General features: G+C 30.6%; 6 protein-coding genes and 1 long non-coding RNA gene across 12 annotated transcripts; 2 read left to right on the plus strand and 5 right to left on the minus strand.

Moving 5' to 3' along the window:
• Positions 1-6,258: 6,258 nt before the first annotated feature.
• On the plus strand, positions 6,259-8,169 carry LOC11431164 (bidirectional sugar transporter SWEET12). The gene is made up of 5 exons (XM_003602730.4): positions 6,259-6,486; positions 6,590-6,800; positions 6,976-7,140; positions 7,253-7,372; positions 7,580-8,169. The coding sequence occupies exons 1-5, from the start codon at positions 6,404-6,406 to the stop codon at positions 7,934-7,936; spliced, it is 936 nt and encodes a 311-aa protein (XP_003602778.1). The 5' UTR covers positions 6,259-6,403; the 3' UTR covers positions 7,937-8,169.
• A 2,696-nt stretch (positions 8,170-10,865) lies between these two features.
• On the plus strand, positions 10,866-16,326 carry LOC11431236 (bidirectional sugar transporter SWEET14). Of its 3 annotated transcripts, XM_024778584.2 has the most exons (8): positions 10,869-11,162; positions 11,881-11,908; positions 12,060-12,229; positions 13,930-13,966; positions 14,063-14,276; positions 14,363-14,521; positions 15,108-15,227; positions 15,786-16,326. In XM_024778584.2, the coding sequence occupies exons 3-8, from the start codon at positions 12,181-12,183 to the stop codon at positions 16,017-16,019; spliced, it is 813 nt and encodes a 270-aa protein (XP_024634352.1). In that variant the 5' UTR covers positions 10,869-11,162; positions 11,881-11,908; positions 12,060-12,180; the 3' UTR covers positions 16,020-16,326. The 3 variants fall into 3 exon arrangements, with proteins under 3 accessions (XP_024634353.1, XP_024634352.1, XP_024634351.1); XM_024778585.2 differs by lacking the exon at positions 11,881-11,908 and having other exon boundaries at positions 10,866-11,162; positions 15,114-15,227; XM_024778583.2 differs by lacking the exon at positions 11,881-11,908 and having other exon boundaries at positions 10,871-11,162.
• A 4,912-nt stretch (positions 16,327-21,238) lies between these two features.
• On the minus strand, positions 21,239-28,803 carry LOC11424387 (RNA pseudouridine synthase 7). 2 transcript variants are annotated; one of them, XM_003602733.4, is made up of 12 exons: positions 28,631-28,803; positions 28,497-28,540; positions 28,306-28,383; positions 28,040-28,140; positions 27,879-27,966; positions 26,575-26,653; positions 26,226-26,308; positions 25,317-25,382; positions 24,456-24,512; positions 23,248-23,358; positions 22,466-22,704; positions 21,239-21,836 (listed from the first exon to the last, which is right to left on the minus strand). In XM_003602733.4, the coding sequence occupies exons 1-12, from the start codon at positions 28,725-28,727 to the stop codon at positions 21,737-21,739; spliced, it is 1,143 nt and encodes a 380-aa protein (XP_003602781.1). In that variant the 5' UTR covers positions 28,728-28,803; the 3' UTR covers positions 21,239-21,736. The 2 variants fall into 2 exon arrangements, with proteins under 2 accessions (XP_003602781.1, XP_039687671.1); XM_039831737.1 differs by having other exon boundaries at positions 28,040-28,135; positions 28,631-28,657.
• A 5,657-nt stretch (positions 28,804-34,460) lies between these two features.
• LOC112419882 (uncharacterized) lies at positions 34,461-35,163 on the minus strand. The gene is made up of 3 exons (XR_003009950.2): positions 34,831-35,163; positions 34,655-34,749; positions 34,461-34,561 (listed from the first exon to the last, which is right to left on the minus strand). It is a non-coding gene; the product is annotated as an uncharacterized lncRNA (long non-coding RNA).
• Positions 35,164-36,867: 1,704 nt separating this feature from the next.
• Positions 36,868-39,557, minus strand: LOC11434106 (protein TAPETUM DETERMINANT 1). Of its 3 annotated transcripts, none has more exons than XM_024778332.2 (4): positions 39,221-39,557; positions 38,604-38,740; positions 38,231-38,380; positions 36,868-37,559 (listed from the first exon to the last, which is right to left on the minus strand). In XM_024778332.2, exons 2-4 carry the CDS (start codon positions 38,677-38,679, stop codon positions 37,213-37,215), a joined length of 573 nt encoding a protein of 190 aa, XP_024634100.1. In that variant the 5' UTR covers positions 38,680-38,740; positions 39,221-39,557; the 3' UTR covers positions 36,868-37,212. The 3 variants fall into 3 exon arrangements, with proteins under 3 accessions (XP_024634100.1, XP_003602783.2, XP_013461669.1); XM_003602735.4 differs by lacking the exon at positions 39,221-39,557 and adding an exon at positions 38,905-39,168; XM_013606215.3 differs by lacking the exon at positions 39,221-39,557 and having other exon boundaries at positions 38,604-38,802.
• Positions 39,558-46,482: 6,925 nt separating this feature from the next.
• LOC11435066 (omega-hydroxypalmitate O-feruloyl transferase) lies at positions 46,483-50,159 on the minus strand. The gene is made up of 3 exons (XM_024778051.2): positions 49,999-50,159; positions 49,299-49,757; positions 46,483-47,508 (listed from the first exon to the last, which is right to left on the minus strand). Exons 2-3 carry the CDS (start codon positions 49,740-49,742, stop codon positions 46,645-46,647), a joined length of 1,308 nt encoding a protein of 435 aa, XP_024633819.1. The 5' UTR covers positions 49,743-49,757; positions 49,999-50,159; the 3' UTR covers positions 46,483-46,644.
• Positions 50,160-56,012: 5,853 nt separating this feature from the next.
• Positions 56,013-61,653, minus strand: LOC11435067 (protein DEK). Its single transcript, XM_003602738.4, has 11 exons — positions 60,923-61,653; positions 60,803-60,836; positions 59,544-59,623; positions 59,359-59,418; positions 59,084-59,194; positions 58,912-58,992; positions 58,602-58,664; positions 57,131-57,590; positions 56,748-56,845; positions 56,622-56,652; positions 56,013-56,537 (listed from the first exon to the last, which is right to left on the minus strand). The coding sequence occupies exons 1-11, from the start codon at positions 61,310-61,312 to the stop codon at positions 56,323-56,325; spliced, it is 1,623 nt and encodes a 540-aa protein (XP_003602786.1). The 5' UTR covers positions 61,313-61,653; the 3' UTR covers positions 56,013-56,322.
• Positions 61,654-62,192: the final 539 nt, after the last annotated feature.

Raw genomic sequence — 62,192 nt, forward strand, 5'->3', positions numbered from 1 at the left:
TCATCCAACGGTGACTCTTTTAGGAAATTCTAGACTATTTCAGGTATCCGTCCACGTACTTAGACCTACATGAGATGAGTCACAGTCACACAACAAGGAGCCCCATGCATTTGTAGGGCACCATTCTTAGCTCTATGAGCTTCACAAAAATAAAATCTAAGTAAATATACAAGATAATTATTATGTCATATATAAATAATAATAACATGTAAAAATATCAATCAATCATATATATATATATATATATATGGTGATTGATGAAAATATGATAGAACCACCTGTGAAGTTTGAGCCACAAGAGTATATACACGTATGAATTACATATTTTCAATCATGTATAATTAATTCTGAACAGGGAGGTAATGTACCACTCAGAATAATTAGAACCTTACGAAACTCTTTACTTTTGCAGTTTTGCTTCTTGCCAAATCATACGTCTTTACGTAGTGCATGATTTGGTTGGCGACGCGCATTTGACTCAATTTTACGTAAAAAAAACAAAAAAAAGATTCAATATTACTCTAGTTGTTGCAGCCGTTTGATAAAAAAAGTGAACGAGAATAATGAAGTTTGCGTGAGCATATAAATGCACTCCGATAACTCCAATTATTTACCTTAATTGTGAATTCTAGTATCCAGACTAATCGTCAGAAAATGAAAAAACCTTTCAATTACAAATTCAAAAAAATCATAATTTTGATTATCTTAATTTAAACATTGCTAAATTGCCAATGGGATTGGATCTATATACACTACTAAAAAAACAAAATTTAGTGAGGAAAAATATGAAATTTCTTTTAAATTCCGTCATTAAATTTTGTAACTAAAGAAATTGTTAGGAATTTTATTTTTTCCGTCATTAATTTCTCTCCTTGATTTTGCTTTCCATCACTAACAGTTAATTATTATCATTTAATCTTCAAAATCAAGAAATATTAATCAATATTTTTACAAACAATAATTGAATATAGTTGAATAAACTAGTCTCCCACAATTAATGTGTTAGAACTATGCTTAAGCAATATTGCACACATGAAACATGATCATTATGAGTTTCTTTTCCTGCAAAGGAACATGATCATTAATTATATATACTTCGACGGTTCCTATTTGTTCTTCTTTTTTGTGTCTCCATTGAAACCGAAAAACAAATCCCGTGGAGCGCACATGCATTTTTTTAACACAAAAAGACAAGCAAGAGATTAAATGGAGACTTCGTTGTATCTGTGTAAGTCTATCTCATCTGTAACATCATTATTTTAATTTTTTTAAACTTTTTAAAACGCACTTTCTAATAACTTTATGTATACTAATGTAGATCCCTCAAAAAAAGAATGTATATTAATGTAAAGTTTGGTTCAAAATTACATTGTTGAATCCACCTGACCTGTACTAGCGACCGTTAATCCATAATAATTGCATCCAGTTTCTAAACGCGACAACAAATCCCACACTACCGTAAATGTTACCATGAACGAAAAGAAAAGTACACGTTTGTTTGAATTATTAAAGAACAATGCGCTAAGATAATGGTTAAAAAAGTAAATAATGGATGTTTTGTATTTTAAATAACAATTTTTTATCTCTAAAAGTTGATAACAACGTTTTCTAACACATCTTTAAAAAAAAAAACGTTTTCTCACACAATTTCTTTATATTTGCTTTCTTAATTAATGCTATAATAGATCATTTTTATATAATTATGTGTATTTTTTTTTTTACAAAAAAAATATTTATTTTATAATTTATAAATTTAATATGTAAATAAGGGGTTTCTTTTATAAAAAGTATGAATTAAATTAAGTGGTTTACTATTTTTTTAATAAGTGGGTTGCTATTTGAATTTGAATAAATTATCAACGTGGAAAAACTAGTATGAAACGTACGTGCTAATCATGGAAGAGAAGCTAAAGTAAAGTCTAACTATTGACATTAATTAAACTAGATAGCATAAGCTTAAATTGTTATATGCCCTATATCTAAAACCCTGCATGCACCCACCACTTTGGAGCCCAACCATACCTACGAAGGAGATTTTGGATCTTTTAAACTTTACTTTATATAGATAAAGATGAGTGAAATATCTTGAACATTAGCGAATATAAATATCAATAATAAATTAGTTTATGTGGTAAGAGATTTAAATTTCATATATTTTAAAGAAAATTAAAATATCTTTCTGAATTCATAATTTTTACTTATATATATATATATATATATAGCTAGTATTGTTCTACAATTCTTCGGGAAGTAACCGAAGTCTCACCGTTAATTAAACTTGTATTAAAAATGAATCACATTCAAAGTTGTACTGTTCTATTGTACGGTCGAACAAAGCAGCTGAAAAGCAAGTGAATTTCACGGATAATAATTAAATATCGTAAAATTAGATACGTTTCATTCTCAACAGATTGAACATTTACACTTGTCACTTGGTTTCCCAGTGAAGAGAGCTTTGTTCAAGCGTGATAGTCAAAAGATATGAGAAAATAGAGCACAATAGCAGTTTGATCAATATAAAACATATTTTAAATATGAATCAGTCGCCATTCAACAAACAAATAAACATAAACAATGTTACCCTCCTCTAAAATGTAAAGCAATAGTGCATGACTGTAAACCCATTTTACACGTGTCCGTTTGTTTACATCTATAAATCATTGGATTTTTAGGGATTTTATTATTTAATAGGTTGCTTTTAATAGTAGTGGATGGATGGTTGGTTCAGTCAGGTGAGTTTGGCGACTTGGTACTCAAATCAAATAAAGCACTGCTAAACAAATTAAAGACAAGCTATATAAAAAATAGTGTAAACAAGCTATATAAAAAATAGTGTAAATTACACTATAATTGAATTACACTATCCTCATCTCTTATGTTATAATATATGCTCACTTCTCTTATATGATGCTTGAATTACAACTTCTTCCCTTAATAATTAAATATGCACTACACTTTAATCTATTTTAAAATAAATAAATATTTTTATTATATATTAATTTTTAACCACCAATTAAGAAAAATTAATTCAAATCTTTATAATTTAAATGTCAATCATAATTAAATTTAAATATTTTTCTATTGATTTTATAATTTAGAGTATAAAATTAACTTTTAAATAGCAATGCTTTATTGTCTTTAGTAATTTTTCATATATTTTAACTTTATTTTGGGTTGTTTCATATTTTATAATAGGGTTTAAAACTAGTATGAAATTGTGAATAAAAAATAGCAAAAGATATGTATTCAATTTTTTATGGCTAAATTACCTTTTTGATCCTCTAACTATTTAATTGGTATCGGATTAGTCCTCTAACTAAAATTTGATTTATTTCGGTCCTCTAAGTTTCTCACTGTTACTATATTTAGTCCTTTCTGTTAGTTTTATTCAAATAAATGTTAGGAGATTTTATTCAAACAAACCCTAACATTTATTTGAATAAAACTAACAAAAATGACTAAATGTAGTAACGGTGAGAAACTTAGAGGACCGAAATAAATCAATTTTTAGTTAGAGGATCAATCTGATACCAACTAAATAGTTAGAGGACCAAAAAGGTAATTAAGCCATTTTTTATTATATTAAAATATCCCCGCAATACTATTTTTTTTTTCTGAATGTGTGTTAGATTATTAATTTTTTTGTTAGATTATTAGAAATAAAAAAAAAAATATTGAGGGAGTAAAGTGTGGATTTTAACATAAGAGGGGAGGGGAGTATAATTCAAGCTTCTCTTAGGGGAGGGGAGCGAAATTTTTTCTAATATGCTTTGAATAAGAGGGGAGGGAAGTGTATATTTTAACATAAGAGGGAGGAGAGTGTAGTTTAAACATCTTTGAGAGAAGGAAAGTGTAATTTATTCTATCATATAAAAAGATTTCATATTAGGGATGATCTGGTGTGATAAAAAAGGTGTTTGTTTCGAGCAGCAATCCGTCCAGATGTGATAAAAAAATATCATATAATCATTTGGAACTTTGAAATTTGCGCATTCAATGCACTAAAAATTGAAGTCTTTGGCTTTTTAATGAATAATTTTCTAATTGAAATCCTTAAAGAATGCTCTTAAAACACTCGTTAGCAAAATTCTTTATTTAATCATTATTTTATCATTATCTCTCATTAAAATACGTACAATAATATCATCAAAATTCAATACCACTCAAATGACCTTAATTCTCATAGTTTAGAATAAATGTTGATTGATCTGCAACTCTTAGCTTAACTGGTAAAATGTCGAAATTGTTAGACTGAATATCATGATCAGGGTGTGGGAATGAATGCAAATAATGGAGAAGTGTCACGTGAGGAAGTGGTGGCCTGGAGGGTTTGTACGCGTGATTAAGTAACTTGGGGGCCAGCCAAGCATTAACTACAACTTTCTTATTTGAAAGGACACAAAAAAACTAACTCCATTCCATTTTGAATATATTTTGATAGATTATATTCAACATTTTTTTATATTTTTTATTATAGTCAAGTAGCATAGTGGCTTAAAATTCACACGGCAAGATAAATAAGTGGGTTGTTGAGATTCGAACTTCAGCCTTAAAGTTCTCATCAATTAGGTTAAACTTACGATGACGATTATATTTAAAATTTAATAAATTATATTCAAGAATAATTTTTTATGAATCAATAAGTTGTAGGACATCAAATGACGAATCGTTCTAAAGAATTCGAATTTAATTCTTAAATAAAAAAAAATTGTTAGACATTACTTATATTGTGATGGAACTCCAAATTATTAAAGCAACACCATAAAGAAGGTGTAGATGATTCACAATAGAAGAAGACATCTCAATAAGAGAAGAAGGCATCATAACCGATCTTCACATCCATTTGCAAGCCCTCAAATGATCCTATTATACAATAACAACAATCAACTCATATACATCCCACAAAATATATTTTTTTTGTTTTTTTGAGATTAGTCCTAAAAAAAAAATAGTCCTTATTTTAATTTTATGTAAACTAAATGCAAGGACTAAAAGCACTCTTATTTTATTATTATTTTTTGTAAAACTATATAAAGTATAAACTAAAAATGAATATTCTTTTGTAGGGATTACATTCGAAAACTCATACTTTTATTTTATTTTTTTAGGAAAGAAAACTCATACTTTTATAGCATCTAAAATATATTTACTTCTTTGTCTTTTAAAAATTACTCCTTTTTAATTTTTATTGATATAAACTTAAATATTAATGGTCAAATTAGTTTTGTTCAGTTAGTGAGAAATTATTTAAGTCTCGTTGTATGTGATTGTGTGTATACATCTTTTTTTTAAGAAGCTAAATTAGTCCACTTGAATTGACACTGAAGATAATCGAACCTGAGACCTCGAGGAGGAGCATACTCACAAGTCCCAAACCAATACCACCAGAACAACCCAAGTGAGTTTGTTTGTATACATCTTTGTTAGCGCACATGAGACCTTGAGTCTTTCTCTGATCTTGGTGAATTCCTAGTACCGAACTCAGATACATGTTTTATATCAAGAAAAAGAACTTAAATTATAATGAAGCTGATTTTGGAGAACTATTTTTTTTTTTTTGTGGTGGCCGAAGTTCGAACCTCAAACCTTGTATATATTATAAATTGTTTATACCAACTGAGTTAAGCTCACGAGGAAGGAGAACTAAATCTGATTGAACCTCCAAGCCAAACATAGAAAATGTGATTGCAACTTTTTGCCACCTAAGTTGTACTTAAGGAGGAAAAAACTAACTATTTCAAATCAATTTTTTTTTAATTAACTTGAAATGTTTTTGTTGTTGTTTATATTTAAATTGAAAGGGAGTATTGAGTTGGCAATCATGGTGCGTTTGGCGTGAGAAAAATGATGAATTGTTAGTATAAGAAAAAGTTTTTGCCTTACTTAACTTGTCTACCACTTCACTTTATGTGATATTAATAATAATAATAATAATAATAATAATAATAATAACAATAATCAATACTATTTAAAAAATTAATGAATGCTAATACTTATTTTAACAACATTTTTAATGTTATACTTAAAGCAAAATTCATTAATTTGTATAAAATTAAGACATTTTATCCCCAAAAAGCAAACAGATAATTATATTTTGGCTTTTGTTTTTGTTTCGTGTGGCTTTCAAAGCAATAATGTGGTGGAAAGCAATGATTAATTCATAGTTCCATAATGTCCACGCAAAATAGCACAGCTAAACATCCCCCCACAGTACCCCATGCATGAACCATCTACCTTATATATAAGAAGACTCACCAATACTCATATTCATATCAGTGTTTGTGACACAAAATTTAAGCTAGAGTTTGGTCTTCAATTTAAACCTTCCTTCTCTCCCTTCTCACAAGGGACTATTCAGAGAGAGAGAGAAAGAAAGAGTTTTCATAAGATCATAACAATTACCATGTCGTCCCACCACAGTCATCTATCTTTTGCCTTTGGAGTTCTAGGCAACATTTCATCCTTTGTGTGCTTTCTAGCACCACTGTAAGTAGAAACAATAATATTTTCAATCCACTTCACTTAATTGTAAATTTTAATATATGATGATGATGAACTTTGAAAATAAAACTATATTATATTTTTGCAGACCAACATTTTATCGAATTTGTAAGAAGAAATCAACAGAAGGTTTCCAATCAATTCCATATGTGGCTGCACTATTTAGTGCAATGCTTTGGATGTTTTATGCCTATACCAAGAAGGGTGAAACTCTTCTTATCACCATCAATGCATTCGGTTGTGTGATAGAGACAATTTACCTCGCAGTTTTTGTTACTTACTGCCCCAAGAAAGTTAGGGTACGTGTATAAGAGTGATATGCATATTAAATTTTACTTGCATAGCTAAAGTTGCTAGGATGTTATTAGTTGTCACAATAACATCTCTTTTTAAAATTTTCGAATACTCTAGATGTCATGAATTATATATCCATGATAAACATATTAATTTTTAAAAAAAATTGTTCTTATGTAGATGTCAACATTGAGGATGATTGTGTTGATGAACTTTGTGGGATTTGGCACGATTGTCTTGTTAACTCACTTCCTAGCAAAACAAGAAGAAGGACGTATCAAGCTTCTTGGATGGATTTGTGTAGTTTTTGCTACTAGTGTTTTTGCTGCCCCTTTAAGCATTATCGTGAGTGCATCTTAATTAACATTCTTACCGACATGCTTGAATTAGCTTTTTAAATTATTATTTTTAAGCTTAATTAATTTCTCATCCATGCATGGTTTTAATCATCTTGTAGAGAGTTGTTATTCGCACCAAAAGTGTAGAGTTCCTTCCTTTTCCACTTTCAGTTCTCCTCCTCATAAGCGCGGTTATGTGGCTGTTGTATGGTCTTTCTCTCCGAGATATCTATGTTACTGTAAGTTCTCATCATTCATCTACTATGTTGTTTAAACTTTTTTAGTATAGTGAGTGTATCTACTATGAAAATGTCTTTCTCTAATGACGCGTGACGTAACAGAATTTCAAACATTTGTTTTATGTTTGCATTTGTATTAATTAATTGCTATTTTGTCTTTATGGAATAATACATAACAAAACTTATGTTTTTTTTTTTTATGGACAGCTCCCGAACGTTGTGGGGTTAACATTTGGAATAGTTCAGATCACACTCTATGCAATGTACAGAAACAGCAAACCCGTAATTGATGAGAAGCTACCAGAACATAAAGGAGACATTGTCGACAAAGAAATTGAAAACGTAGTAGTTCCAAGTAAAACAACAAATGATGAGAAGAAACTAGAAGTGAGTGTTGTTGATATGGTGATTGTGGAGAAAAAGGAAGAGAAACAAGATGAAGAACATGATGAGAAAGAGAAGAAACAAGACCAAGTAACTCAGGACAAAACAAAGGTTAAGAATGAAAATGACAACATTAATATCAACAAAACAGAGGAGAAAGATAGTGGTTGTGAAGTTTAATGGAAGAGAAATAGTTGGCGGGCACAATCTCCATCTCTCTTTAATTTGTTTGTGTGAAATTCGAATTACGTGTAATATTTTAAGACGCATATAAAGGAGAAGAGACGGTGTAGATATTGACGTCTGTATCTTCCTCTCTCTACTTGTGGATTTTAACTTGTTTTTACTTTATCACTTTTTATGTAATTTCTCTTTTGTTTACTTCAACCTAATTATAATAAGCATCGTGTTAACTTGTGCCCTTATGCCACATGTTAAGGTTTTTATAAAAAGAAAAATATTTATTGAAAAACATTAAATATTGGCACAATTTCAATTATATGAGAAATAAATTGGCACAATTTCCCATGTATATAATTTTTATATTTAGAATCTTAACATGTGCCTTAAGGGCATAAGGTAACATTTTTCTTATAATAATATATGCCCTCAATTCACATCGGTAGTCATTGGATTGAGATAATAAATTTCAAATTTCACACTTGATTATTTAACTATTTAAAAAAAAAATCTATTAATTAATCTTAATCTAATGATTATCAATGTAGCTACCTTCATGAATGATCAAACCATCAATTTTCCTAAATTTGAGAAAACATTCACGAATGAGAAACTTTTTTGCGTGGTGATTTGTTTCCAAATCTTCTGCCTCTGTTTCGAAGGATCGTTGTTGTTGATATCCATCGAGGTTGCTTCTTGTATCGTTGATGGATTGTGATGAACTCTATCGTTTGTTCATCCCTCGATATGAACTTTGTTTGATGATAGGTTATCTTTGTGATCGAAGATCTAGGCATCGCCATGCTGTTTCAGTTTTGTTTGGATCAAGTTTTCTCATATTTGTTTTGTTGCATATTGGGTCTGGTTGGCTCGAAAGAGCGTTTGGATCGTTGTTTGTTTTGGCGGACGACTCATTTTCCGTTACCAACTCACCATCACAAATGTTCACAAAACTTTTTTTTTTTTTTTTGCTATCTAGTTTGGCGTCTGTATGTATAAGCTTACAGGGACAATATATTTACGATGCTGCAAGAATACAGATTTGCTCCAGTTGCTTACTTCCTCCAGTTTTCAGTTCTTTGTTCAGATGTAGGACACGTGGTAAGTAAAATACCAACGGTTGAGATTAATAACGTTTCACTGTTCCTCTTCTTGTCAACCGTATCCTCCATACTTTTTCTCCCTTTCACGTCTCCTGCTTGGTCATCTCAACTCTCGCTGTCGTATCACCACCATAACTCCGCCGTTTTTCCGCTGCATATTTACGCCGCCGTTGAATCACTGTTTTAATTCCATTGTGGAATCAGCTTTTCAAGTTCCACTGCATCTGCCCCTTTCCTAGTTTAGGGCTGTGAAGTTATATGGTGACTAATCAATTCAAGGTCTACTAGGAATTCACCAATTCAAGAAATAATGCAGATTTAATTATGCAATAGTGATGCTCAATGTTGCAGATTTTATGCAGAGTTTAGTTTGCAGTGTAATCAATTCATGAACAAATACACAGTGGCGGCGAACCTAGACGGAGCGACGGGCCTTCACGGCGGCGTCCTGGTAACACGGCAGAAGGTAGATGGCGCAGTGGTGGAGAATCACGTCGGAGCGGTTGGCCTTCACGACGGCTTCCAGGTAACGCGACAAAAGGAAGATGACGACTCAATGAAGCAGAAGACGTGAAAGGGAGAGGAACGGTGAAACTTTGTTAATCTCAACCGTTGGTATTTTACTTGCCACATATCCTACATTTGAACAAAGAATTGGAAAATTGGACGAAGTAAGGAACTGGAGCAGAAAGGTTTACCATCTAAAATCCATTTGCTTAAAAAAAAATATGAGCAGTATTTATCGGACTCAGCCTATGCAATAGGAGCTACAACGAATCTCACATTATACATTTGAGTTGTATAACAAACCATACTAAAATAAATATATTGTTAAAATGGTCATTGATTAAATGTCTTAGACTTCTGGTAATTGATAATTAAGTTAGGCTAAAATATGATTTTGGTCCTTGTAAATATGATTCGTTTTGATTTTAGTATCTGTAATTTTTTTTGTAGTTTTTGGTCCCTGCAAAATATTTTATTTTTGAAAATAGTCCTTGGCCTCAATTTTGTGATGATTTGTCACCTTTGTAGGGACTACTTCCAAAAACAAAATAATTTGTATGGACTTTTTTCTACAAAATGGGTTCAGTCATCATGCGCCACATATACAAATCATCACAAAAGTGGGGCCAGGGACTATTTCCAAAATCAAAATATTTTGCAGGGACCAAAAACTAAAAACTAAAATTACAGGGACTAAAATCAAAACGAAGCATATTTGCAGGGACCAAAACCATATTTTAGCCATAAAGTTATTTCACTCAAATGTAAAAACCTTTCAACAGCTAAGCTTATCGCAATCTTTCCAATTTTGTGATAGATAAATGGTCATAAAAATGCAATGATCAATATTAAAAGGATGTAGCAATAATATTAAAAAAAAAAAATTAAAATTAGAATATTCATTGGTGGAAAGTGATCATTCCTCGGCTCTAAGACTCTTCAAGGTTAGACATCTAAGTATAACCGTGAATTTTCATTGTCTATCTCATTTTATCTATTTACTGAATAAAATGTAAAGCTTTTATATAGTCAAACAATCACAACAAATTGTAAATCCAACTTTTATGATGATTTTAATTTAAACCAAACATTTCTATTGACCCAACTATAATAATTGATTCACAATATAATTTATACATATCAATTAAATAAATAAATAAATATACACATTAATTCACAAATTATATGTATATAATTAATACTACTAGTTATGTAAAGAATGGTTGCTTCTATCCCTAAAAAAAAAATGTAAAGAAATGGTGCCAATGAAAATATTGAAGGGGATGGCCAGCAAGTGGACTTGAATCTAGCAAAGGTGGTGATGCCGACTGTAATATCTAATAAAAGTCTAAAGCTGAGTTTGGTGAAGTAGAGGAGCCAAATCCACCCCACCTGGCTTTTCTTAGCAGCAAGGAGAGAATGCAATGAATAAGTTATTTGTAGTAGGTTTTAGGACTGATATTGTGAGTTGAATGCTTAAAATCGTATATTTTGTGACACACCATAAATAGCCAATGTGGAAAGGTGTTCTTCACATAGAATTATAATTAGCTTTTTGTTTTTCCTATGGCTAGGATGATGGATGAGTCCTGATGTGTTTTCTCTTCTCGAGTCTGGTATGTTTCTCTTTTGGTGTTAGGCATTTTCATGGTTATTCAGCATAAGCATAGTACATTTTAATTTTCATCTTTTTTTCAGTTTTGTTTTTCTTTCAAGTTAAACTAGCCCACTCAAATTAACAACAGTGAGAATCGAACTTGCGACCTTGAGGAGGAGGAGCACACTCTAAGGTCTCAAGTCAACACCACCAAGTAAACTCAAGTGGGTTCAGTTTTGATAGGTTGTTCACAAAAGTTAAAAATAAAAAAATAAAAGACATGGGTTTTTTTTTTTTTTTTTTGAATATCTAAATAAATGATATGATGTACCCGAGTGAGTTTTTTGATATAATGTAATTTTATAGAGTATTTCAAATTCTTCAAAATAAATCAATTGATTGAATGATAGATTTGAAGAATTCTAAGATTGGAGGTATTTTATGAAATATTTTGCAAACTTAGTTCAGAAAATTTCAAATACCACTTAAAATTAAAAATTTGAAATTTCTTGACTACTCTATACAACGTTAATTTCAATTTTATCCTCAATATTTTGTAATTAATGCCTAAAAATTTACTTAAAATTGAAAGTTGGTCCCAAAATGTTGCTCTATTTTCATATTTTTAAATTTGACCCAAAAAATTTGAAATGAAAGAAGTTCAACTGAAAAGTTTAAATTGCTTAAAAATCTTTTTTTTTTTTTTTTCTAATATTAATTTCATCGTTCAAACACAGGTATGCATTTTTTTTAAGGAGACACAGTGTATGCATTTAATTTTCATTATATTCCTAATGCGTCATATCTATATCTACTATTCTATTGCCTCAAGAAAATATCTATAATTTTTTTAGGGTACTTTTTTATTTTTATTTTATTTTAGGGTACTATCTCTTAATTATTTTGCTATTGACAGACAGCTGGTGTGTGGAGATATAATGGGACCTAACAAAATAGTGTTGAGACGACTGCCTTAATTTGTTTGAAGCAAGAATCATATTCTTCTTAATTTCCATTCTTGCTAGCAACTTGACGAAATGGCCCTTTTTTACAGCGAGTATTGGGCTTTTGTTTTCGGCGTTATAGGTATATTATGCAGCTCATTATATTTAGGTTTTAATTGTTAAAAAAAAAAAAAATTAGGTTTTAATTATAGACCGACAGAGTATATAATTATTTTCCACATGCATTTAATTATGTATTGTTGTGTTATTACAACTTATTTGTTTGATATTCGTTAATTGACGTACCAACACAATATTAAATATTTTGTTTAAAAAACATAACATTAAATAATTGTGTAAAATAATTGCACATTTACGCCGCATATTGATTAAATTCTTATATTATGGCTTTAATTTATCATTTTCTTTACTCTTTCGTTTTCGTATATCTATATTTCACTTACTTTTTTATTCATTAATTGAGAGCTCATCTCATTATTATTATTTGACACATTTCCAAAAAATAAAAGGAATTAACAATTAAAATAGAGGAAGAGATTGTCTCCTGTTTTTGCTTCTCAAGTGTGATCCTGATCATCTATTATAAAAGTGAAACATTGTGTTTTTTAATGTTAAGAAATAAGAGAGAGTGTAATTAAAGGTTTGGATGCAATCACCGAAGAGTTTTTCCATGAGAGTTTTTCCACTCAAGAGATGTTTTGTCTAATTTATTATACTCTTCGGTCTTCATTACCCAACAAGAGCAACAGTTATCAATAGATTGTTAGTTAATTTATATCATATACATCATTCATATATTTTTTAAAGTAAATTTGAAATAATTTAATATACGAGGTGTATTGAGAATAACGTCTTACATAATATTTTTTAATAAATAACAATAATATTAACGTATCTTAACTAGAGCTGTTAAATGGGCCGGCCCAGCCCGGCTCGGGCCCGAGAGACCCGACTATAGAAATGGGTCAGCCCGATCCGGCCCGTTTATGATTGGACCGTGAATTCTAGAGCCTGGCCTGGCCTGGGTGGGCCATGGGCCAGCCCGGCCTGGCTCGTTTATGTTTTATTTTTAAAATTTATTCACTTTTTTTTATGTATTTTCTTATGTATTAGTTACTCACCATTATTTTTTTGCTAAAATATGATTGGATGGACATAAAAATATAAATAATTTTTACATTAACATTGAATAATAATTAAACTCTAGATTATTCTTTCAATTAAATCAAATTAATAATTTATACACTGTAAGTTAAATTCATCCATATTTATTAAGTTTATTTATTTAAATATTTTTATGTTAATAAATTTTAAATTAGTTGATAATTTTTTTTTAAAAAAATGTTGTTTTTTAACAAAAATAAAATGAAATATGGGCTAATGGGCCGGCCCAAAGCCCGGTGGCCCAACCCGGCCCGGCCCAACTTTTGTATGGCCCATATGGGCTTAGGCCGAAAAAGTCCGAGTACATTTTTTGTTAGTTTTTTAGGCCCGACCCGGCCCAAAAATATGGACCAATGGGCTGGCCCATGAGCCTGGCCCATTTTTTACAGCTCTAATCTTAACTACATATCAAATAATTACAAATTCATATAAAAATTAGTTAAGTAATATAGGTATCCGATAAAAAAATTATTGAGGGTGTAATATAACACTATCCAAGTTTTTACAGATGTAATGTGTGGGTAGGCCCGCAAACATGATTTAATTGATCAATGTGTATTGATCATGTATACGTAAAATGTACTTATACATAAACCATGTAAAATTAAGGTATAAATCAATAAAAGTTGCTAATGGATGTGTTATTTTTAACTATAGGCAATGTCATCTCTTGTATGACCTTCCTCGCTCCATTGTAAGTGATTCATTCGATTTGCGTATATGTATGTAATTATCTTCCATAAATTATCTTGTTTGGAGTATTAAATAAATAATAAATATTTGAATGCAGACCAACATTTTACCGAATCTACAAGAAGAAATCTACTGAAGGGTTTCAATCAGTTCCTTATGTTACTGCATTGTTGAGTGCAATGCTTTGGATCTATTATGCACATGTCAAAAACAAAGCTACACTCCTTCTCCTCACAATTAACATATATGGATTTGGAATAGAGGCAATTTACATTATAATCTTCCTACTTTATGCCTCAAATAAAGCAAGGGTATATCTAAATTTAAACCTTTCTTTTTCTAAATATCTAATTATTTTTTTTTTAATTATTGTTAATTTTGTTTAATGTGTATGCAGCTTTCGACCATCAAGCTTCTTTTCTTAACTGTGTGTGGATATGGTACGATGGTTATTTTAACCACATACCTAACAAAGGGATCCAAACGTCTTTCTATTATTGGATGGATATGTATGGTTTTTAACATATGTGTATTTGCTTCTCCTCTCTTTATTTTGGTGAGAATTTGATATCATTTCTTAACTTTTATGTTTTGGCCATTTGTTTTACGGTAGTTAATAGAGTCAGTCATGCTAACAACCTGACCAAAAAATAAGAATCATGCTAACAAAAAGGAATTAAAACATAATTTTTGTATTAAAAACAAAAAGTTTTTAAACTTTCAAAATAATGAATGCACAATTTTTAAAACTATGTTTCTATATTTGGCTCATTAACTTGTGCACTAAAACTGTTAAAAAAATTCTTTACTTGTACTAGAAACCATAGGCATAGAGAGTGGACGGAATTGTAATTTCTTCAGTCCTTTCTTTACACTTGTTAATTAATACGTCTTTTTTTAAGGGACTAATTAATTAATAAGTCTTTTTTTAAGAATCTAATTAATAAGTCTTATTCTCAACTGAAGAAGTATACATTTCTTTTACTTCTGAAAATAATAGTTATTTCTTAATTTTCAAAACAATTATATATGTAAAGATTTATATATTCTTAAGTAGATTATGTCATCATCATTTTATTTTATAATTATGCCTTCTAGATTTTATGCTAAAGTTTAATTCCATGTTTCATCTCTACTTGTAGAAACAGGTAATAAAGACGAAAAGTGTAGCATTCATGCCGCTAAATTTGTCTTTCTTTTTGACCTTAAATGCTATTGTGTGGTTCTTCTATGGTCTTCTTATCGACGACTTTTATATCGCTGTAAGTTCATTCAATATTGTTACATAGTAAATAATTGTTGTCTAATTACAATCTAGGAAATGCTTTGCTTTTAACTTACGATAATTTTGGTATTTATATTTTTATACCGAAAAATTGAAAATAACAATAATGAAAGAAAGATGTTTTATTGTTTGTGCTAGCTCCACGAACATTGTTGAGTTCTCGGGTGCCTCAAATATAGACCTTTAAAAAAGAATATAAAATGCATTCTTATCATTTTTTTGTATATTTTAATAAATATTATATATATTTCCCCCATTTTATTATTGTAAAAATAAGTTATTCTATTAAAAATGATAAGAGTGCATCTCTACATTCTTTTTGAAATGTTCATATTGGATGAATTCTCATGTAAAATATATCAAAGAGCAACATGGGCGTTGTATTCTAAGCACGTATATTTGTATTAGGTATTAATTATTATATTATACATATGCACGTGTAAAACAATATCATTTGATTACATTTTGTTTTATAAAAAAAGAGAAACTTGGTTAAGAAAAAAAGTGATATAATATTTGCACTTGGATGATGCAGATACCAAATACGCTAGGGTTTGTTTTCGGTATAGTTCAGATGGTGATTTATTTAATTTATAAAGATGCCATTCCACTAGAGTCAACGAAGTTACAGAAACCAAATGACCATGTTCTTAACATTTGTGAAGATGTGCCCAATGGTGCTCTCCAACCCGACCCGAATCAAGTAGTCAAAAGTGGTGCTCCGGCTGTCGCAGTGATCGGTGATGAGGATCCAAATAACGGAAAATGAGAAACAAAAGAATAAATAGAAGAATGAGATGTGCTGCTATACACAGTGTGAGCTCAAAAAGGGAAAATAAAAATAGAAATGAGGTTAGAGAAAAGTTAACCTAAAGTTTAATTACTTTATGATGGTTATAGTGCTGTGGAGCCTCCTACAAAAGCAGGTGTTAAGGATACTTTTGTTTAATTAATGTATTTTCATGAATGAGTAATTGAACACTAGCCGTAACAAGAAAGTTTTATGAATTGATTTCTGAGGTGTAAAATTGATTTTGGCATGTTTAATTGTTCTCGAGTAAAAATAATTTTGCCTATAGAATTGATGGTAATTTAAACCTATAATTTGCAACTTTTGAGTATAAAAGTGATTTTTAAATCGAAGTTATTGTTCACACTTTTACAGAAATGTATGCGAATATAAATTATTTTACATTAAACTTACTTTTAAATAAAATTAATTAATTCAAAATTATTTTTTATCATGGAAGAATCAAAGTACACTAAGTTCCAATTCATCAATTCTCAATCTCTTTAAAATTGGATATGCAAAATCTTATAATTTAGATCGGATTTAATTCATCATATATAAAACTAACTTGTAGAATGAGGACTCTTTCCATGAATAATTCTCAACAAAATATCTCTCTTCATCTAGTGTAAAATAGTTTACATAGATAGAGGTGGGGGCTTCTTTTTCTATTTTATGATGTCATGGACAATGGAGATATAAAGGCCATCCCAAAAAGTGAAATTGTATATCTTCGTGACGACAGCATAAAAATAGAGTTATGTTAAATTGACAACCTTAAGTGACAATACACTCATTAACACTCACACAAAAATCTGATACGTAGTTATGTGGACTTCACACAAATACATTTTCTTTTTCATCTCCTCTTCTCTTATAGGGTGTATAAGAGTGTACGAGAAAAAGGGTGTCTATGTAACATTTTTCATAAAAATAATGAAATTGAAAAACAGCTAGACTCTCTTTGTACCAACTCGGTCAGATTTTCCTATTATTCATCAAAAGCAAAAGTGTCGCTCATCGTTCTTTAATTTTAGGTTAAAATATGGTTTTAGTCCCTGTAAAAAAAAAAATTGTTTTTGGTCCCTGCAAAATTTTTTGTTTTTGAAAATAGTCCCTGGAGGGACTATTTTCAAAAACAAAATTTTGCAGAGACCTTTTTTAAAAACAAAATATTTTGCAGGGACCAAAAACTACAAAATTGGTTCAATTATAATGTGTCACGTATGCAAATCATCACAAAAGTGGGGTCAGGGACTATTTTCAAAAACAAAAAATTTTGCAGGGATCAAAAACAAATTTTTTTTTACAGGGACTAAAACCAAAACGAGGCATATTTGCAGGGACTAAAATCATATTTTAGCCTTAATTTTAAGACATTTTAACATTTATCACAAGTAATTTGTGTTGGTTATTATGTAAATTACTCTTTGCGTATAAATGTATTTGATATTGAAATTTTCAAATTCCAAAATAAATTTGTAATATATTTATAAAAGATATATTTTAAAAAAAAATAACAAATATATCTAGTAGTTTGCAAAGGGTTTTGCATTTAGTAGCAATTTTTCTCTCATAATTCATAAAGAATTTCATAATTAGGAACAAAGTGAACAGTAAATATATAATATTCCAATGATTTGAAATCACCAAACCTCAGGATTAAAAGGGCAAAGTTATGATTGACTCTTAATAATAGAGGTATCAATATTTTTTTTCATTTATGTATCAACAAAAAAAGTGCTCAATATTTCAACTCAAAGTCAAAATAGAGGACAAGTGTATGAAACGTAAGATCAATGATGCAGCAGCCTCATATTTTTTGTTTCAGAATTGGTTTCATTATTTCTGTTTTGTAATATTGCTTTCTTCTGCACTAAGTACAGTATGGGTGGGTGGTGTAGGAATTTTGTTGTTAAATTGTCACTGTCACATGATATTTTAGCCTTGGTTATTTATAGGTATAATAGGCGTATAGCGATAGAATATTGTATTTATAGGTCATTTTTTAGTTACTCTGTTTTCCCACTAATTTGGCACAATTTTGTCTGTTAGCTTTTATTTATACGTCATTTGATTGCTGCAGAAAGACAATAATTGTAGAAAAGAAAACTAAATGAGAGTTGACCTCATGAGAAGTTTGCCTAAATACAGAATTTCAGCTGCATTATATGATTGTAAATTTTACAAAATCAATGCTTAAACAAATTAATTGATTTTTTAGAGGTCTATCCTCCAAAAATAATCGAAATCATTGAACTTATCATCTTTCTATTTTTTATTTGATATGAGATTTATATTTATTATGCTGCACGTCAAGTTCAATTGAATTAATCTCATTAGTGTCTCAACTATATGACTCTATTAGCATATTCCATATTTGCCTCATGCTTCCTCTTCTTTAATCTTAGAAACACATTTTTTTTTATTTTTTATTTTTTTACATGTATCATTGATACAAGTCATTCGGCTCTAATACTATGTTAAATTTTCTACATTGGTACATTACGTAGAAGTGTTAAACGATGTGTGCTTTGATGGTTGTAACTTTAATTTCCTCTAGTCGGTAATTTATACTTTCACATAGTCGAGACGGTTGTTAGGTCGAGATCAGACAATTTAAATTTCAAATTATGTATTTCAATTTTAAAAAATAATCAAAATCCACATTAAAATATAGATCATCCGATTTTGTTCCAACGACTACCAACATATATCTTGATTGCGTGAATATCGGAATTGCCGCATCAAATTTGAATTCTTTTTTCTTCAATACGACAATGACTCGTGAGTATTTTTGGCAGCTGTCTTTGGTTAATCAGGTACAAATTCGTACACAATACTGAATTGACAGCCAATCATGTAATTGATTGACATGCCATGCAATTGTAACCAAAATAAAGTGAACTACTTTGAACTCTTTTCATATGTTTATTTTTCCTAGAGGAAAAGGAATATGATATTTCGTCATACAAGTTATTTTGGACCACCACATGATGTTTCATGTGAACAGAAGAACAAGGCAATTGTTTTTTTTTTTTACTATCCTATCTTCCTCTCCATCAAATCTTCGTGGGGTTTGTGAATTTGATTTATATGAAGGAATATGTCGCGTTCCAATCAAGATATACCAAAAATATATATATGAATGAGTTTGCTCCAAATGTCTATACCAATATGGAGTTTTAATTAATGAGTTAGGATGAATCCAAAAATTAATTATGTTAGGCGGAGAAAAATACATGAATAATAAGCACTAACTTAACGTGAAACAAAAGAATGGACCACATAAATAAGACTCATCATGATCATGCTTCTCAAGATAAGCATTTTAAGGCTTTACGCAAATGAGTGAACCAATGTTATTCCAAAAAGTTGCTTATGATTGTTTTGGAACAAAGCACCATGCCATGCATGTACGTGCGTTGTTCGGTTAGGTGTGGTTAAGTGCTCAAATCTCAATCGTACAATTTAATTTGCCAGCATGCAATGCAAAGATAAGGATGATGTAATGAACCACTTGTTTACTCGATTTTAAATCTCCTGAAACACCGTATATCTTAATGTCATATCTATCAATTTAAGTCAATCTTCTTCTTCAAATGTTTTGTGTGTTTTTATTCATATGTCAATATATGAGATGGTACATTAAACCTCGACTCTATACCAATGATTGTCTCATAATGCTGTCTTTGATAGTATGCTTAAGTTTCTACTAGTATATATGGTTCTGATTTATTTTATTATATTTTTCAGTGACTAAGGTTACGCCATGTGTCATACATACATACATAAACTTTTTAACGACCCTTGCTTAGCTCATACATGATTCAATCATATCTTACCATTCTTAACTTTTTTTTCGAAACGTATCTTACCATTCTTGCTCCAACCTTTTCCACCTGTTTTACACACTTCCTTCTACTTGGGTTACATATTTTTTAGAAATATTTCATCCTTACGCAGCTATGATAGTTGTGATATAAAAAGTTACTGGTAAAAAATTAATCTGTACTCATCTTTTTATGTTCCAATCAACATAACCACTGTGTCATACTGAATTTATATCTCACTCTTCAAAATTAGTTCGTGCGAATGAGGTGTCCAAACATAGGTATACATCCAATAGTCCACCCAAATATTTTGGTAATATAAAACTTCAATATAACTTCAATCTGGAGATTATGTTCCAGATAAACAAGTATTACTTGACCAAGCCAATGACACTAATTATAGGGCCCTTTTGAAAAATTAACGGAAATTAAGATAGAAGATATTTGTATTAAATATGTTTGTAATTAGTATTGTTTTTACAATTTTATCCTTTAAGAGAGAGATGGTTTATGTTTTCAACATATTATTTATTGTTGATTGAAGAAAAAGATGTATAATTAATAGGGGCATGTATGTAAAGAAATAATTAATGTAGTTGGAAATAGCAAAGGGGTCTTATAAAAAGGGATAAAAAAAATTCTCAAAATGGTCTTATAATTAAGGACGGAGGTAGTAATTTGTAATCTTGAAATTTTTTTTTTTTTTTTTGCTAAAAAAAATAAAAAAAACCTCGGCATGCTCATTGCACCTATCGTATCAAGCAAATTTTAGATATTGACACAACGCACTAATATCGACCGTTGATGACTATTCCACGACTAGATTTTATTTGATTGAGCATAAACTGTAAAGAAGTATTTCACTATTAATTACAAGTATGTTTTTACAAAGTTTACGTATGATACATTTTGCAGCAAGGACTAGGAATATATTATATATGGCTTTACAATTACGCCCTTAACTTGGCAAATTTATTTATATCCTTCAACAAAACAAATCCTGTTCAAATAATAAGGGGAAAAAGGAAATTATAATGATTTATAGAAACTACGTTTCGAGTTAAGAATTTATTGACCGCACATAATAAAAGCTGAAACTAGCGTTCCTTTATAAATTACTTCAAACATTACACAATAGTCTAGAAGTGCAAGAAAGCTGTCAATTTGTCGAGTAGTGGTGACTCAAGTCAATATGAATACCAAACTTTGGACGTCTGGTTCAAGCCTGGGAGTTGGGAAATGCTATTTTTTTGGGAAAGCACTAGGACGGAACTATCAATTTTAATTGTCTTTAACAAATTCAAGTTTCCTTTTCAGACTTTGAACTAAAATTTCTCCAAAAGTAGATTCAAAGATTCAAACACCTAACTGTCAAAAAAAAAGATTTGATCAATTATACAAAAGAATTAAACGTGACAATCACAAACACTGCATCTTGTTTTGAAATTGGTCCGTAAGTGCAGCCACCTGTTACAACATATTCCTTATAAAACATGGTTTCTGTTTTGCACCCATTACCTTGACAAATGCAACGCATTCAAGTTTAGTCAAGACATTGTTTGACCGAAATTGAGTAAACTTGCACCAATGAAGTATATGGTCATCTTTAAATACAAAACATCCCATCTTTAGATCCTTTCCCTCACTAAAGCAGGGAATAAAGAATAATGACTATTCTATTTCCTCTCTGATGAGTTTAATAATAGCAAGATTTTATAACCTGCACAGCTCAGATAAAAAACGTCAATGACGCATAAATAACCTGGGATCAACCCAAGTGTATTAGGTTTGATTGTCGGATAAAGAGTTGTCGTATATTTGTTTGCAGAGCCCAATGAAAAAATATATTTCAGCTGTATCTAGCTAAAGTTTCGCCCAATCAGGATATGGGCATTCATATGTCCATCCAGGTCCAGAGTACCGCATACAATGTAACCACAAACCTTCTTCATCAGTATCATATCTACAATTTAAAATTTGGCAAAATAAATTTAGTGATAGATCTGTCTGAGGTTTAAAAAATAAAATTGGTATTCATGAAGCAGAATAGAATCCACTGGATTACAAGATTAAGTTACTGGAAGTTTAACATAAAATAAACCAACAAGTCACATGTAAGCCTACATTCCATAAAATATAAATAGAAAACAAAACTGAAAAACAGAGAAAAGGAACAACATTAACGTGTGTGGTTTAACTTAATGTCTTGCAATGGTCAATATTGTTGCACCATAGGGACTTTAAACATTTATTTGGATCAGCAGTGGAATGAGCTACATCTCCATATTTGTACAGAGTTTTTCATTGCCAAAATTAGGGGTGTACATGGGTTGGGTCAACACATGTAATGTAAGCATTGTATCAGAGGTTAATTTACACTTCTCTAACTATTATGACTTTGACTAGTGACATAACAATGAGGGCTTGACCACAACAAAAAATCTACCCTCACAACCAACATCATTAAACTATAGATAGCTAGACATAGGCCTGAACCCGAAATAATCTGTATTAACTTTCTTTTCAAGTTAGTACAATACAAAGCAAGTAGCAAATATTTTTTGCTTTTTATGAAGTTAAAGAATTGCATACCCCTTCGGTGCCAAATTTGGACAGTTCGTACACATAGGATCAATGCGAAAATCCTCGTTGGAATTTTCTTGATAATCTTTGGGCACTTTTTCACCGAAATTTGATGTCAAAGAAGCATCAGATATGCAAGCTGATCTATCAGCAGTTGACCCATTAATAGATCTATCAACAGTCTGCTCTGAGATGTACAGCATGTCATTGGCTATTGGGTGTCCAGAAGACTGTAAATGAACGCGTATCTACATAAAAGGTAGGTACTTATTAGCTCCGATATTTGCATTAGTAATAGGTTTAAATAAGATGAAGTGCAGGATGCATTTAGTCGATTGTTGACTTCACATTTTCAACTGCTTCGGCAGTTTCCATTCTTTCTTAATTACATATACTCTCTATAAGGTTTATTAATGAAACAATGGCAAGCATATATGTGTATATGCGCTGGGATAGCATGACTGGCTTGAAGCATGTGACCTAATCAGGAATGTGCTATCAGTGACTGTTGTGACGCATCACTAGGAAGTTCACATGCTAAATATATTCATGCAATGGCAACAGCTCAGCATCAAAACCCCTTGAAGGTACCAGCAATGGTTTTTTTTGGAAAGTAATGTTTAGAATGAAGATATAAAAGATACATGAAAGGAATTACATCAACATGCTAAAAAGATCGACACTGAGGAAAAATATTAAAATAGAGAGCTAAAACAGAAAGCATACTCGAATAAGCTGCTTAAGTCTGGAGAAGAAGAAAAATCAATAAAATCCGCCAACAATTTTCTTACCTGATGAGTGCGGCCAGTGACTGGTTCGCATAAAACAATACTATGAGTACCATTGCTACTAATCCGGGTAAATTTTGTGGAGGCAACCTTCCCCTTTGTAGAGTCTCTGACCTTCATTATCAAACATATATTCAATTAGATTTATCATATAAGATAATCTCCTCCCTTGCCGCCACTTTGAATTTTAATTATCAACAGAATGTATCAATTTCATTTTTCTTCCAACAATGATTAGTTTTTACCAGATCATCATAATAACCAATACAATAGCCAACACCCATGTTGTTTTCTGAACTATCCTTAAAGACTCAATTGATAGTGAGGACACCCAAGAGGTTTTAAATTTTTATATTATATTTCTAGTGTGTCCCTCTCGCAATAGTCCTTTTGGCTTGATAGCTGCATAATGCACAATCCATCTATCTTGTAATTAAATTTGATTTTACTAAAAGAATGCAACATATATTGGTGACAAAGATTTTCATATAAATATAATATCATGAACCAACTATCCAAAAGGGTTAAGGTGTAATATTAAAACACGTGAATGATTTTTAAATTATATTTCTACTAGGTATGATAGTGTGAAACTCTGGTGATCAAAATCTTAAAAGGTATCTAACAATTTATTTCAGCTGAACTTGAGTTAGAATCAAACTTAATATTCAACTGCCCACTCTAACCTGGTCGCACTTAACATTTGCAAGTGTTGAGTGACTCGGTGAGCTTAAAAGGAGCCAATAACTTTGAAGGAAGGATGTTATATCACTACTAAATATAGTTTATGATCATTTAGATAAAGGTTAAGTGTATGTTTGGATTCAACTTTGGAGTGATCAAAATTGATTCTAGAGGTTGTAGAATTGATTTTCTAAAATATATATGTTTGAATGTTTTTCTCTGAAGCTAGAAAACTAGCTCCAGAAAATAAGCTATATTATAAAAGCAGTTCTTTCCGATTCACTAATAATAAGAATAATGTTACACTGTTTTCATTTGTTTATATTTTTAGGAATTTGTAATGAAAAAGGTGAAAACAAAACAACAGAATCTTGTGTTCACCATTTCATGTACAAATATGTGAAAATAAAAATGAGGTTGAAATAAAGTGACGTTCAAAAATTTTAGTGAAAAAAAATAATGTTTTCTTAAATCAAACAGGCCCTAGATTTTTCTACCATGAAACAATATAGAACCAAAGGCCTCACCTCTGCTGTGCTTCTTCCTTCTCGAGCATTATAATCTATATTGGCATCAACAATTATCTGAAAGGTAAAAACATAATCATGAGGAGAATAGTATCTCAATTTTGACTAGCAGTACAGAACTTAATCATTCATTGCTAAATTCAACACAACCCGGAAATGAAAGTTCTTTGAAGTACAAACAAATAACTAGTCGTCTTAGATAAAAAAAAAATTGGTTAACCAGTGTATGTTTAGTTGTTACTCTCTGTTTTCATAATTTAGAAACATGCCCAACAATATGCGTACACTTCTTAAAACTCAAACCAAGTACTTTTTGAAGGTTTTAAGTTTCAACAACCGTTCTCATTATGGCAATATTAAAGTTAGTAACTTCAATTAATTATACTGTTATCAGTGGACAGTAGTGCAGTATTATTTGGCCAATGTGACAATAAACACCTGCACATGCCCATCCTATTGCTTTTTCAAACACAAAACTGCAAAGTGCACATATATCTTACATCCATCTTATTCACCCTCTGTCAAAATCTCTCTTAAGCCCCATAAAGAATGCAACCAAAACCTCATAATTGAGTTATTTATGCATCTCCAACCAAAGTTATCTCTTTTAGACCCAAAATGATAGCCTAAATGACACTGTTAACAAATCGAGTTCTTTAAATGTCAATAAAATCCTTAATGATACTCCAGAAAAAGGATTATTAAAGTAATCAATAAATAATCCTGACAATGCTATACTATGTTAACAAACAAAGAACGAAAATAAATGATGTCACATTGTTATTAATTATAAATACTTGCAGGGTTCATTTCTTCAACGTGATATTAGTATAGTAACTCATCCAAGGCCAAATAAAATACCTCATCCTCGGGAAATTCCCCAACTACTTTTGCAATATATTGTTTCTTGACTAAGCCAGCCTCAATCTGTAACAATCAAATTCTACAGTTATAATGGTGGTATAGGAAAAAGTTTTTGATGTTGATATATTTGTTGTAAATCAAGAATAAGAAATTCTGTCAAAGCTATGACTTTGTCAAGATATAGATAACATGAGTACATCACACAGCAAACTGAACAACTTTCTTTTATGTTTTCGTTTTCTTCCAATACAAATTTTATCAATAGCTTTGTATATAGAGCTTAGAATTCAGACATTTGTTAATTGCAGCCAACAATGGTCAATTGAGATTACATGATAATCACTATTTTTGGATATGATATATATGGAGATATTTGAAATTAAGAGGCTCTATATACAAAAATATCAGACCTCGACCAGAACCATTTGAAAAACTAGATTCCATGAACCTTTTGTCCTCATGTCTGGAATTTATACGAATATGTCGACAAAAAACTTTTGTAAAACTAGATTCCAGGACAAAGGTATACATTTAAACTTGCAATATAATAGTCATACAACACATACCAGTTTCAAGCATAACTTGCTAGTTATGTTTATCATACGCAAGTTCGCTGTTCAGAGCACACCAAAGAATATAATTCATAAGTCATAATTGTATTTTTCTGATGAAATAATTTAATTAAAGAATGGATGAAATCTCCTATATTTAGTCAGAAAATTTACTTATTAAAAATATTCATATTTATAAAGTCAAGAAACCAGACAGCTCAAATGCTTAAGCAAAATGAACTACATTGCTCACTAAATGTCACGTAAAATTAAAGAATTTCAACTTTATTTAAGATTAAATAACGTAATAGAAGTACAAGAGTGAAAAACCAGACAAGTCCAAGCCCAAACTTACCTCTTGTCTAAAACTGTCCGCTTTTGTAGCATTTCTGGCTATAATAAGGAGTCCGGAGACAAGGCGATCCAGTCGATGGACAGCTGAGACAATCATGTCAAGGAACATAGCAAGTACAAAAATGGATAAAGTTCGGGATATAAAAGAAAATTCAAGTACAGAATGGTAAACTCTGAGAGATTAAGGGAAAATGAATGTAAAAATTGGATAGATACATTCAAATATAAGTATGCAAAATGTGTAAGGGAGAAGCTATATTTAATGTAATTTCAAATTGACAACCTTATCATTATAAGATACACCTCTTTATGATGATTATATAATGGATTGAAAATGAATTTTTGGATACGAAACAGAGGCGCCAGCCCATGTTCTGCTTGAAGGATGCCAACAACAGTGTTCTTGCGATATTGGCCACATGGATGAACCTATGTACCAGCTAAAATTCACAGCTTTAGTTCAGTGTGTAAAATGCAAAGCAAACTATCATTATAAAGCACCAGACCCTTAGGCAACTAATAGAAAATCCATTAAAACTTAAGGCCTACAAAGTATTGCAGAGCATCGTTTTTAATCCTTAATAATCCTTTCACAATGACCAATCATAAGAAATAAGTGTAAGGATGGTATTCAATTTTGTTTCTTCTTGTAGTGGTAACCGCGTGAAGAAAAAAAATGAGTGTTAAAGATTTAAAAGACATTAAAGCTTCATTAGCCAAAATGATTGATGCAAACTCTAATACAAAATTTAAAAAATTATAATTTCAGTCTTTTGCCAACATTTGAAGTAGCTGCAAACCCAAAAAAAAAGTGTTATGAGTGCTGCTGAATGGCTGCTCGTAGGCAGTGAACCAAATATTTGTCTTACAGACGGCCAATGCGGAAGCATCGCAGTTAAATTAAAATTTTAATTTTAAAATACATACAAATGATGCTGCTCAAATATCCTTCTCAATACTATGCAACAAATGCTATAAAGTCCTCATGGTGAGCCAGTGAGGTATAGAGAAGGGTCGGATTTAATATATTCTTTATTGAAAACATTCTTAACTTTGCATTTGCAAGAGACTGATTTAACAGCTCAAATCTATGGCCTCCTAATCAGACATTCACATAACAACTAAAACTGTTTATGAGAAATCTCCCCTTCCTAAAATAACCTCAACAAGAATAAGAAAAAAATTTATAACAAAAACAATAACATTATAAAACGTAGTTAGGAGATTATTTCACCAAATGCATTTCAAATTGAAGATTCAAAACATGTAACGATTTGAAATAGTTGTCAAAATTGTGGGTGGAAATTATAGTGTAATCATTGGTTGTTATCTTTACTGTTTAAAAAGAAAATACTTCTATTATTTATATCTACTATTCGATTTAATGTAACTTAATACCAAAATATTTTTATCAGAATATCATATAAATAGTTAAGAAATAGCTTATGCAAATAAATAAACTTTTATGTTAATTCATATGTTCTTGCTAGCGAAAATTGTATCTTCATAAGATGTTTTTTCATAAACTGTCTTAACAAGCTTATGCATAATACATAAAAGGTTATTTATTTACATAAGCTAAAAAATAAGCCAATCCAAACGGGTGTTTTAGCTGCATTGGCACTCTTCTAATCCACTTAATAAACTTACTTACAGGGACAGACGCAGGCTTACAAACAGTTAGCACATCTGGTTCTTTATGAAGAATAGGAACATCGCAAGCCATCACAGGTGGTTCATGCCTGAAACCGAAACAGAATCAGTCACAAATTCTATGACAACCTAGAAAGTAAAACGTCAAGTGTTTTTTCAAACCTGTGTAAAAAATGGCTTATCTTTTGCGATGATTTAACCACATATGAAACTGGCACCATTTCACCGTCAACTTGAATCCTTCCACATTTCACAGCACTAACCTAAGATCCATAAAAAACAATCAATTAATCGACCTAGCAAGCAACATCATATCCATTAAGTTTAAAATTTTGATGTAAGAATGTTGTATTTGAAATAAAAATTTTGATGTGAAAATATCATTTCTCAAAAATAATAATGATGATATACTAAGAAATGAAACTTACATAATATTCATAAGGTCGACCTTTAAATTCCTCGGCGAATAAATCTACAATAGTTTTCCCCGCCCATCGATTTTTAACCTAGCATCAACGAATTATGAACAAATTGAAGATTTCTAGAGTTTAACAAAGGGTTTTAACAGTATAAGTGAGGATTAAAATAAAAAATGGAAAAATGAACAGAGTGAACTAACATGAGCGATGAATTCGAAGTAATATGGTCTAACAAATCGAATTCCTGCACAATATAAGAAGAATTTAATGATGAAAAATTCGATTTCGTAGTTGATACTGGAATGTGTGGAACTTGTGAGAGAATTGAAGTTACCGTTTCGAACGATGTAATCTTGCGGTAAAGGAGGATTTGCTGGAGTTTGCCACACGATATCCATACACTCTTTCTCTTCTCTCTTCCTCTTCATCATCTTCAACCTACTACTCACGCGCCAAGAAATGTTGCGAAAAACGACGTCGCTTTTGCCGACTTGGTAATCATCATCATCGTCATTTTACACTTCCAGCTGGGCCGGCATGTCTTTTATTTAAGCCCAAACAAATTGCACCCTTTTCTAAGACAATTGCTCATCTCACATACACAAATGCTTATATGTCCCTTTTCTAATACACTACTCTAGATAAAAGTTACTCCCAAAATATTTTTTTTTTTTATAAATGGTAGCAACACACTTTCTTTAATTGGTTAAAATTCACATGGAATCCACCAAATTTATATGGGACCCACATGATTTGGTCAGACCCATGTAAATTTAAAACAATCAAGAAGAATGTATGTTGCTAGCATTGCTCTTCTTTTTTAAAAGTATATATCAAAAATAAACATACATACATACATATATATAAAAATTGAAGCAATCCATAAAAACATTGTCCGATTAGAGATTGGCCACAACTTGGCAGAATCACATCGTCTAAATCTAGGAGAGAAACTAAGCATTACATGTCAAAAAACGTTGACAATTTATTTGAAGCTTAAGAAGCCAATTAAGGTAGCTAAAAAAGAACTTCAAGAAATATGCTCTGTATGGAACAACAATGGTAAAATCAAGACATTTGTTGCTAGTGCTGGGAAAGTACATGAAATGCTTCAACCTCATTCCAATCTTAAAATCTTGAAAATACATTTCTATGACAGATTATACTTCCTAAGTTGGGTACAAATCAAAGTTGTTAAGTTGTTCTCAGGCTTTCTTATTGTAAAAACTGTGTGCGGCTTTTATCACTTGGTAAATTACTATCTCTCAAAAATCTCCAATTATGGTATATGGATATTGTGCACTATGTTGATGACGAAAAGTCCAACAATAATGTGGTGGTTAGGGGTTTCCCATCAATGGAGGAGCCATGTATAAGTAATTTTCCAAACCTAGAGCAGTTGTTGAAAGTGGAAACGTAAGAGATTTTCCTCCACCTTTCTAAGTTGGCCATCACCCCTAATATTTTAAGCGACACGAGGGAATTATGAATTCGATGCCCTATTTTGCATGGGTGCGTGCCTCCGTGCATGCGAGCGTGTGCTTTGATTATTTAAAAATAAGGATTGAAAATATTTGAAGGACCAAAAATTGTAGAAAAAATATTTGACACACTAGTGTTCTATTTCTCTATTTTCTATGGGTGTGTACGCGTCTGAATGCGTGCATGCGAGTTTGCCTGTCTTGATTATTTAATACATATAGCCTTCAATATAAAATATTTGCAATAAATTAGTCATGAGTTGTTTTAATACAATCTGATCAAGTAAAATATAATATTATCCAAGATATTATTTTGACCCCCTAACAAAATAAAATACAATTCAGTCCTCTAAGTATTTTTCCTTTTGCAGTTTTGGCCCAGGCCAATTTTGACCAAGTCAATGCTGACATGGCCGCCATGTGTGTAGTTTTTTTATTTTATTTTTTATAAGCTAGTTTTAGGTGGGAGTAAGGTAGTAACCCTTTATTTATTTAGGGTTAATGGTGTTTTACCCTCCTGTAATATAGGTCATTTTTTGTTTTCCCCCCTGTAATTTTTTTTATTTTTGGAATACCCCCATAATAGGTCATAAAAAAACGACTTTATTTTTTTTTTTGCAGAATTTTTTCGTTTTTTTATGACCTATTAGGGGGTATTCAAAAAAAAAAAAATTACAGAGGGAAAAACCAAAAATGACCTATATTACAGGGGGTAAAGAACCATTAACTCATTTATTTATGGAAGTACAAGGCGTATTCGTAGAAAGATTTTTAACGAGTTTTATTCCCAACAAATTGCATTAAATTAAATGTTTAAAGTTATATAGATCGTCCTCGTGAGTGTAGTTTAATTGATAAGAACAATGCATAATATATGCAAGGTTCGGGGTTCAAATCCCGACCACCACCAAAAATAAAAAAAGTTAAAGGACCATTCTCAATTTTTGATTGGTTCAAAATGGGATTACCCACACGTAAACTATACTACGCTTTCACGGTTGCTTCACTCATTTGATAAACTAGTACAGTGTAGCCACTATAAAAAAAGTCTTTGAGTCAGTTTAGAACACTTTTTGTTTTTAGTTTTTAAAAAGTGTTTTAAAAATCAATTTTAGAAAAGTGATTTCAAAAAGAGAAAAAGATAAAACTTGATTGGTAACGTGACTTTTCAAAACTGTTTTAGAAATGAAGAAATTAGAAAATCCATTTGGTAACATAATTTTCAAAAACAGCTTTAGAAAATAGAAAATTAGAAAACCCGTTTGGTAATCAAATTTTTTAGAAACTTGTTTTTATTTTTTATTTTTTTTTAAGCTATATAAATTATATTACCCCATATAGTTGTTTTTTTTTTCTTACAATTTTATCCTTAGTTACCAATCAAATTAAATTTCAAGTACTTTAGTTAAATGTAGAATTTAGTTACAAAATAATTTTTTTTTTAAAAATACGAAGTCAAAATTTGTTCAAACGATACAAAATTTAAAAATGTGAAACACATCAAAATATTATAGCATATTAATGTCGATAACATAAACATCAAATAACCTAACAAAAACAATCATCAGCAAAATAACTAACAAAACTCCAATGTTGCATATAAGAAAATCTAAAAAAAGAGTAATTAGTTCGATTAATTATGAGGATGTACCCACATCCTATCTTTAAGATGATTCCTATCCACTGCAATAAGGAACCTAAACAAATACTAAGATAAGTATGTCTGATCACTAAAGATAAGTATGTCTCATCACTAGAACCTAAACAAATTCAAGTTATATCCTTAGAGCCTAAGTACCCATCCACATAAGTTATATCCTTAAAGCCTAAGTACCCATCCACGCTTCATTCTCATCTAGTTTGTAATTGTATTCATTGAGAGGAAAAGAATGAAAGATACATCTCTCATTTTGTTTAAAGTTCACTTCACTTATTTTTGAAGTAATTAAGTAACTTTGGTAATTCTAATTCTCTACCTATATAGTCTCCAGTGTATAATTAACGTAGACTCGTAACTATGCACTATTTGTATATGTAAAAAACATAAACTATTACAGAGGAAAATGAAAACTATTACACGGAAATATATATTGAATGCATAAAGATGGTTTTTAACATCTACCTCCTCATGATGCAAATTTTTCGATTTTAAAATTCTTTGATATGCTTCACCCTTTTTCTTATGATTCTCTTTCAACTTTTCTCTCAAATAATATAGTTCTCATTTATGTCTTTTAGTTCTTTCACACTATGTCTTACTTTGGTGCCAAATTCCATCCATTCTCTTCTGTTTTCAAAAGATTCATCACAAAAAAGCTAGCAGAAAATAGAAAAAAGTCTATCAGACCCATTGATAACACACCTTTAAGGCATGAATAAGCTAATACTGAGTCAAAGCCAATATTAATCTATAACTAACCTTGATTTGGTCTTTTATAATACATGTTCTTTTGATTAAAACAAACGCACCCTAAATATTCGAATGAATTGTAGACTGTCATATAGGGGCGGTTTCACCGCCCGGCGACCTCGGGCGGTCGCCCGGACTCAATCGATAATTTTTACACATTAGACCCAACCAAAAAGTCATTAACACATTTACAAAAAGAAAAATCTGGGCAATCTGAAAATTCTTACACGCAAATAGGTCTTGGAATTTTATTTAGCACACTAGTGCCGGATTCATCTCTCTTATTTTAACAGGTTAATTGTTCAAATTGACCCTGTAATATACTTTATGTCTGAAAAATGACTCAATAAAATATAAAACATATATTCTAGCATTGTAACTTGAATTTCTTCTTATTTTTGACCACCCTATAATATACGTGTAGTCTAAAAATGTGATCTACAGGTTGAATTTTTTCACTATTTTTTTCATACATTTTTAGCACGTTAAAATATAGCTTACACAAAAAATTAAATTTCTTCGACCAGGGATAAATTAATTATGAATTTTTATTCCCTCATAATTATGAATTTCTTAAACTAACTTATAATTAATTTGTATCTCATTTAAAAACTACAAAATTTCATTGTAAAGGTTCTTATCATGTTCTAATCATGCCTACAAAATTTGGGAACTAAATTTGACTTGTGAGTATACACTTACGCGGAACAAAATTTCAATTTTACATGTTTTGGTTGAAAAATCAAAATAAATAAACGACTTCGAAATGCTATGATACTTTACAGATTCTTTTTATGTATTTTTATAGATGACTCTGCAAATAATGAGCTCAAAATTCGATTTATAGGTCGAGATTGCCATTGTTTAGTTTTTTGAGCTTTTGACACTTTAAAAATTCATAATTAGTTTGTCGTTTGTCGAAAATTTATAATTTTTTTGTGTAAAGCCATAACTCGCCTCTAAGAAATCATGAAAAAATTCAATCTCTCGGTTGCTTTTTTGGACTTCTCGTATACTACAAGTTATAAATAATAAAAATCTTGAATTGCATGGTTAGAATACATGTGATTTAATTTACAAGGTTACTTTTCAGACTTCACGTATATTACATGGTCAATTTCAATTAATAACCCTATTTTAAATTGTACTTTTGTTGACAAAACTCTTTTATTTCAATTTTTTTGAGGAAAAAAAAATTAAAAAAAAAATTGATTTATGATTGTTTATATATTGTCACATGTGAAGTTGCGATAAATTTTTCGCCCTGGCTCAGCATTGCTGTCATATAACACCAATCACAACTAAAACATTGCTATCAAAGCCTGAAATGTCTGGTATTCAAATTTCCAAACATAATACATAATGATCTGAAAGCTCACACCATATGACATGATAGTAATGCAGATAAATAAACTATCAAATCAGCTGCATATAGCTTAAAATTTCAGTGTCACAATAAATCAACGAACGAATCAAGTTAAGAAAAATGATGAGGCCAGAGAAACTATATTCTAATTAGATGTTAAGAGGTAAATCATTCACCAAATATGAACACTTCTATCATAATAAACATTGAACACAACTCTTCAGGGTTGTTTGGTTGGAAGACAACTTTGAGTTTTCAAGTCTATATGATCGTATCAACCACAAGAGTCTTTGAATACTCAATACTTGGGAAAAAGAACATCAGAACTCTCTAAAAAAATAGTCTCTTAATTGTTATTTTCAAATAAGAAAAACCAATCAATGAGATAGATATTCAGCGACAAAATGAAAATTATTACTTTCATTTTCACCAATAGAAACCCCATAAAAGTATTTTGAAAATCAAAACACATATTTTCACCGATAATTTTTTTTGAGAATGCCTCCACCACCAAATAAATTTTCCCAAAGATGAATACCATAAAACTCTAAATCATGGTATTTTGACACATGAAATGGGAGAACAAACATATGTTGCTATATAATTTATTTATCAAAGTTAGCAATCTAGATGAAATTATAAGTATGTTAAGGTATTATCAATATTGAAAGACAGAATGAGTTAATTATTCAAAAACTTAAGTCCATATCATAAAAATTTAACAGACTCAAATCAATTCAAGTAAATATCCTGCAAAAATAACTTCCCAAATGAGTACCAATCTGAATTTCTCCATAAAAAACTTGCAAAACCTAAAACAAAACATATTAAGAAAAGTAATTTGAGGTATATAATTAAAAGTTGTGTTATCCAAGCATTGGTACAGACCTGCCGTTTCCTATCATCAAGCTTCGCCGAACCGTCAATCGTGGAAACTTGGAAACCCTTTTCACTAAAATAATAATCCATTATATCTAGCACTTTGGTCCACTGACTGAAGATCAGAACCTGATAGCAATTAGCAAAGGCAGGTGCAGATGAGTAGCAGCTTGGCTACAAAAAGGAAGCAGAAAGGCACAAGCACAGAACTCTAAAGTATACCTTGTGATTCCATGCAAATAGTCGCTCCAGCAATCGGTCGAGCAATTGAAATTTTCCACATTTTTCAATTATCTCATTCACATGAGAATAAAAATCTATACAAAAGCAAAATATAGCTCAGTTTAAGCATAACTGATAATGAAATTAGCTAAATCATCCAATCTGACATTACTTACATGAACCATCAAAGACTGATTCTAAGAGGTCATGATGGTTACAGACTTTCCTAAGCTGAATTACCAAATTATTAAGACTCGTTGGAGCACGTACTGCATCAAATTGGCACACAGAAGGTGCATTTTGTACGCTCTTTCTGATTTTCGATGAGGAGTGGCCCTGCTGTTGTAAAAAACCAACATAGTTTTGTGCCTTGAATTTTTATGTCATCAAGCAAACTCAATATTACATGTACATAATCAATTTTATGACCCAATTTGGTATAGAAACTACATAAATGGTGCACCAAATCTCTATAAAAGTTGGTTCAAGACAATTCAATAAGGGTTCAGTTCAATAAAAAAATTAAAACCGGAATATCAAATTAATTAGTCAATTATTTTTTTCTGTGAAAAAATAATGTGATGATTAATTCAAGGGTTAAATATGTTTTTGGTCCCTATAAATATACCAATTTTTCGTTTTAGTCCCTCTAAAATTTTCCTTTAATTTTTAGTCCATCAAAAATTTTCCATCTTCATTTTTTGTCCCACTTTTAAAATAAACTCATATGTAGAATTGATATTTTTGAACAACAAATGCAGAAAAATTCATAATATTATAAGAGCCTCTCCCAAAAAAAATTAGGATTTTTTTAACAAAACATTAATTTAATATGAATTTTTATATTTTTTACGGTTAAAAATTCATAATTAATTTATGCTTTGTTAAACAATTCTAATTTTTTGGTGAATTTTCTGTACAATATTGTACACATTTATGCACAATTTCATTAAAAAAAAATACAAAAATTAACTTAAAATTAGGAACAAAAAGTAGTGATTGGAAATTTTATAAGGGCTAAAAGTTGAAGGAAAATTTTAGAGGGACTAAAACGAAAAGTTGGAATATTTATAGGGACCAAAAAAATATTTAACCCTTAATTCAAATTAATGGATTTTTATGTTACAGTGGTATTTTAGTACTTTTTATAATAATCAACATTTCTTTCTTTTCTATTTCTCTTATCTTTCTCTCATTCCAAACAATCCATCAAATCTACTCTATTTTTCACATACTTCTCTCTTCTCATACTCTCTCACCTATTACCAAAAAAATATTTAACCCTTAATTCAAATTAATGGATTTTTATGTTACAGGGGTATTTTAGTACTTTTTTATAATAATCAACATTTCTTTCTTTTCTATTTCTCTTATCTTTCTCTCATTCCAAACAATCCACCAAATCTACTCTATTTTTCACATACTTCTCTTTTCTCATACTCTCTCACCTATTATTTCTCTCTTCACAATTTCTCCTCACAACCAAACACACCCTAAGAAAAAAAAATGTCTCAAAATTAATGTCACATTTGATTTTTCAAAGAAATATTAATCACACTTTTTCAATTGTACCCCTATATACACAAATCCCAAAATATAATTTTAAAAACATTATTCTATCAAAATAGTTAAAATATTATTTTCTAATTTGTATTGTCACCCGATTAATAATTAAATACTATATCATCATTATCTTAAATCTTAGTTCTCTCCACCGAACTAAGATTACCAGATTATAGCTAAAGAAAAAAGTACTAATCCAAATGTAGTAGTATTTCAACAGATTAGTAACTTTTTGGTGGTGGATTTAATACCAGATTCTCTTTCTTTAGCGTAGTCTCCATTAGTTCTCTCTACTGAACACATAACTACATCTAAAATCCTAGATTATAGCTAAAGAAAGAAAGTTACTAATCCAAACGTAGTAGTATTTCAATTATCCTTTGGCGTAGTCGTGAATGAATTTAATATTTCCGGCAATAAAAAGAGGGACTTAATTTTGGTGGTTGACATAATGAGCGCACTCACGGGCCCTCTGAGATGTGATCTCTCACACTAAATACAAACTGCATATTGATAGATCCCTCTTCTCCTCCATTCCCACTTATAATAATTACCTAATTTTTTCAAAGGGGACAGGGAATTAAAGGAGACTTATTTTAGCATCATTTATTTTCTTGAATGGTAGCTGCAATGAACTTTTCATACCGTGCTAATACTCAATGCTTGTACAGTTCAATATTAATGAATGTACACAAAAAGGAAAATGATAGAAGCATATATCATCTCATAATGTCTAAAAAGAAAGAAATATAAAGCAAAAAGGGAAAACATTGTTGGGCCTGGAACTTTATATCCTCTCCTCCTCAGTCCCCACATGTTTCCAATCTAATCCAATCTATCATCAAAAAAAATTGTAATAAGCACAATATTCATGTTCTCATCGTCACCTTTCATCTATAGATCCATTCATCACGTGTCACATGAAAGTGATCATACCTATAATATGTGATGTGTATATACACAAGTCCAAAAGAATCACTACCAAAAAACACTCTTCAAACGCATACTACAGATGAAACTGAGAGTGGATAGAGATAGGTATTAGCATACTGGAAAGAAACAGTGCCACCATTGACTAATGGTCTACCATCATTGACAAGGCAGTCATTGTAACGGAGGCGTTTGAAGAGCTTAGGGTTGATGAGACGTGCTGAGCTGAACCAGCCACATCGAAGATGAATAGCAGAAATGTCACATCCACTTACACACATGTTCATGATTTCAACTGTGTATGTTGGTATACCACTTGGGAGTGGTGCTGTTGAGCCTTGATTGATAACAATATCAGATTTGCTGCATTTTTTGTCCCCCCATATTCGGTTTGGTTCCAACCTCTCAGTTGCTGCACAATTGTTTTGTTACATAAAAAATCAATATACTACTATACTATAATAAACTACACCTTTGTATTTATTTTTTTAAGTAACAAAACAAACTATTGCTAATGTTCTAGTGGTAGTAGAGTGCATCAATGAACAACATAAACAACCCATTTATGTACCAAAATAAGGATACACACTGACAAAACACTACTAATAAATTAAGTTTTCACAAAAATAAAAACAAAATCAATATACCCTTCAATATATATTTTTTAAAGCAGCACACAACTATACTACTGCTCATGTGCCAGTGCAATTCATCAATGAAAAGAAACAACTCATTTACTAATATTGTGAAGTTAAAAGAAAGAAACAAAAACCATTTGAACAAAATCAATAACCAGAAAATGTAACAAGTTCAAAAAGGGTAAAAAGTAAAATGAAAAATCAATTGTTCAAAAGATGTGTGAAAGGTCACACGGAAATTAACTATAACAACAAATTAATACACTCATGAATATTGAATAAATAAATTTCTTAATCAGCAAAATGAACACACAGATTCAAGAAAAAGACAAATCTCTAGAAAAGAAAAATAATCATTCTCCCAAATTTAATGAATAAATACAAACAAATTTGTAATGATTAAGTTTAAAAGGTACTAGAATTAAACAAGGAAAGTAAAAATTACCAGAATGAGGAAGAAGTTTACGATGAGGTGTATGAATGAGTGTGTAGTTGTTGTTGTTGTTGTCGATACCTTCTTCCTCAAACCCCAACAAATACGACAAAGACATCAACGTTCCAGTACGAGCCCCACCACCACCACCAAATCCCAATCCTGTAATAACGGTACGCATAACGACAAAAACAAACAAATGTTCAATATACGATTCAACAAACATACATACGCACATAACCGAAAAAATAGCATAACAACACCACTACACTGAAACAACGATTCAATCATCTTCAAAATTTTCAAAAATGAAATAGTACAAAATCATAGCAATAGCAATGAATCTACAAATTAACAGTGATTTTTGGAAAGAGAAAAAACGTACCAGCAAGAAGACCGAGAGAAGAGAGTAAGAAGAAGGTGATGACGGTGACAATGACGACAACACGTTGCGGTTCCATGTGAAGGTTCTTAGAGTAGCATGAAAGGAAGAGCGTTGAAGAAGAAGAGATAATAAGAAATCTGCAGAAGAAGAGAAAAAGATGTGTCATAATATATATATCACACATCACATCATGTGATATTAGTGAAAATGAAAACAAAGAATAACCGTCGATTTTGTAAAAGAAAAGAAAAGAAAAAAGTGAGGTAAAAAATCACGGGGCTAAGGTGAGTGAAAAAAAAACCTAAAAAGAGAAATGAAGAGTTGATTGTCAAACTTGTTTTAGTGACAAATCTCTATCAAATATTGATTTCTCTATGCAGTTCTATTATTGAAATGAAGGGAACAAGAAAGAGAAAATAGGAGCGGCGAATAGGTAAAAAGAAGAAGTTGAAGGAACAAAAATGGCAGAGAATGTGACAAAAAAAACTGGAACGTGAAATAAAGTTGAAAATGCATTAATGAGGTAACAATGGCATGGTATACTATTTGGTTGTTGTTTTTCCGTTTATATCCCAGACAATGGTCACACCAGACAATACACAGAGCTTGTAAATTACCTTTTTGTTATTATTTATTATTATTTTTTCTATGAGAGAATTGTGTTATGTTATTGCCTGTTGGTGTAGTGTAGTTGTTGTTGCTCTTTTTTCCTTTTTGTTGTTGTTGGCTTGGCTTGGCTTGACCCTGAGACGACGCTTCTGATTTCCCTACCACCCACCTTTGCTATACGTATGCATTGTCAGAATATCTGAATTGCCTTATGCTTTGTGTTTTTCAGACTATAAAATTGAAAATGAAGGAGGGTTTTGTTTTAGTCTTTTAGATTTGGGGGGTTGGATTTAACCATGGTTAGTTAGAGGAACCGCACGTGGGGAGTTTTAAGTTTTAACTGTGGCCGTGTGATGTGATATGATGAATGAATGAATGAATATTAGTATCATTCACATTCTCTTTGGTTAATGATGAGCTACCAAAGCAAATGCGCCTTTTTTGTTTCTTCATCTCTCAGGTGTTGTTTGGGGTCCATTTCAATCATCAATTTTTTAACTTGTGTGTGTCACAAAATTTTCTTATTCTGTCGCATTCATTCATTCGTAAATTGTTAGGCTAAATATTAAATAAACTGATATTGTTCAATTTTGAATCTTGAGTAGTACAGTATTTTATTTTATAGTATAAATAAAAAAAATGAAAAATAGGTGAAACGGAGGAGAGTGGAGCTCACGCGGTCCAACTAGAAATGAGCTCAAATCAAGCATTCCAAGAGTCATGCTGTGATTTTAACGTACGCGCAAGCAACCAAGCAGGCAGGCATATTCTGTTTTTTTTTTTGTGCTTGTACAAACTTGCATAAAGGAGCAACTACTAACTAGGGGCCAGGGGGGATGGGATTAGGCACCCAATGAAAAGGGTCCCATTTTGGCACACTACCATTTTGCTAGTGCTTATTGATTTGAACATCCAAAAAAATCAACAACTATTTAATGATTTAAACATACATCATTTAACGATGTGATTAAAAAAAAAAGTTAATTAAGTTTTTGTCCCTATATATATATATATATATATATATATATATATATATATATATATATATGCAGTTTTGTTTTTAATCCATATAAAAATAAATCACATTTTTTAGTTCCTACAAAATTTTTCGTTAGTGTTTTTAGTCCCTGTTAAATTAAAATTTGTTTAATTATGCTTAAAATTTTAAAATTTTTAATGATCTTTTACATACTTGTTTAAAACATCATAAAACGTTCCGCCGCAATAAGTTAGGTCAAAATTTTATTTTTAGGTTCAAATTTTCGTTAGTTTTATCTTGAACTTTTGGCGTTATAAAAAAATTATATTTAATTCATTACATGTTAAAAAATTCTAATATTTTAGAAAAGAGATTATTATAATGTTCTTAACATGTCTGTTAAAAATCATTTAAAAATAAAAAAGTTTAAGTATAATTAAACAAATTTTAATTTAACAAAGACCAACACATACTTTTAGTCCTTGTAAAATTAAAATTTGCTTAATTATGCTTAAACTTTTAGCAACGACGTGGCTCACTGCATGGGAGTTTGTTAATGAGCAAGTGTTTAAGCGTTTCTCAATAGCATTCCTTTAGCAGAAAAATGACTAAGGCTCTGTTTGGTAAAAATAGCGGATAGCTGATAAGTTAGCTGATAAGCTAACTAAAGTGTTTGGTAAAAATAGCGGTTCAACTAGCTGATAAATGTAAAATGACATAAAGGGTATTCTTAATTCATAATAAAAATTATATCATTAATTTAAGTATTTGTAATTTTGTAAACTAATTTTTCTTTAAAAAAATACTTTAAATTTATTAATTTAATATATCCTATGTATTATAAATTAAATTAAATTTTATTCACTAAAATTTTATCTTATAGTTATTATCATTTAAGTGTTTCTACTTTATAAAGAAAATAACATTTATCTCAAAAAAAAAAAAAAAGGTAGCACTAATAGAGTAATACTAATAACAGAGAATAAAGAAAATAACAATTACTTACCTCAAAAAAAAAAAAAAAAAAGTAACACTAATAGAATAATAGTATTTTGTTCCGTAAAAAAAAAAACGAATGTATATATTTTTTCAAAAAAAAAAAAAAGGCCAGCTGATATATATACAAAAATTGGAATAAAGGGATAGTAGTCTTTATTACGTAGCTTATTATAAAAATTATAATGGATAAAAATACAATTTAAATGAAATAATAAGGGTAAAATTGGAAGAAAAAGTGAGAAGCTATAAGCTATAAGCTCAAACGCTACTTGGAATAACTTCTGAAAAATAGCTTATAAGCTCGTGAAATAAGCTATAAGCTCATGGTGAAAAAGTGTTACCAAACAGAGCTTTTTTTGTCAAACGAGCTTATAAGCTATAAGCTAAAAGCTAAAAACTCTTTTTTTGGTTTCCCAAACAGACCCTAATTTGATTTCACAAGAGGTGAGTCAACATTGAACTACTGACTCCACCATGTTAATTGACTCCACCATTACGAATTTGCCCCTGATGTCGTATTTGTGTCTAAAAATGCGTGTTTATATATCATTTCTGTTTATAAATTTGGCTCTTGGTAACTTGTTTATAGGTTAGAAGGGCACCACCATCCAAACTCGAAACCTAACTGAAGACTGGATAGTGACTTCCACGCTGCACTGCTTTCAATTTATTGTGACACAGTGAACCTCAATTAGAATTCCCCGGGTCCCAAATGCAAATAATGCAATCAAGGGAAACGGCAAACAAGAATATACTTTTTTAACAAGATTGACTATAATCTAATGTTTGTTAAAACCACGTGTATTTTTTATTTTTTTTACTTTATGATATTCGTGCTATCACCAACCATAACATTCAAATGGATTCTTAGCTTTGTCAAAAAAAAAAAATGGATTCTTAGTAGAATTTTTTATATGAACATACCTTCCTAAATAATTCAGTGCAACATTACCCCTTCTTCCAAGTATATGCATGACTATCTCTTTGCTATATTTTAGTATTTTTCTTACCACTTTTTTCATCAAAATGAATGCCCCCCTTCCTTTTCTTTTTCTTTTCAATTTAATTCTTTTGTATATGAGTGGATTGTAATTCCGTTTGGACTCAAGAATGTTAGAGTCATACATCTGCGGGCTATGAATGCTATCTTCTATAACCTCATTGGCAATGACATTGAGGTAAATGATGTAATGATAAGATAAAAAGACTTCAAAAACCACTTGTTGGAGTTGGAGCAAGCTATGTTGCATGGATTAAAGATGAACTCACCTAAGTGTACATTTGGGGTATCAACATGAAAGTTTTCGGAATTCATAGTTCATAACAAGGGGATTAATGTGGACAACGATAAGGCTATGGCTATCCAGGAAGCTACTTAACATTCTTTGAAGGAGTTAAAGAACCCACAAGAGGGACATAGTTCCTTCATTGATGTAATACTCATTCATGTCCTTATTATAAGAAACAAAATTAAAAAATCAGAAGAAAAAAAACAATACAATTATTAATTAATGAAACTTTTTGAATATTTTTAAAATTAAGTATAATTAAATCAGGCTTGAATAGAACATAAAATTATCCACTTCAAACCCAATAAGATGTCTAGAATACATGCTTTACGAAAACCGAATAAGTCCACCAACAAAATAAATGTAAAAGTAATTAACCCAAAAATTTGTTAATGGAATGTAAAGAAATGTAATTATGTTAATTGGTAGAAAAAGATATATGTTAATTGGTAGAAAAAGATATCAAGTTTAAAAAGAATTATTTATCTAACCTAACAAGCCAATCTGATATGCTTGTCTGATATTGCTCTCTTTTAGTGGGTTAAACGAGGTAGATCAACTAAATGGTAGGTGGGGATTGTCTATGTAACCTTTTCCTCATGTGTGATCAACATATATTTAGGAGCTGAGAGAACATGTATTAATATTAAAAAAGAGAGGGTGTAATTAATTGTCAGATTTAATGATGGTAGAAAACTGGAGAGATTTTCACTAGAGAAGATCCTCTCCCCTAAATGGTAGGGTTTAGAATTTAAACTCATCCTACTTTAAAATTTGAGTTAAACATAGTAATCCTTTAACTTGTTTTGTCACCTCTGACCAATAAGAGTAAGTTTAGAAGGTAAATAGGTTAAGAGATTTTTTTTAAGAAAGGTTAAGGGATAAAATGCGTGTGTAATTTAATTCTTGACAAAAAAAGAAAATGCGTGTAATTTAGCCTTATACTCTCCGTCCTAAATTGTATGACGTTTTGAACATTTCACACATATTAAAAAATGTAATTAATATTATGTGGTAAAGAGATATTACGAGTTGTTTTACAAAATTATCCTTAATAAATGATATGAGAAAGATAAATGAAAGAATTGAAAAAAGATAGAGTAATAAATAGTTAAGGAGATAATAGGAAAACTAACATTAATGTTTCATTGATATTGTAAAACGACGTATAATTTGGGATAAATATTTTTTTTCCAAAACGACGTTCAATTTGGGACGGAGGGAGTATTATGCTTAGAACTGTGAAGCTCCGATACTTCAAAATGGTTGACTATCGTATCCCCTGCTATCCTGCACTGATACCTGCCCGATACTTTTCGATACGTATCCGAAGAGTATCCGAAGATTAAATTTTATTTTTTTTAAAAAATAATTATCCGATACTTCCTGATACGTATCAGGAAAGTATCTGATAATTATCCTGCACCTATATCTGCCCCAATAATTCTCAATTAACGTTAAATAAAATAACTTAAATCTTGAGTATAGTGCTTTTTTTTGGATCGATATAGTATAGCCCTTACAATGTTTCTTTTGGATAGTATAACACTTATGGTGCTTTTTATTGGTATATACTCCTACCGTCCTAATTTATAAGTAAAAAACACTAATTCATATTTATTAAGAAAACTAACACTTAGTGATTTGAGGTATGATTTTTTGTGTTCTCCTTGGAATAAGTTTCATGGAAAGATGTAAAAATAATTCTCATTGGTTAAAAATTATGGAGAAAATAAAAAGGAGAACAAATTAAATGCAACATAAAAATAGTATAAAAGTTGATCTTTTTTGCTTATATTTTGAGACAAAGAAAATGAGATTTTTTTGCTTATATTTTAGGACGGAGGGAGTATTGTGTTTGTAATTGACTAATCGTCACTCTCTTAATCGTCAATATTATTTATATTTATGTTGATGTGCTACGAGCTTATGACTGATTTCTTTTGTTTGTTAATATGTTTGCATATTAAAAAAATGGTTATAATTATATTGTACATTTAATTATATAATTTTTTTTATTAACGTATCACAGCCGTATCGTATTTTGATTTTTGAAATTTTCCCGTATCGACGTATCAGTACAGTATCGTATCTCGTATCCGGACTTCACCCAATATTAGTCGACAGTATTGAATACGATACCCGACATAAATGGTACTGAGTGTTTACCAAACAAACGATTATTCTAACACGGTTTCTACAAATTAACACAAGACAAGATACACAATGATTAGATTACAAGTTACAACAATCGTTAAAATGGAATACTGAAAGCACAAAGAACCCCAGAACATCCACATCATCACACAAACACGAATAGTAAAAGTTCCACTCTTTTGTCGTTTTTTAAGGTCAACGTTTTTTTGCAGCTGCTTGAATAATTACGTTCATTGACTTTGTAGAACCAATATTCTGTATCTAAAATTTTAAGCAAAACTAAGACCATTAACAAAACAAATTAGAACACTCTTCTGCTTTCAAAATATACGGCAGACAAAAATGAACCAAATTAGAAGACTTTTTTGTGCGTTGACACTACCCATAGACGAAGACCAAAGAATGTTTACTTCATTTTTTATGTATAAATCCATTACATTCTCTTTAGAAATACCTCATTAGATGACCTATCTCTCTTCCATTTCTTTATTGAAAGCCAGCACAACTCAATTTTTCAGGTATACTATATAAGTAGTATTCAATTATTCATGCATGCTTCCCATGCATTTTCAATTATTTATTTTTATAAAAAAGTTCAATATTTATCAGTTACTACTACTATAATATATACACGTAGTATTTAATATTTCACATTGTAGAATAACTATACTAATGAATGAATTTCCGTGTCCAAATGTAGGTGTAAGATTTGAAATATATTAATGGGCAATATAAAGGGAAAATGTAAGAAGAATAAGATATTGAAGGCATGGCGATCATTAGGACGTGGAGGTGACAATAGCAATATGAGGTCATTACTTTTGAATAAGAGTAGTTCAAAATCATTTTCAGAAAATGCGAAGGGTCGAATTGTAAAAATTCCCAATGGTTGTTTTACAGTTTATGTTGGACTACAAAGTCAAAGGTTTGTTGTGAAAACCAAGTTTGTTAATCACCCAAAATTCAAGATGTTACTGGATGAAGCAGAAGTTGAATATGGGTTTCAAAATGATGGCCCTATTAGGCTTCCATGTAATGTTGATATGTTCTACAGAGTGTTGGATGAGATGAACAATATTGAAGAAGATTATAACATTGATAATTGTACTTGTAGAAGCTTTAAGAAGGTTATGGGGTTTTCATTTTTTTGTTCTTCGAAACCACACTCATGAGTAGGAGCTATTGATTTGAAAATGCAATATCAATAGTATTAAGTGACTTGTTTTGTATGTTTGCAATGTGTAATTAATATCCCACTTGTAAATCGAATGTGAAAATACTCACATGAACCTAAAAAGCAATGACAATTTTATATTTTTTTAGAGGAGCAATGAACATTTTATGATTATTGTTGGTTTGGTGGACTGCACCTATTGAAATGCTCGTCTGATATAGTACGATTATATGGTATACGAGTTTTTTGCTACTGAAAGTTACGAAACAGAGATAAATCAATTACATTACAGGAAAACACAGAGAGATAAGAAAGAAAAGAAGGTAAGGAACTCAAATTAATATTGGTTAGTTTCATGCTAACCAATGGGCCAGGATATACTTTGTATTAGGAACTCGTGCTAAATAGTATGAATGTTTTTTTACACTAATTTGTTCTTGGATACGCATTTATTTTTTAAGACAAATTAGATTTATCATTTTTCTAACGAGTTTGTGTTATGATTGTACTCTTCTGATCCACTAAATTAGATTTTTTCAATATATATAAAAGTTATTTCTTTACGGTGATTGTACCATTTTCTAACGAGTACGGTACACTATAAAAATCTATTTTCAAAAAAACTATAACAAACGAGACTCTTTTTTAAAAAAATATTAACAAGTATCATTGTAGTACGAAACAAATGTAACATTACATAAAATTTATTATATATACTTAACACATTTAGCACAAATATAAGAAAAAATTTCAATAGCTCAGCAAGCCATTTACACATAAATGATAGAATGTAGGTATATATGTAATGCAGTATAGTATATGAATATAGAAGTTTCATTCGATCATCACCAATTCTTCAAAACGTTCCATAGCAGAAGCAGGCAAGCCAAGTAGCACACTTATACCTTTCCTTCCTTGACCATGTGACAAGAACAAAATAACTTCTGTATTTGGCAATGTAACAGGACCAGAACATAGAGGTTCACCCCAACCAAAATCAGTAGTGTCAAAAGACAATTTAGTCCAAGTTGTAATCAAAAGTGTGCCTGTTAAAGAAGGCCTAGCTCTTGTAACTTCAAAATAATCAATAGCAGATCTCATATAACTATCTGTAACCATATCAATTGCCTTGTGAACCAAGCCAACTGAAAATGAAAAAGGATTCTCCAATAGTTCATTTGCTTTACACAAAGAATTTGTTAGCACAATAGCATTACCAAAATATCCCTTTGGAATTGGGGGAATGAATCTTGGCCTTCCATCAACTGCAAAGAGTAACTTTGTTTGTTGATTAGGATGCATTTTTAAAGCTGAAGTTCTAGTTCTCCATACAAAAGCTGAGAGTGCTTCAAAAGTTGAACATTTTTTCAAAACTCCGTCTTCGGTGGCTTTTTTCTTGAGTGAATCAAGCTTCTCAGGATTAAAAAGGAAGGATTTGTGGATAATGTTTTCTCCTTCGTAGATTTTTTCTGTGTTTGATAAATCTTCAATTTCATCAAATTCATGGTGTTGGAACTCTACTTTGGGAGGATCACGTGATTTGAGTATGGTTCTATCAAGAAATGGTGGAGTCTTTAAGTCTAAACCTCTAGCTGTTTCAGCCCATGCATTCACAAACTCCATAGCACATAGTCCATCTTTCATGCAATGGATCATGTTCAGTCCCAATGTGAATCCTCCACATTTGAACTTTGTCACCTATAAAGAAAGTTCATGTAACATTTGTCATGGACATATACTAAACTTTAAATTAAGAAAAATGTTAACGACTGTTTTAAAAACGCAAGTTAAGAAAATTCATGTAATATTATTAACTTTTAAAGTGTGTATTCAACTTTTTTTTTTTTTTTAAGTTTACAAATTTTTACTTTTAAGAAAAGATTTCTAATTTTAATTATATTAGTCATAATTTTAAAAACCATTTCGGATCCGAAAACCAGACCCATTATTAGCCCGGGTCAGTTTAGTTATGTTATTGTTAGTATCAGAGAGTTTGAATCTTAAAACTCCTATTTAAAATTCCTAAAGTGTCTCTTACCTATAAAAGAAGTTCCTTTAGCATTTTCTTTTTTGGAAATTCACTTAACATCTATGATTTATACATATGACCAACACATACATAAGACATATTTATGAGCGGTGACGTTCAATTGTTCACAAATCATTTTCCTATGCAAATAATTTTACCTCACGAAAGAGTAAAGACCCTTGCTGCCGTAAGAGTCAAGGCTGTCTTCATTAAGCTCACAAGTTTGCCAATAAATTTTTAATATTAGTCTAAAGTCTAATTACTAGTTTTTATCTTTGTTTTAAGTATTAGGTAGGACAAAGTAAAACATCACCATCATATATGAAAGAAAAAAAGCAATAACATAACACATGGCAACACTTTTTTTTGACAATACACACTTTATACACTTAACATCCAACACGTGGGCATAATTGTAGGTCGTGATCTGCTAATTAATTTCTTCCCATCTCATCATACTTGAAAAAGATAACACTTTCTCAAAAAGTGTAAAACTATTACTTTGACCATAATACCTACACATTATACTTATATTTTTATTAACACTCTACTCCACCACCTTTTATTTCATATTCTTATTTAATTATATATTTTTGCAGGGTTCCATAAGTTTTTATCCGTGTAAATATCCTAAATTTTGCTTTTAATCCTTATAAAAAAGTGGTATGTCTATGTCTTTATAAAAAAAATCTACGAGAAGGTTTATTCTCTGTTAAATTTAAATTTGTTTTATCATCTTTAAAATTTTAAATTATTTTTTATACATATCTAAAATCATATAAAACCTTATTTCACAAAAAATATTTTTTTAACATAAAATGAATTAAATATTAATTTTTAAAAGTTAAAAAGTTCAAAATAAAAGTAATGAAAATCTAGACCTAGAATTTATATATTTTTAGCTCATTCCTTATGGCTGAATTTTTTTTACAATGTTCTAAACATGTATAAGAAAAGTAAATTTAAAATTTTAAGTAATTAAATAAATTTAAATTTAGCAGGGACTAAAACATGCCAATTTTTTATGAGGATTAGGAAAAAATTTGATATATTTATAGAGATTTTTTTTGACAAATATATTTATAGAGATTGAAAACTTGTTTAACTTAAAATAAATTTTGTTTTAGTAAATATTTTTTTACCTTTCAAAAAACAAGTAAATATTTTGTAAAGCAAGTGCAGACTATATTTTTTATCTAATATTAATTAAATAATTTTAGTTTTGTATTAAATTAATATTTGTTCCATTTTTAAATATCTCAATTCAAAAAACAAGTGCAGATAAGCTAATATAATAGTTGATATAAGACTCCAAAAACACTATATTGAAATATGATTAGAGGATTATTTAAAACATATTTTTTTACATAAAATATTCAAAATATAATTATTAAACTATACATACATATGTGCATATACACACATAAGTTATTAAGAACTTGCTACTAGTATGTCATACCTGAACTGTCATAAGAGGCATCTCTAATATGTTCTTAGCACCTGGGGTATCATAAACCAATTTCCCAAGCCTATGAGGGTCTGGTTTTGTTAAGTCGCCAACTTTATCTATATCACAATCTGATTCAGCTTCAACAAAAACTGCACCTTCCCCAGTGTTATCCACTATCAACTTCCCTTCTGTGCTTATAATCAACTTTCCTGCCATAGGGTAATAAGGGACAAGAATCTTTGACAAAGCATCCTTGATCACATGTGCAGCTTCTTCATTTCCTCTAGATTCTGATTTAAAGCAATAAATTGTGCGCATTGGAACTGCAATATTTTGGTCAAGGTTTGAAAGAAAGTAGAGTCCCTTTTCTGTTTCTTCCGCGGGTTGAACTCGAATCGGTTCTCCTTGAGTCACATGCAGTTCATCAATTGTAGAGATGTTTGTACTTGCCATTGATCACGTAATAACCTTTGAATATACACAATATGAACTTCAGAAATTTGCTAGTAAAAAAATGGTTTCGCATCTAACAAATTAACCACTAACATTTATCAATTGAAAAACATATGAATCTGATACTGTGACAAGTTTTCATATATGAACAAAGTTAAAGAAGACATGCATGGCAATTGAGAAAATGGTATAGCTAAAAAAAGAATATGAAATAAGAAAACTAAATAGGTAGATAACTATGTTTATGTACGTTCACCTAAATGTGCGGTGCTTGAAATGTTCGGTAGCAGAAAATATTATGAAGGATGTAATTATTTGTGTTTGTATTTTAATTTGGTTCTAGGGTCATAGAGGTTAATTATATATATAGGAACTAGGAAGAGATGGGAGAAAGGATTAAATGGGTCATACCATGCATTTCGTCTATAATTAATCAAATACAGCAAATTGATAGGGACTTATTTTTACGGCTATTTTTTCATAGATTATACATGCAATTAATGACCCACAACCGTTTTTCCTACACTTTTTAATTAAAAAATAAATAAATAACGTGGCTGTATTGTTGCCATCAAATTCAAAAAACAAAAAATGTGGCTATGATTTATATGTCGTCTTTAAAGTAAGGGTCTTATGCGTCTAGCTCAACGATCATTTGACCCAAATCTAACTCGAACTGTTTGATTTGAGTGTTTAGTAATTAGTACGGATAATGGATACATGATTTTAAATCGTGGAACACGATTCTACCAAAAAAAAATTCGTGGAACACGACTTAAAAGAAAATTGTATAATATGAGATATTAGTATGGAAGTTTAAGAGTTGGAATTATCATGAAATAGAATGTAATTTAACGTCAATAAAAAAAGTTTGATGTTCAAATTCTGACCAAAAAAAACCATGTCTTATGCCTTGGTAAATTGACCACCAAAATGAAACGAACTTCTTTTTCATTAGCTAGGTTAAATTGATTCAAATTTTTATGCATAAAAAAGAATAACAACAATTTTTTTACTCAACTCAACCTAATGAGATTTTTAAATTTGATAACTAGCTTGATCGAAATTGATTCAACCCAACTCATATACACTCATATTTGAAAGAGTTGGCAAAACTATAAGAGATCGTTGATTTTCTTCTAATTTTCTTTTTAGTTACTATTTTTTTTTGTTTACCATATTATAAAAACTAAGTTATCATCATCGTTTTTTTTAACATCAAATTTTATTTAAAAACTATATCCGTGCTCAAGACGAGCAGAGACCGATGATTTAGAGAATACAAATTAAAGGTGTTGTATAGAGGCGGAATATCCGAAAATAAACATCATAAAAGACACCCCTACACACAGCACCTAGCCAAACCCTACCTTCAACACCTATTAGGACAACACCCACAAAAATAAAATATCACCACCTAGAATATAATCTTTCACGAAACGACCACTGAAAAAGGATATCCATAACCACTCACCGTCGTTTAGCCGTGATTAATTTCTGTATGGGAACATATAGGACACACAAAGTTGATTCTTTCCTTACAATCGAATTTTCTCCATACGTAAGATTGATCGAACCATTGACCACTTGCTTAAGAAGCTCAACCATTTATATCAATTCATTGTTCTTACTATATTTTAAGGAGTAGTTGGACATGATAGATTTTTTTTCGCTTTTAAAAACATTTTATAATTTTTTTCAAATGAAATATTTAATAATTTTTTTTATTTAGAAATGAAAAATAAGTCTTTCGATCTAAAACTCAATTTTCCAAGCATAGACTATGTTTGGTAAAAATAAACTATAGGCTGTGTTTGGTAACACAAAAAAGCTAGTTTATAGCTTCTTGGACTAGGTTATAACGTTTTTCGAAAAATTATTTCAAGTAGCTTTTTAGCTTATAGCTGGTAATTTTTTATACTCTCTTCCAATTTTGACCTTATTAATTTAATTTTATTATTTTTTAATAAACATCACGTTGATAGGCAAGGTAACTACCCACGCTTGATATCACTTTCTTTTAGTGGAAGTTTTATATCCCTTTTTTTAGGGGACATTTTTTATGTCATCTGCTTTTTATATTTTTGTTGTTCGTTTTTTTTTTAATTTACAATAAATAGTAAAGCAATTTTAGTTAAAAAAAAATTTATCAAAAAAAATTTGTTCAATCAAAAATGTCAAATTGAATTTTGGTGATGAAAATATTTAAAAATATATTTAAATAATTAAAATGAAATACATTAAGTAAAAATTATTATATGTATAATTTATGAAAAGATAAACATGTCATTTTATATTTAGCAACCACTTTAACAGCTAATTTTACCAAATACTTTAATTTCAATCAGCTAACTTTTCAGCTATAAGCTTTCAGCTATCAGCCATCAGCTATAAGCTAGCTTTTCAGCTATCAGCTAGCTTATAGCTTAATTTTACCAAACACACCCATAAGCTAGCTAATAGATGATAGCTGAAAAGCTAGCTTATAGTTGATGACTGATAGCTTATAGCTGAAAAAGCTAGCTTATTAAAATTAAAGTGTTTGGTAAAGTTAGTTGTCGAAGTAGCTGATAAATATAAAATGACATAAAAGTATATGTTTCTTAATTTATTTTTTATAAATTACATATGTAATTTTTTTTACTTAATGTATTTTTTAAATATTCAAATTTATTTGAAATTATTTTCATCTTTACACTAATAAATGTACTTTATGAATTCAATTGACATTTTTTGTTCAACAAATTTTTATTTTTTGACAAATTTATTTAACTAAACTTGTTTCACTATTTATTTATTGTATATTATATTTAATAACATTAAATGTTATATGAATTTATCAAAAAAATATATTATATGAATTAAAAGCAAGGTCATCAAAAAAAGTGAACACCAAAATATTGAAAACTATATCATGTAGTGACTAATAAGCTACGAGGTTGGTTTCAGTGAGCCATAAAACGTGGGAACGTGGGAGGTTCTTTTTTTATTTTAAAATAATAAAATTAAATTAACAAGGTTAAAATTGGAAGAAATTATAAGAAGCTATAAACTCAAAAGCTACTTGAAATAGCTTTTTAAAAAACGCTATAAGCTTACAAGAAAAGCTTGTTACTAAATACATCACATTTTGATCCAACAAGCTTATAAGCTAATTCAACAAGCTATAAGTTAGCTTCTTGATGTTACCAAACACAGCCTAAATGAAATTGCACACTTCAAAAGATTACTCACTTTCGACTTGAGATGCCTTGGACAACCCCAAAAGAATAGATGGATAGAATATCATATCGCACATATACATATATTAAAAATATTTTTCTTCTCAAATGTGTTGTGTATCAAGTGTGAGTTGAATATTTTAAATTGCTTAAACATTGAGATTAAACAATATATAAGTGAGAGAATCCATAAAATCTAACACCTTAAGATGTTGGTTTAAAATGCGATGTCAAAATATTATTATGTGATTATTCTTGGTTTAATGTGGTGATCCCTCTGACTTTCCTCATGAATCATGACCTAACATGCTGTTCGTTTTCTCTCTTCTGAACTGATGTCTATGCCCAACGGTATATGATGTTGAAATAAGGTGTTTGAAATCATGTGATGTTTTTCATTTTATTGGATATTCTTAATGAATTATTTGGGTATTCAAATCTTGTGATGTTAATATAACATTGTAAGTTCATGGCGATTATTCTCTTTTTAAAAAGTTACAAATAGAATGAGAAATAAAACAACCTGCCAGAAAAGATGGCAGTTTTTTCTTCAAAAGTGTGGGAAACCTAACATTACCGGCCAATAATTATCGTTTTTTTGTTGACATGTTTAATCGCCCAATAATGTGTAAAATCATTTTTTGTAGTTGCCGGTTATGGAGTGTCAACAAGGGACAACATTTTTGTCAAAGAAAACAAGAAAAACATCAACAATCAGAGTGTTACGTCTTTTATTTTGACAAATTATCAAAGCCTCACCTAACATTAAGATTTAGTTTAACAAAAACTACAATTAATTGATCAAAAAAAAAAAAAAACTCCTTTGAGTGTCCAAACTCAACCAACCGAGCCATCACTTGGGAACAAGTTTAATTGAATTAATATATTGTATGCATGATATTGTAAGCAAGAAATAAATATAAAAATTCATATCGCACCCAGTTAGGTGAAGCATATTGATCAGAAATTTTAAGTAGCACTGGATGCAGCATATAAATGAATTTACCTTGGTTGATTTAACAAGTCATTGACTTTGTAATTTGTAGCAAGTCACTAATATAAATATCTATTTATTTTATGGAATAATTTTGAAACATTGAGGCAATACCCATCCACCTATAATATTTGCTTTGGCTTTTTTAAGACAAACCTCTAAGTCTAGGTCTTCAGGCAACAAAAGAAAAAAAAAGTTTGACGGAAAAGGTTATGTTATCCTCATCAAACAGCCTCATGCAATCAATCCATAATACGTAATTCCATTAATTAAATGACATAAATTAAGAATCTTTTCTTCTTGAAGAAGTAAATTAAGAACCATTGTACCAAAAAAAAAAAAAAAAAAAAAACCTTAATAGTAGTATTAATATTGTTTTTCTAAGTGTATATTTGAAGAGATATGATTAATTTACTATTTCATCCTAGTACTATTTTTATTTTAGTGACAAACACTAAAAAACTTCTTTTAAAAAAATAATAATCCTTAAATTAATTAATATAAATATCACTTTTCTATAATTCATAACAAAAGGACCCTTGATCTTTGTGTTCAAACTCTTTAATTTATTTTATTTCGGAAAAATGAGTGTTCCGATTAAAATTAGATTTTTTAGTAAGCTTTAAAAAAAAACTATTGTTGGTAAGTGTGGTGGGTGGAAATATATATTTATTAATAAAATGTTTTTATTACATGCCAAAGACATTCTTGTTTTCTGATCTTCTTTGGCACAATCACATTTAATTTAAGGCATATGAGTTTATTTTTCATCTTCTCAGAAATCGGCTTCCTATCAAAGACAATTTATTTCAGGTGAGGTGTCCTTAATCAAGAATCTCGACTTTGTGTGTGCGGTTGTGGTGCTTCAGAATCGGCTAATTTCTTCAACAACATTTGACAACATGTTCGGCATTGGATTGATTTTTATGAAAGAATCTAATGTGGAACAGGTTGCCAAATGAGGGCAGTGCACGTGTGTAATTGTGTGAAAGAGAGGTGTTACATTGTCTGTTTCACACAATGACACCAGGTGTAGTTGTATGTAGGAATTACGGAGATCAAATGGAAGAGTAAAGTTTCTGTAGGAATTACGGAGATCAAATGATTTTGCGCACAAGGTATTGTTGCATGTAGATCTGATGCTGAAATAGTTGTGATTCCTGCATCAGGTGACTCGGGGACAGAGAACTGATATGAAAGTGGAAGGGAAACCTGGGCAAGTTCAAGTGGGTATCTAGTTTTTTATGCAGAATTATACAAACATGAATCAAAAATGAAGGAGCATAAGATATCGGGAAGTCTTGGAACATGGTAAACAGAAACTGTTTTTATGTGCAGCGTGAAAGTTAAGCATATAGTCTCATAAAGATGGTACTGCAAAACAATATTGGTATATGTTTGGGCACATGGATAAGAAAAAACCTATGCTGAGATAGAGGAAGATCATTCTGTAATTTTCAAACGTTGTACGGACGTACCAATGGCACTGTTTATGTTATTTATGTTGATTAACTCCTGTATATTATACAATTGTTTTCCTTTCCAAAATAAATAATAAAATTGAAACAGTAAATAACTATTCAGAAACACAACACTCACATAATAAGAAATACAAGCACACACTAGCAACGCAATCAAACATGACAAGGTACCGTATGTATTCGGCAACCTACAAACCACAAAACCCAATAAACCAGTCACAAATGTCCAGCGCAGCAGCACTGTTTTGCAACAGAAAGCCTACTCACAACCATGACAGCAGCCAACACAGCCGTAACTGCTACGGCAGAAAAACCAATGTGCCAGCAGCAGCCCCCCTCCTATAAACACACAGCTACCTTATAAAACAGTCTTTTGGATTCAAACACCACTCATGATAACACAGAGCAGCAAAGGGTAAAATAAATGAACAGCAACTCCTCAGATGCCCCAAAGTTAAACCCCTAGACTTTATTCCCAATCAACAAAAATGAGAACAATGAAAATACAAACAGTAATCAGAAGGCAAAAGAACAAGCATCTCAAATATTAAAAAAAAAAAAAATCAATTTCCAATAAATAAATTTAACATTGCTCTAAATTAGAAGGCAATAATAATGTTTACATGCAGGTGCAAAACAAACTATTCAACATGAAAAATAAAATGACAAATCTGTAATAAAGAGGAGCGGGTTACATCTAAATATGGTACAGAGCACGATCCTAATTTAGAGCATCTATCATAGAAAAGGTCACAGCTCAAACCAAATATACCTAACAAAGCTTTAACCTGTATAGACAGCTAACAGGAGAATGAAAATGAAATTTAGCTGTGGGATGACCCACAGGATTCTATTTTCTGCAGTAACTATTATTCAATCTAAAATTACTCTTCATCTTCATCACTGGCACCGCCATCTTTACCGGCATCGACTTCATCACTGGCATCGCCATCTTTACCGGCATCGACATCCCCATCGCCATCACTATCAGCTTCTTCCTCACCTTCATCTTCCTCATCAGACATATTATTAATTACATCTGTGATGATATCCTTCACCTCTGCTTTTCTATGCATTAAATCAAGGCCAAAATGTTTACCTGTCAACATTTAATTGCAAAATAACTTAGTTCAAGAAATTATTCCCCCTGAAGGAAGAAATTTTATCAGGAAAAAGATCGTACCAAGTTGGCGGAGGATATCACACAAAGTTGCCTGCATCAAGACATATTCAAAATATAACAAATAAGATTAGTTAGAAATATTTGAACCTGCAAACAGATAATGAATTGCACAGAAATATTGCTCACCTTATTGAAATCTACTTCCTTAAGAATCTCAACTACAACTGCATGCATGTCCTGCCTACTCGGCTCTACCTTGGTCTTCTTGCTACTTTTACCTTTACCTACAATTGGCATCAGAAAGAACTAAGTAAGCAGGATAAGATTTAAAAACAACAAAACCATTTTTAAATAGAAAAATATAATCCAAATAATTAATCTAATTTTTTGTGACTTGTTCAGAATAACAAAAAATTAGGGGGGAACAAACAGGGACAGATCAGCATGACAACTGAAGGTTTAAAAACTGTGGACCAACCAGTAGACTAACAAGTACCCCTAGATTAAGCATTGAAGTCTATAGATGACATCATCATCAAACATAAAGACAGAGAATGTAATCAGTGCACCTTGATCCTTAACCGGAGCCTTTGCAGTTTTGCTTGCAGCCTTTCCCTTAGTATCTTGCTTTTCCTTTCCAGTTTTCTGTATCTTGGTTGCAGGTTGATCTGACTTGGAAAGAGAAGCAGAATCCTGCTCGGTAATGGACTTTTTTGGTATTGATTTTTTTGGAGTTTTTTCACTGCTTTTGGCAGCTTTTGCAGAGGTCTTCTTAACAGATGTGGATTTAGCTTCAGCTTTGGCAACTGAACCCTCCTTCACAGATTTTTTGGACGTACTCTTGTGAGCCTTTGGTGTATCTTCCTCTCCCTCTGATTTACCCACCTCATTATCACTTCCATTATTTGCCACTGCAACATCTTCATCTTCTTGGGACTCATCTTTTGCATCAGAAAGTTCAGCTTGGTCGTCCTCTTCAACATCAGAAGGCTTTCGCTTTTTTCCAGATTCTGAAGTCTGCTTTTTCTTCTGGACGAAGATAAAACATAAAAGTGATTAAAAAAAAACATTTGAAGCATATCACATACACAAATTCATAACCCAAATCCTCCAAAGGAAATAAAAGGAGGATAAAGTTGAAGAAAGAAATGTAAGAAGCTGCAGAAAGAACTGTAAATTATTTATTCGCTAAAATGAACAGGGTTCTAATTAAAGTCAATCAGGTAATAGTTTGTGTTAATTTTTACAAAACACAAAATTTAAAAGAAAATGAAGATATCTTCATACAAATTGGTATCAGAGTCAAACACAAAATTAATTATTTAACAAAAAAAATACATTTGTTAGGAAAATCAAACAGCATATTACAAGTAACAGATTAAATTATTAAATTTAACCAAACATTAATTAAGTTCTCATTGTTTGCCTTTTTATGGAACTATCTTGAATGGGTTTACAGAAAGTGTCATCCAAGGCAGAATGGTTGGGAGTAATTGTAGAATATATGTGATGTATTTGAGGCTGAATGGTATCATTAGTGTTTGACTAAAGAAAGAAACTATCAACACTGAACTTGACCTTACAAACCAGGTAAGATATTGCTGAATAATTGATTTGGGATGAAATCCACAGTACAACTATCTAAATCACCAGCACAACATTGCAAGGGGTCATACTATACACTTACCAAAGTCGTAATCAAGCACAATTGCCCAAAAAAAGTCAAACTCTAGAACGAATATTCAGAATTGGCAATTAGAAAAATATCAAATCATTATCAGAACAAGATGACCACGTGCAACCTTTCAATCAGGTTCTGACATAAAAGATTACTCCCTCCGGTCTCAAATATAAGAAAAGATTCATTTTTTAAGTTCATTGAGTAATTAATGTATCTGGTCTACATTGTAAAGCAGATACATTAATTATTCAATTAACCTAAAAAAGAATCTTTTCTTATATTTGAGACCGGAGGGAGTACATAACAATAGTGCATTGCGGTTTTACAGCAAGCCAAAATGAATAAAATAAAGACAATACCTTTGCAGGTGTTTCTCCAGGAGTTTTGCTAGAGGTTGCTTTTCTAACTCGCTTCTTACCTTTCTGTTAACATAAAAGCAAACTTCAAAAAAACTAATAGCATGAAAAATAATAATTATATATGTAACAAATAAATACAAAGTTCTAAATACATGAGACAGAATCAATTGTTTAATTTGTTAATATCAATTTTAGAATACTTGGTTGGACTAAGCAAGTTCAAAATTCCAATAAAAAAGATGTTTTGACTGGTGTGCACTTCATCAATCAGTTAAGACAAAGGAATGATACTCAATGATAAATAACAAACCTGTTCTTTTTCAGCAAGCAGAACATCAGTAGTAGCATGTGGGGACTCCAGAAATTCCAACAGCTTTGCAGACAGTTCCTCCTAAAAACAATGTTTTGTTAGAAAATTTATTTTCCATTTTAGAAGTGGTACTTGAATTCCTTTGGACTCAAAAATGATATATGAAGTGTACCTTCTTCACACTACTCTTGTTTATTGGAATATTAAGAACATCGCAGAAGACAATCAATTTTTCTTTCACACATTTGTCGATCCTCTCCTTTACCCTTGTTCTCTGTTTTTCCTGCCAATAATTGTGAAGATGTAGATTTAATTGCAGGTTAATATCAGCCAAAAGGATCAGATCATCATGTTTTTAATGAAAGATAACATGAACACAAAACCCCTCACAAAGATTCATATCTATTCTTATGAATATAATACAAGAACAGTATAACAGAAAAGTACCTCATTTTCAGCCCACACATAACCAGAAAACTGGCCTATATTCCTCTTTAGATTGTTAACCTGACCACCATTCAGGAATAGCAAAGGTGTTAGAGGATTATTGTACCTTTAAATAAATGAAATAAATCTTTGACATGGCCAGAAATGGAAGTCAGCAAAAACAAACAATATGTCAGCAACATCACCTTTGTTTTCTTCCCAAACAGTAAACTATGGAGCATATGCAGGTTGTCATCAGGTTTTCTCTTTGACAACTTGAAAGCCACTGAAACAGTTTGCACATAAATAACTATATTAGACGACACTAGAGTAAAAAATGAATCTATCGCCACTAGTACCATACACATAACATGCCAAAAGATTAGCAATTTTTATATCTGTAAGGATAATATTCTATGGCCACTAGTACCATACACATAACACGCCAAAAGATTAATGAAAGTCAGTGTTTCAATAACCAAAATGGTATGGCGGACAAAAAAGTTAATTTTACATTAGCTTGACAAGTATTCTGCATGTACAGCAAAAAAAATATAAACATATCGGCTATAAGTAATTGGTTTCAACAAAAGGTTGCTATGTTGGAGAAAGCAAATACATCTAGAAAACTAACAATCTTGAAATAAAATTTTATGCCATAAGTCAACAGGTAGAGTCAATTAGATATGAGAACCCCCTAAAATTATAAGCCACGCTTATTGGGTGACTCACTCTCGTGTGTAATAAAAATGCACACAAGTTTGAGATCCACTGTTCTTAACAGCTGCAAATCCATGATACTTCAATCAACTATAAATTTTGTGCCTATGCTCGTAACATAAGAAAACGCCAGATGTAAACAAGACTTCCAAATACTGATCATGTGAGTATGTTATTGTTGTTTTCATGTCAGATCAACATGAACTGAAAATCCGAGTCTAGGAAACACCATAATGAAAAAGACAGATGTCTAAAAACCCTACATATGTATGCATGTGAAATTAAAATAACTGAATTGTCGTCAAATCTAGGGAAATCTTGGTAATGAAAAATACAAGTAGTATAAAAAAACATTATAAAAGAAAATACAAAACAGAGAGACAAAAACAGTCATCTAGAAGTAACATATTGTTAAACCCTTTAAAGCACCGACACAAACACAAAGACGTCAGCACCGATAAAAAATTGAGAAAAAATGAAATAATTGAACATAATTACATATGTTGGTGTCAGTATCAAACACAAATATGTGTCACCAGTATGACAAGTTCGGTGTGTGACACATATTGGGGATTACAATTAAAATCATCCATATAGAAAATGCAAAAAAATAATAAAGAGATCTAGATCAACTATAATTCAACTCCAATGAACAAACACAATCAGACACACATGATCCCTAAATTCACACGATATCTTCAACAAAATTTACTCAAAAGGAACTATGTAAGGCAATTAGACATACCATTAGGAATATCCTTAAGCTGAGTACCACGTCCCTGAAAAATAACCAAAATCAAATTAATCAAAAACACACATTATACCTCAAAAACCAAAATTGAGAAAAAAAAATATATATACGTACCTTTTCAATTATCAGTCCTTTACTGGAAGAAGACCTTCCAAACTTCGAAGGTGAAGGTTCAGAGTACCGCTCCACCGTTTTCCTTTCCCTAGTTGGCCTATCACTCGTCGGAGTAACCGGACTCTTCTTCTCCGACGACTCTTTCTTCACACCCTTCTTCTCCTCACCAGCATCTTCCTCCTCATCATCATCAGCATCGTCTTCGTCTCCACCTTCATCTTCATCATCTTTGTCGGAATCTTCATGTCCATCGATCTCTTTCTTCTCGTCAGATTCAGCGACTTCCGCATCTTGTTCAGTTACTTCAACTTCTTCTTTAGGTTTGGGTTCATCTTTGGCTTCGTTTTCGACTTGTTTTGGTTTGTTATCATCTAGGGCTTCGGTAGCCATGGATGAAGAAAAGGGAAAAAGAGAGAAAATATTGAAAACCCTAGCGGAAGAGAAACCCTAGAATTAGAAGAAGAATAGGAAAGATGAGATTTGGAATTGGGATATAGAAAGAGAAATAAAAAAAGGGGGGAATCGCGAAAATGAAAATTTAGTTGAAGCGCGCTTAAGATGAAATTGTGAAAATGTTTCAAAATTTGTCTCTCTTTCTTCTTTTTTTTCTTTCTCCCGGCAAAACTAAAAACCAAAAATAAAAAATAAAATCAAAAATACATGAGACGAGAACGGAGGAGAGAGAGATCTTAGATCTCGTTCTGAAATTTCGTTACTTAATTAATGATTGAAATCTGTGTGCGTGCGTACGTACGATCTAAAATTGGAATTTCAACTTTCAAAGCTTTTTCTTTACGGGCCTGCTTATGTGATGTGGGCCTTGAGACTCTTCAATAAAGATGGAAATTGCTATATAGCATCTCCTGATTTTTAAGACGTCCCCCTAAATTCTGAAAAATATAATTTCTTTTAGGGTGTGTTTGGTTGTGAGAAGAAAGTGAGAAGAAGGAAATAGGTGAGAGAGAGTATGAGAAGAGAGAGATAAAAGAGAAATAAAGTAGATTTGAGGGGTTGTTTACTATGAGAGAAAGAGAAGAGAAATAAAAGAGAAAGAGAAAAAAATAGAAAGAAAAAGTTAATATTACTTTACAAATGACAAGAATATCCCTACATACAAGTTAATTGTGAGATAATTAACGTACATCACAAATTTTAAACAATATGTGTCTGTAGTTCTAAAAATTAATTATTTAAACATAAGAAAAAATATTTAAAATTTAATAGTAAATTGATCGTATTTTACGAATTATTTTTTAGAAAACATATTAAA

The sequence above is a fragment of the Medicago truncatula genome, chromosome 3 (genome assembly GCF_003473485.1).
Source record: "Medicago truncatula cultivar Jemalong A17 chromosome 3, MtrunA17r5.0-ANR, whole genome shotgun sequence".
In the NCBI taxonomy this organism is placed as follows: Eukaryota; Viridiplantae; Streptophyta; class Magnoliopsida; order Fabales; family Fabaceae; genus Medicago; species Medicago truncatula.

Coding starts and splice junctions, on each gene's coding strand:
- LOC11434106 (XM_013606215.3), bottom strand. CDS start 38,787: ATGTGTGATATATATATTATGACACATCTTTTTCTCTTCTTCTGCAGA. Junction 38,381..38,603: donor TTCTCTCGGTCTTCTTGCTG/GTACGTTTTTTC, acceptor CCGTTATTACAG/GATTGGGATTTGGTGGTGGT. Junction 37,560..38,230: donor TAAACTTCTTCCTCATTCTG/GTAATTTTTACT, acceptor ACAATTGTGCAG/CAACTGAGAGGTTGGAACCA.
- LOC11435066 (XM_024778051.2), bottom strand. CDS start 49,742: ATGGCAAGTACAAACATCTCTACAATTGATGAACTGCATGTGACTCAA. Junction 47,509..49,298: donor TGCCTCTTATGACAGTTCAG/GTATGACATACT, acceptor CTTTCTTTATAG/GTGACAAAGTTCAAATGTGG.
- LOC11424387 (XM_003602733.4), bottom strand. CDS start 28,727: ATGATGAAGAGGAAGAGAGAAGAGAAAGAGTGTATGGATATCGTGTGG. Junction 26,654..27,878: donor GTAAGCCTGCGTCTGTCCCT/GTAAGTAAGTTT, acceptor GCTGGTACATAG/GTTCATCCATGTGGCCAATA. Junction 24,513..25,316: donor GGGAATTTCCCGAGGATGAG/GTATTTTATTTG, acceptor TTTACCTTTCAG/ATAATTGTTGATGCCAATAT.
- LOC11435067 (XM_003602738.4), bottom strand. CDS start 61,312: ATGGCTACCGAAGCCCTAGATGATAACAAACCAAAACAAGTCGAAAAC. Junction 59,624..60,802: donor GCTTAAGGATATTCCTAATG/GTATGTCTAATT, acceptor AAACTGTTTCAG/TGGCTTTCAAGTTGTCAAAG. Junction 58,665..58,911: donor TGCTTGCTGAAAAAGAACAG/GTTTGTTATTTA, acceptor TTATGTTAACAG/AAAGGTAAGAAGCGAGTTAG.
- LOC11431236 (XM_024778584.2), top strand. CDS start 12,181: ATGGCCCTTTTTTACAGCGAGTATTGGGCTTTTGTTTTCGGCGTTATA. Junction 14,522..15,107: donor CTTCTCCTCTCTTTATTTTG/GTGAGAATTTGA, acceptor CTCTACTTGTAG/AAACAGGTAATAAAGACGAA. Junction 15,228..15,785: donor TCGACGACTTTTATATCGCT/GTAAGTTCATTC, acceptor TGGATGATGCAG/ATACCAAATACGCTAGGGTT.
- LOC11431164 (XM_003602730.4), top strand. CDS start 6,404: ATGTCGTCCCACCACAGTCATCTATCTTTTGCCTTTGGAGTTCTAGGC. Junction 6,487..6,589: donor GTGTGCTTTCTAGCACCACT/GTAAGTAGAAAC, acceptor ATATTTTTGCAG/ACCAACATTTTATCGAATTT. Junction 6,801..6,975: donor ACTGCCCCAAGAAAGTTAGG/GTACGTGTATAA, acceptor GTTCTTATGTAG/ATGTCAACATTGAGGATGAT.